At 39.5% G+C, this 72,089-nt stretch overlaps 1 long non-coding RNA gene across 1 annotated transcript; it reads right to left on the minus strand.

The window, feature by feature from the left end:
• Positions 1-28,640: 28,640 nt before the first annotated feature.
• Positions 28,641-57,267, minus strand: LOC114901013. Its single transcript, XR_003794990.1, has 3 exons — positions 57,232-57,267; positions 31,509-31,545; positions 28,641-28,970 (listed from the first exon to the last, which is right to left on the minus strand). It is a non-coding gene; the product is annotated as an uncharacterized LOC114901013 (long non-coding RNA).
• Between the last annotated feature and the right edge of the window lie 14,822 nt (positions 57,268-72,089).

The following is a 72,089-nucleotide window of genomic DNA, read 5'->3' on the forward strand; positions in this document are numbered from 1 at the left end:
CTTGAAATCAGAAGTGAGCGAAAAGAATATTCAGGGTGTATATTTTAATCAACACTTTGTCAATTTTTCATGTTAAAGATTTCTCCCTTGTTCATTAAATAATGCTAATATATTGTTGCTATGTCAAGATATATATTCCACATCCAATATGGAGGAACCCATCCCATGATTCTCAAAGGGCAGGAATTTGTCTTTCTTTTATCTTACCAATGTTTATTTATCTGCTTCTGCTTACATGTATATTCCTAGTACCTGTAGATTGATCTAAGTCTTTGAAACTTCTTGCATTATCTTATAATTACCCTAGGCAAACATGTATATTTCATGCTGCATAAGTATCTTAGAATAATGAATGGAATAATGTGTGATAAAATCTGTTATGAAATATGAATAAAATAATTAGATCTAGATAAGACTTAAATGAAAATTTGCTCATATTCATTCCACTTCTAGGTCTTTAAAAATGCTTCCCCATACCTAAACATATAGAATAGAAATGACCAAACTGAGGGTGATAATTGAGTAAAAGAGTTCTTGTGAAGGCAGAAAGGGGTGGAATCCAAGACAAATGTAAAGGAGTTTAATGAAAGATAAGAAAACCCTTCTAATTGGAAGGAAGTTAGAGAGAATGGTTATCCATACAAGTAAGTTAATAGACCCAATGGTCATTCAATTGCCTCTATTTCTTTTTTTCCTAATGATTTAAGAAGCAAGCTAAGGAGGCTTTAGGAATTCGAAGAGAAAAGATGTGAAATAATGATTTCAAAGAGTGAGCACTAGGGGATTTCTGGGCAGAGTTGAAGGCCAATTTGAAATTAGTGGTTATGATTATAAAAGGTTAGACCAATTAGCAATTTTACCACCTTGAATGTGGACTGCAGGCACCAACTAGGTTGATAATGGGTTTAATCAGATTTAGGAATTCATTTGTAAGGCTATCTCTTTTAATTACTGTTTCCATATGAAGTTGTTTATTGCCTGAAAATTTAATTTCATGAAAACTCAGCACCATAATGTTTGTAGGAAGGTGGAAATAAGACTAAGCCCAGATGCAGGCTAGTGTGATTATGTTCACAGAGGTCATTGCTTTTGAACATGAGGATAACTCTTTCACTTAAAAAGAAGGTGGGTCCTAGTCACAGATTTTGCATATTCTATCACCATGTGTACAGTGTATCTCTCACTCGGTTCAAAAATAATAGAAAATATACATATCCATTTTTGATGATTTTCCACGGGAGTGACCAGAAATAATAAAATTAAGGTGACAAAAATTCAAAGATGAAGTGAAGGATGTCATTATTCCAGGGTATGGCAAGTCGTGGGGTCTCCAAACAGAAGAAAAAAAAAGTAAGTTAAAGAGTAGACAATAAGTGGGAATTCCCTGGCTGTCCAGTGGTTGGGACTCTGCACTTCCACTGGTCCCTGGTCAGGGAACCAAGATCCTGCAAGCTGCATGGCATGGCTAAAAAAAAAAAAAAAAAAAAAAAAAAAAAAGAGTAAACAATAAGTGATTATTACTCACCTCTTCATGTGTATTTATGCCACCACTTAAGAATGTTTCATCACTTTTTCATCCCATCAACAGTGTCAACAAAGCTTGATATCTCCACAGAGGAAATCTTGAGTCAAGTAGACACTGAGCATGGGAAGGACAGTGTTTCATTTTTGGTGCTGCTTGATGAGTTTATTGAAACCAAGAGTTGTTTTCCTACTACCCTATACCAAACAGACACCGCATAACCTCCACATAGTTAAAGGCAAAGGAGGGCCATGGGGGAGGCCTAGTTAATATTCCCTATACAGGTAGATTACACAATTGTCTGGAGTTAAGAGATTATGCCATGGTTTGAATTTTTTAAAAATTTATTGGAATATAGTAGATTTACAATGTTGTGTTAGTTTCAGGTGTACAGGAAAGTGATTCAGTTATACATGTACATATATTCATTCTTTTCTAGATTCTTTTCTCATATAGGTTATCACAGAATACTGATTATAGAGTTCCCAGTGCTATACAGTAGGTCCTTGTTGGTTGTTTATCTTATATAGTGTGTGTGTGTTCATCCCAGGCTTCTGATTAATCCCTCTCCACCCATGTTTCCTGTTTGGTAACCATAAATTAGTTTTTAATATCTGTTTCAGAAATAAGTTCATTTGTTTCTTTTCTTTTAAAAAAAATTGATTCCACATATGAGTGATATCATATGATATTTGTCTTTGTTGGACTTACTTCACTTAGTATGATAATCTCTAGGTCCACCCATGTTGCTGCAAATGGCATTTCATTCTTTTTTATGGCTGAGTAATATTCTATTGTATATATGTACCACATCTTCTTTATCCATTCGTCTATCAAAGCACATTTAGGTTGCTTCCATGTCTTGGCTATTGTAAATGGTGCTGCGATGAACATAGGGGTGTATGTATGCTTCCGAACTATGGTTTTTCTGCAGATATATGCCCAGGAGTGGGATTGCTGGATCATATTTTTAGTTTTTGAAGGAACCTCCATACTGTTCTCCATAGTACCTATACCATTTACATTCCTACCAACAGTATAGGAGGGTTCCCTTTTCTCCACACCCTCTCCAGCATTTACAGTTTGCAGACTTTTTGATGAAGTCCATTCTGAGCAGTGTGAGGTGATACCTCATTGGGGTTTTGATTTTGATCGGGTTGTTTGTTTTTTTGATATTGAGCTGCATGCATTGTTTGTATATTTTGAAGATTAATCCCTTGTTGATTGCTTCGTTTGCAAATTTTTTCTCCCATTCTGTGGGTTGTCTTTTCATTTTGTTTATGGTTTCCTTTGCTGTGCAGAAGCTTTTAAGTTTAATTAGGTCCCATTTTTTATTTTTATTTTCATTACTTTAGGAGGTGGATCAAAAAAGATATTGCTGTGATTTATGTTAAAGAGTGTTCTACCTATGTTTTCCTCTAGGAGTTTTATAGTGTTCCATCTTAAATTTAGGTCTTTGACCCATTTCAAGTTTATTTTTGTGTATGATGTTAGAGAGTGTTGTAATTTCATTGTTTTACATGTAGCTGTCCAGTTTTCCCAGTGCCACTTATTGAAGAGACTGTCTTTTCTCCATTGTACATTCTTGCCTCCTTTGTCATACATTAATTTACCATAGGTGCGTGAGTTTATTTCTGGGATTTCTATCCTGTTCCATTGATCTATATTTCTGTTTTTCTGCTAGTACTATACTGTTTTGATGACTGTAGCTCTGTAGTACGGTCTGAAGTCAGTGAGCTTGATTCCTCTGGCTCCATTTTTCCTTCTCAAGATTGCTTTGGCTATTTGAGGTCTTTTGTGTCTCCATACAAATACTAAGATTTTTTTGTTCTAGTTCTGTGAAAAATGCGATTGGTAATTTGATAGGGGTTGCACTGAATCTGTAGATTGCCTTGGGTAGTACAGTCACTTTCACAATATTGGTTCTTCCAATCTACGAACATGGTATATCTTCCATCTGTTTATGTCATCTCCAATTTCTTTCATTAGTGTCTTATAGTTTTCAGAGTAGAGATCTTATGTCTCATTAGGTAAGTTTATTCCTGGGTATTTTATTCTTCTTGATGTGATTGTAAAAGGGATCATTTCCTTAATTTCTCTTTCTAATCTTTTGTTGTTAGTATATAGGAATGCAAGAGATTTCTGTGTATTAATTTTGTATTCTGCAACTTTACCAAATTTATTGTTGAGCTCTAGTAGTTTTCTGGCAGTATCTTTAGAATTTTCTATGTATAGTATGTCATCTGCAAACAGTGATGGTTTTACTTCTTCTTTTCCAATTTGGATTACTTTTATTTCTTCTTCTTCTCTGATTGCTGTGGCTAGGACTTCTAAAACTCTGTTGAACGATAGTGGCAAAATTGGACATCCTTGCCTAGTTCTTGATCTTAGAGGGGATGCTTTCAGCTTTTCACTGTTGAGAATGCTGTTAGCTGTGGCTTTGTTATACATGACCTTTATTATATTGAGGTAAATTCCCTCTATTCCTGTCTGGACAGCTTTTATCATAAATGGATGTTGAATTTTTTCAAAAGTTTTTTCTGTATCTGTTTAGATGATCATATGGCTTTTTTTCTTCAGTTTGTTACTATGGTGTATCACATTGATTGATTTGTGGATATTGAAGAATCCTTGCACCCCTGGGATAAATCCCACTTGATCATGGTGTATCATCCTTTTAATGTATTGTTGGATTCGGATTGCTAGTGTTTTCTTGCGGATTTTTATGTCTAGTTTCATCACTGATTTTGGCTTGTAATTTTCTTTTTTTTGTGATATCCTTGTCTGCTTTTGGTATCAGGGTGATGGTAGCCTCATAGAATGAGTTTGGAAGTGTTCCTTCTTCTGCAACTTCTTGGAATAGTTTCGGAAGGATAGATGTTAAATCTTCTCTAAATGTTTGATAGAATTCACCTGTGAAGCCATCTGGTCCTAGACTTTTGTTTGTTAGAAGTTTTTTAAATCACAGTTTCACTTTCAGTGCTTGTGATTGGTCTGTTCATATTTTCTGTTTCCTCCTGGTTCAATCTGGGGAGATTGTACCTTTCTAAGAATTTGTCCATTTCTTCTAGGTTGTCCATTTTATTAGCATAGAGTTGCTTGTAGTAGTCTCTTAGGATGCTTTGTATTTCTGCAGTGTCTGTTGTAACTTCTCCTTTTTCATTTCTAATTTTATTGATTTGAGTCCTCTCTCTCTTTTTCTTGATGAGTCTGGCTAAAGGTTTTCAATTTTATCTTTTCAAAGAACGAGCTTTTAGTTTCATTGATCTTTGCTATTGTTTTCTTTGTTTCTATCTCATTTATTTCTGCTACGATCTTTATGATTTCTTTCCTCCTACTAAGTTTGGGTTTTGTTTGTTCCTCTTTCTCTAGTTGCTTTAGGTGTAAGGTTAGGTTATTTATTTGTGATTTTTCCTGTTTCTTGAGGTAAGATTGTATTGCTGTAAATGCCTCTCTTAGAACTTCTTTTGATGTGTCCCAAAGGTTTTGGATTGTCATGCTTTCATTTTCATTTGTCTCTAGGTATTTTTAAATTTTCTCTTTGATTTCTTCAGTGATCCATTTGTTGTTTAGTAACATATTATTTAGCCTCCATGTGTTTGTGTTTTTCTTACAGTTTTTTTCTTGTAATTGATTTCTAACCCCATAACCTTGTGGCCAGAAAAGATGCTTGATGTGATTTAAACTTTCTTAAATTTTTTTTTTTTTTTTTTTGCAGTCCGCGGGCCTCTCACTGCCGTGGCCTCTGCCGCTGCGGAGCACAGGCTCCAGACGTGCAAGCTCAGTGGCCATGGCTCACGGGCCCAGCCGCTCTGTGGCATGTGGGATCTTCCCGGACCAGGGCACGAACCCATGTCCCCTGCATTGGCAGGCGGACTCTCAACCACTGCGCCACCAGGGAAGCTCTCCAGCTTTCTTTTGATTTCCATTTACAGGGAATACCTTTTTCCATCCCCTCACTTTCAGTCTGTATGTGTCCCTAGGTCTGAAGTGAGTCTCTTGTAGACTGCACATAAATGGGTCTTGTTTTTCTGTCCATTCAGCCAGTCTATGTCTTTTGGTTGGAGCATTTATTGAATTTACATTTAAGTTAATTATCCACATGAATGTTCTAATTGCCATTTTGTTGATTGTTTTGGATTTTTAAAAATAAATTTAATTAATTAATTTTTGGCTGCATTGGGTCTTCATTGCTGCACGCGGGCTTTCTCTAGTTGCGGTGAGCGGGGGCTACTCTTTGTTGCGGTGCGCGGGCTTCTCATTGCAGTGACTTCTCTTTGTTGCAGAACATGGGCTCTAGGCACTCTGGCTCAGTAGTTGTGGCTCGGGGGCTCTAGAGCTCAGGCTCAGTAGTTTTGGTGCATGGGCTTAGTTGCTCTGTGCCATGTGTGATCTTCCTAGACCAGGGCTCAAACCCTTGTGCCCTGCATTGGCAGGTGGATTCTTAACCACCGCACCACCAGGGAAGTCCCTTGGATTTAATTTTGAAGGTCTTTTTTCTTCCCTTCCTCTTTGTTCTCTTCTCTTGTGATTTGATGTCTATCTTTAGTGATGTGATTGCTTTTTCGTTTTTGTGTCTGTATCTATTATAGATTTTTGGTTTGCGGTTCCCATGAGGTTTTGCTATACAGTAAGCCCCCTACATACCAACGAGGTCCATTCTGAGAGCACATTCATAAATCCAACTTGTTCGTAAGTCCAAGAAAGTTAGCCTAGGTATCCAATGAACACAACTAGCTATATAGTACTGTACTGTAATAGGTTTATAATACTTTTCACACAGATAGTACATAAAAAACAAACACACAAAAAAATTTTTAATCTTGCAGTACAGTACCTTGAAAAGTTCAGTAGTACAGTACAACAGCTGGCATACAGGGGCTGGCACTGAGTGAACAGGCAAGAAGAGTTACTGACTGGAAGAGGGAGAGGAGGTGGGAGATGGTAGAGCTGAAGGATTATCAGCAATAGGAGACGGTGGGCAAGTTGCAATTTCACTCATGCCTGACATTGATGGCACAGGTTCTGGTTCCTTGCTGGCTTCAATTCTTTCTACCCTCTTGAAAAAACGAACCAGTGATGTCTGGATAGTAGCCCTTTTTTTCTTGTCATAGATGACAATGGTAGCACTGGATTGCTTTATGAATGGCTGCTGCAACCTTTGTGTACGATCTATGTTCGGGTCCTGTGCCTCTAAACTAAGAGTGCCTCCTTAAATAATGAAAATCCCCTTGCCATTTCCTGTGTCATGAATCACTTTCCATCAGGTCTTCATTAGTAAGCTCCTCATGTTGCACAGCAAGGAGTTCAATGAAGTTGTCCTCTTCCAGATCTAGCTACAGCTTCTTGCTGAGGGTCACGTGATTGGATATGCAAACGCATGTTCTCATCTTTCAAAGTTCACAACTTGAAGGTTCATATGTAGGCAACTTACTCTATCAGTTTATATATGTACAAGATTGTTTTAACTTGCTGATCTCTTAATTTCAAATGAATTTCCAGTATCCTGCATTTGTATTCTCCTCTTCTCATGGTTGCTGGTTGTGATATCATATTTGTGTGTGGATGATTTCCTACCTTTACTTTATGTTTGACTTTACCTGTGAGCTTCCCCATTCGTAATTTTCTTGATTCCGCTTGTGGCCTCTTTTCTGCCAAGAGAAGTTCCTTTAGGATTTGTTGTAAGGCTGGTTTGTGGTGCTAAATTCTCTTAGCTTTTCCTTGCCTTTAAACTGTTGACTTCCCTGTCACATCTGAATGAGAGCCTTGCTGGGTAGAGTATTCTCGGTTGTAGGTTTTTCCCTTTCATCACTTTAAATATATCATGCCACTCCCTTCTGGCCAGTAGAGCTTCTGCTGAGAAATCAGGTGATAACCTTATGGGGGTTCCCTTGTTTGTTGTTTATTGCTCTTCCCTTGTTGCTTTTAATGTTTTTTGTCTTTAATTTTTGTCAGTTTGATTAATATGTGTCTTGGCATGTTCCTCCTTGGGTTTATCCTGTATGGCGCTCTCTGAGCTTCCTGGACTTGAATGTTTCCTTTCTCATGTTAGGGCAGTTTTTGCCTGTAATCTCTTCAAATATTTTCTCAGGCCCTTTCTGTCTTTCTTGTCCTTCTGGGACCCCTACAGTGTGAACGTTGGTGCATTTAATGTTGTCCCAGATATCTCTGAGACTGTCCTCATTTCTTTTCATTTTTTTTCTTTATTCTGTTCCATGGCAGTGATTTCCACCAATCTGTCTTCCAGCTCACTTATTGGTTCTTCTGTCTCAGTTATTCTGCTATTGATTCCTTCTAGTGTGTTTTTCATTCCAGTTATTGCATCATCTATCTCTGTTCTTTAAATCTTCTAACTCTTTATTAAACAACTCTTGTAACTTCTGGTCTGTGCCTCCATTCTTTTTCTGAGGTCTTGGATCATCTTTACTATCATTACTCTAAATTCTTTTCCAGGTAGATTGTCTATCTTCTCTTCATTTAGTTGTTCTTGTGGGTTTTTATCTTTTTCCTTCGTCTGAAACATATTTTTCTGCCATCTCATTTTGTCTAAATTTCTGTGTTTGTGGACTCCTTTCCTCTGGCTGGAGGGTCGTAACTCCTTTTGCTTCTGGTGTCTGCTCTTTGGTGTGTGGGGTTGGTCCTGAGGCTTGTGGATGCTTCCTGGTGAGAGGGACTGGTGCCTGCCCATTGGTGGGTGGAGCTGGGTCTTATCCCTCTAGTGGGCAGGACGTGTCAAAGGGTGTGTTTTGAGGTGGCTGTGAGCTCAGTATGGCTTTAGTTACCCTGTCTGCTGATGTCTGGGTCTGTGTTCCCCTCCTGCTGGTTGTTTGGCCTGAGGCATTCCAGCACTGGAGCCTGGTGCCTGTAGGGCCAGGTCCTGATGGCAAAATGGTGACCTCTGGGAACGCTCACACCAATCAACATTCTCTGGGGCCTCTGTCACCAGTGTTGTTGCCCCACCCCCACTCTGGTGAGCCACAGCTGCCTCCCACCTCCCCAGGAGACCCTCCAAGACTCATAGGTAAGTCCAGTAACTCCTATGGAGTTACAACTTTGTGCTGGGTCCTAGTGTACATGAACCCTTTGCACACCTTCCAAGAATGGAGTCTCTGTTTCTCCCAGTACTGTGGAGCTGCCTGCACTCAGGCCCTGCTGGCCTTCAGAGCCAAATGCTTTGGGGATTCCTCTTCCTGATGCCAGACCCTCAGGCTGGGGAGCCTGATGTGGGGCTCTGGATTCTCACTCTTGTGGGAGAACCTCTGCGATATACTTATTTTCTAGTTTCTGGGTCGCCCACCCAGTGGGTATGGGATTTATGTTGCAAAAGTGCCCCTCCTGCTGTATCATTGTGGCTTCTTTGTCTTTGAATGTCAAATGTATTTTTTTGGTGGGTTCCAGTCTCTTTTATCGATGGTTGTTCAGGAGTTGTGATTTGGGTGTTTTTGTGAGGCAGTGAGCTCAAGTCCTTCTATTCTGCCCTCTTGTCCGGCATTGAGGGGCTGCTTTTAGTTTGGATGCTTGCTGCCTCTTTCCTCAGTGTGTGCTGGCCATTATCCCATTGATATGGGGTGTGCAGTTACAGTGGCCCTTGCGTGCTCCTGGGACAGCAGGGGCAGGGGCAGATCCTGGTGCCTGCTCAGGGGTCTCCTATGGGCAGCTCCTCTCTATGCACTCCTGGGACAACGGGGACAGGGCCTCCACCTGCTTGTGGGTTTCACAGCGGTGGCCAGTACTGCCTTTGGAGCCCATGATGGTGGTGGTGACTCGCGCCCACCCCTGGAGCTCCTGTAGGCAGTGTCCTATTGCCTGGGAGCACTCACAGGGAAAGAAGCTCTTATGGCAATCCTGCCTCTCTCCTCGTGTGCCCCCCCACGCCCAGTAATGGTGCCTTGCCTCTCAGGTGGGCCCAGACTTCTTCTGAGTACACCCTCAGTTGCCACAGCCCAGCCTCTTCAGGCTTTCTCCACAGAGCCAACCCTGGTCTTTTCTGTGTGTCGGACCTCTGAAGCCTGAGCTTCAGCACTCAGCCCCCACCTGCACCAAAAGACGAGTGTCTCAGGTTGGGGGGCACAGGGCAGTCGACCTGTGCAGGTTACTCTCCATTTTGCCTTCCCCAACCCGTTGCTGTGCTCTCCTCCTAGGTTCCAAAGCTCCCCCTCCATCCAGTCTGATCTCCCTGCTGGTGAGACTTCCTTGGGTTCAGGAATCTTTCCTCCTTCATAGCTCCCTCCCTAGGGTGCAGGCCCCATCCCAATGCCTTCTTTTTCTTTTTCCTTTTGTACTGCCTAGTCACGTGGAGGTTTTCTTGTCTTTTCAGGAGTCTGAGGTCTTCTGCGACGTTCAGTAGCTGTTCTGTGCTAATCGTCCCACTTGTAGATGTATTTTTAATGTTTTTATGGGATAAGGTGAGCTCCACGTCCCACTTCTCTGCCATCTTGATCCCAACTCACCCATAGGGTGAATATTAATACATTATTAAAATGGTATACGGGGACTTCTGGTGGCGCAGTGGTTAAGAATCCGCCTGCCAATGCAGGAGACCCGGGTTCGATCCGCAAAGATCCCACATGCCACGGAGCAACTAAGCCCGTGCGCCACAACTACTGAGCTTGTGCTCTAGAGCCTGCGGGCCACAACTACGGAAGCCCACGTGCCTAGAGCCTGTGCTCCACAACAGTAGAAGCCACTGCAATAAGAAGTCTGCGCACTGCGACAAAGAGTAGCCCTGCTCACTGCAACTAGACAAAGCCTGTGCACAGCAACAAAGACCCACCATAGCCAAAAATAAATAAATAAATTTATATATAAAAAAAAAAGGTGTCTGTATAACCACTACAGGGACATTTTGGTATGGCCTCTCTCTCTGTAAATACTAAAGGCAAATAGTGTGCCTTGTTAATTTTCTAAGTTTCTCCAGACTTTAATCCCACAGGGGAGGGTCCTTTAGCAGGAAGAGGTATAGTGGGTCTCTTCCTTAATTTTAGGCTTGTATTAGTCTGCTTAGGCTCTGATAACAAAATACCACAGACTGTGTGGCTTAAACAACAGAAATTTATTTTCTGACTGTTCTGGAGGTTGGAAAGTCTAAGATCAAGGTCTGTTGGGGTTAGCTTTCTGGCGAAAGCTCTATTTCTGACTTGCAGATGGCTTCTTCCTCACTGTGCCCTCACATGGCCTTTCTCTGAGTATACTCAGGAAGAGAAAGCTGAAGCTCACTGGTGCCTCTTCTTACAAGGACTCTAATCCTATGGATCAGGGTCCCACTCTTGTGACCTCATTTAACCTTGATTACCTACTTACTGGCTCTAACTCCAAATATAGACGCATTGTGGGTTAGGCCTTCAACACATGAATTTTAGGGGGGATACAATTCAGCCCGTAGCAAGGTTTATGCAGTGCTGTATGGTACCAGAGTAAATGAATGCTTCACTGATCATGGTCTATTCATCAGTGAGCCCTTCATAAAACCGGGCTGGCAGTATAAGCTCATTACACTCAAATTATCAAGTGAGAGGGAATAGTTTAGTGTACACAAGGGGTAGGTAAGCTATAGGGCAGCTTGCTTGCTTTTCCACCTCTTACAGTGTGGATGGGGTTCAGGGTGGGCTGCCACAGAATGTATCACTTAGGCATGTGGATTATTTCAAGCTGAAGACAATCAAGGCCCAACAGATTCAATAAGAGCTTTGTAACTCTTCCTTAACTGCCTAAAAGAATTTAGATATCAGGCTTATACCAGGAAGAGAGCTATTACCAGAGAAAACTTTTTAAACCAGAAAGACTTATCTGTGTGGCATGGCACGCATTTTTTTTTTTAACCAAACATTTGCTTTTCCCATATACCCATGAGTTGTCTTACTCCCTTTGAAGTCCCAGACCCCGATCCCCTTCTCCTTAGCCCAGGATGGCATATAGGACTCAGTTGTCTTGGCTATAAAAGAGCCTCATATCTTTGGAATTCCCATATATATGAAATAAAATGTTTTTCTTTTGTTTATGTCTTATGTCAGTTTAATTATTAGACAAGCCAAAGAACATAGAAAGAAGGGAAACGTTTCCCTGTCCTACCATATGTATCATCACGTGTGTGTGTGTATATTTGGATTCAACTTGCTAAAGTTTTGTTTTGAGTTTTGTATTTAGGCCCATGAGGTACATTGATCTTTAGTCTTCTTTGGTTTTGTTGTTAAGGTCATCTGTCTCATAGAATGAACTGAGATGTAGTCTCTGCTCTTCAATTTTCTGGAAGAGTTTGTGTTGTAATAGTATTATTTTTTCCTTAAATATTTGGTAGAAACTATTCATGAAACCACCTGGTCTTTGAGTTATCTTGAGGGAAGATTTTAAATTACAAATTCAATTCTTTTGGTAGATACAGAGCTATCGAGTTTATCTGTTTCTTCTTGAGTGAGCTTTAGTAGTTTGTGTGCAAGGAATTTTTCCATTTCATCTAAATTGTTGAATTAACTGGCACAAAACTGTTCACAAAATTTCCTTTTTATATTTCAATACTGTAGAATCTGTAGTGATTTCCCTCTCTCAGTCCTGATATTGGTAATTTGTGTTTTTCCTCTTTTTTTCTTGTTACTATGGCTGAGGTTTACCAATTTAATCTGCTCTGATTTTAATTATTTCCTTTCTCTGCTAACTTTGGATATACTTTACTCTTTTCTTCTATTTTCTTTAGGTGGAAACTAAAGTCATCTTAATTAACTGCCACTCTGTCCTTCCAAATTATCGGGCCAAATATTTAAACCCTCCTTGGCACTCCTTTTAAAATCTTTCTCATGCCTTTTGTCTACCACACCAGGAAATTCTGTTGTCTACATTTATAACATAATCCAGTACTTCTCACCCATTTCCAATGCTATAGTCCTGGTCCAATTCACTGTTATCACTTGCCTGGATTACTGCAAAAGTTGCTAATTTATTTCCCTGCTTCTATCCTTGCCCCCTCTATAATCTATTCTAAGTATGCAGTCAAAGTGATTCTTTTAAAAAGTAATTCAGATCATGTCAAACATCTAAAAACCTTCCAATGGCCTCTTACTTTCCTCAAGCCAAAGTCTTCACTATGACCTACAAAGCCCTGGATGATGTGGCTCTCTGTTAACTCTCTGACCTGATCACTTATAGGACCCCTATCTCTTTTTTAAAATTTATTTTTACTTCCCCCCCCAGCTTTATTGAGATATAATTGACATATAACATTGTGTAAGTTTAAGGTGTACATGTTGACTTGATAGATCTATATATTGCAAGATGATTACCACCATACCATTAGAATTCCTAGCTCTTAATCTGCCTTAGACAGGCTAATGTTCACACTGTTCTTCAGACACAGCAGGCATATTCCCTCTGCATATGTCCTTTGCACTACTTCCTCTGACTACAAAAAATCTTTCCCCAAATATGCATGCGGCAATAATTCTTTCTTTCATGTCTTTGCTCAGTTGATCTTTTTCAATTATATTTTTAAGTTAAAATATATAGTCCCCTCCCTTACATACAACTTTTTGCCTTTGTAAGTCCTCCTTAACCATGCCTAGTTCTGTTTTCTTCCATATAACTTACTGCCTACTACATACTACATCTCTCGTTTTTGTTTTTTTTGTCTTATTTCCCCTCTAGAATGTTAGCCCCATGTGGGTAGGTTGTCTTTTCTGTTTTCTATATTTCTACATTTCTAATATATTGCCAGTGCCCTAAATAAGTTCCAAAACATCCTTGTTAATTAATTAAAACTTTTAAATGTCTGTGCAGTATTCCGTATCGTGAATAAAGCTCTTCTCCCAGCTTCAGTGGCTTTGCCTGAACTGCTGACACCTAGGACTCTTCTGTGAACTGCCTTTGGGGTTCTGATTCTGCTTTGCCTACATGGAAGAAACAGCTGGAAGTAACCTTAGCCAATGCAGATATGGGAATATGAAAGCCCAGTTCTCTGCCTCAGGTCAGGACAAACTTTGAGGCATAATTCATACTGCAGAGTCCCCGTGTCATCAGGCTGACGTGTCCATAGTGAACTTTGTCTAATTCTGCAAGTCTTCCTTGGATTCTTCCTATTCCCTATTCTTCTTCCCCTCTTCTCTCCGTAGTTCTTAGGGCACTTTCTTAAAAAGTCACTTACACATGAATTCTTACTTCAGAGGGTGCTTCTGAAGCCTGACCCAAGATAGGCTATCTACGTGGAATATATTTCTAGAGTAATTGTTGGGTAAGGTCGAAGTATACATTTTAAAAGTTCTTGACCCAACATTAATTTCTGTTGAAAGCTCAGCCTCGAGTAGAGGAAATAAAAGGAATTATATGATGTCTATTTTACTTGGTTCACAAAAGTATAATGAATGTGCTATCTAATAACTGAATAGTACCGAAACCCAATAGCTTCAAAACTTTCAGAAAAATAAGATTTCCTGAGTCCATAGAATTTTTCTGTATATGTTTCTCTAATTTCTCATTCAATACCTAATGTTTTAACAATAACATACACACATTTTCTGGTTTTTGTTTATGGGGACCTTTGCATCTTAATTATGGAAATGAAGTATAATACATACGGGTATACTTAGGTAAAAGATAAGTTTAACCTTATGATGGTCTAGGCCTAAGAGAGGGGTAAAATCAGTATTATTGGGAATGTGACTCTTGTCCCTTCAAGTATCTGGAGGGGACCCTAGCCAACAGATGAATAGAGAAGAAACATTTATTCTTAGGCTATCATGCAACCTTTTTTTCTTAATAAGGTGCTTACAACATTTTTTATAACTGACTTCTTTACACACCCCATCTGAGAATACAGCTGAACAGCTGTTAAATGGAGCAAACAAGAAAACCTTAGCTGCATTAATGAGAATGTTTTATTTTTAAAAAGGGTAGCAGAATTACTCTTGTACTTACTTTCCAAAACCGACTCTACTTACTGTTCACTATGTATTAAGGAAAACTATTTGTCTACAATTAAAGTAAGAAGCCTTTTCTCTTTGTTCATTCTTCAAATATCTGTTTGTTCTTCAGAGAGAACCACAGCCTTAAAAGCTCAGAATCCATAAAATGTTTCTGTGTAATCTTCTTTGAGTAGAACTGTTCAGTCAATATAATAAGGCAACTGAGAAATATTTAACTAAAACTACCAAAATATTCAGCCATATATTTAAAAATTCTATTAACTCAACCCATTAAATTTCTAGTGCTTTAAATTAATTTACCCAAAGCTATAATACATTAAGCAAATGTCTAATGGTATTTGCATCTATACCAATTCAACAATGCATGTTTGGTTTTCTTCTCAATCTGTCTCTTTTTCTCTTTGCCGTTAACTATGTGACCTTGGGCAGTTACTTAATCTCTTTGTTCCTCAGCTTCCTTAGCTTTGCAGTGGGAAAAATAACAGTACAATTGCTGTGAGTACTTTACTCTCTTTCAGGACTTATATTGATCAAACTTTCAACTTCAATCTCTAAATTACTTACAGTGGGTCAGATTATCTCTACACAGACCTTGGAAGCCAATGGCCAAGAAAGAAAAAGACAGAAAGAGAGAGAACAGCACGTTCACACTTCCTCTGGAAACTCCTAAAAGAATCTTACTATTTTGAGATCTCTTATAATGTCCCACTCACGCTCAGAGTCTTCAGTGGCTCCCTATTTCCTGTAAGTACAAACTTACAGCCTGATATTTAAGGATTTTATTGTTCTCCACTTATATTTCAGCCCTACTTACCATCACTTCCCTGTGCTTCATCCCAATGGACTACTTACCGTATTCTGAATTTTTCCAACTTTACACAGACTTTCTGGAATGTTCTTCTCGAGCCTCTTTGACTGTTAAAATCATACTCACATTTCAAAATGTATCCTAGATTCTCTCCTCATAGAGGCAGAAAGATTTTTTCCAGCACTTACACACATCCACATTCATTCCCCATCCTCCTTCCCCTGGCAAACACAAATGAATGGGTTAGGACCTCTTTATCAGTTGAACTTCACAGCAGTTTTGTGCCTCTATCATGGTGGCTATTTGTGCCTATAACTTGTGGCAAACTGTGACTATATCTTTGCCAATATAGTCATTTATATTCTTGTCTTCTCTATTCAGTTGAAAAATTTTTGAATCAGAAATGACGCTTACTCTGTTTCCTTGGAAATGCCTACCACAGTGCCTTGTTATAAGTAAGACCATAATATATATTAGGCAATAACAATGACGTGAGCAGGGCTTCCCTGGTGGCGCAGTGATTGGGAGTCCACCTGCCGACGCAGGGGACACTGGTTCGTGGTCCGGTCCGGGAAGATCCCACATGCCGCGGAGCGGCTGGGCCCGTGAGCCATGGCCGCTGAGCCTGCGCGTCCGGAGCCTGTGCTCCGCAACGGGAGAGGCCACAACAGTGAGAGGCCCGCGTACCGCCAAAAAAAAAAAAAAGAATGAAGTGAGCAGTTCTCCTCCTCCCTGGGCAATTCAGTGTAACACTGCACATCCACCCTTCCTCAGTAACCTACCAGCTTTGTAAACGGAAAACTCAGTCTGAATCCTCCTGCCCCTCCCTCTCTGCTTGTGTACGCAGCACCGAGAGCCTATTTGCAGTATAAACCGCCAGAAGGGGAGAAAGACTTCGATTACAGTTGTCGCTTTTTCTCTCTGTTGACCTCCACAGGATTTGTTTCTTTTCTGAGGCATTCTCCCAGTAGTCACATACCCAGCTAATGTTTACACTTATAATTATTCATGTCATTAGCAAATTTATTTCACCTCTCATTAGAATACAATAAATGTTATACTAAAATAGAACAACAAGACCAATAATACATCACATACAATCTACTCAATCTGATAATGAGCAGAGGGGATGTAACTTCAAAGGGAAAAAGACAACTGAAGTTAAGACAGTTCTGCCAGGTTATCATGTTGCCTTTAGTAATTTGTTTGAAGAGAATGAGTGCTGGCTCTGCTGTTGATGCTATAGAAAATGAAATGAGAACTAATCCGGGGAGGATGTCACAGTGCTGGAGAAAGAAGAAACCAGGAGGTAATTGACATTTTTTTCAAAGGGGCCTCAGATTAACTATGCCCACAGGGAGTTTGTGCAATTGTAACTGGGACTTAACAGTAACAGTGACATTTCTTTGAAAAGAAGATTTCATCATCCTTGCTATCTGGAATTCAGGAGCTGTATGCTTCTGGACTCTAAAAACTATGGCCCTTCAAGGGAGAAATAACTCTATTATTTTTTTGACATACTCATTAAGCCTTTCCGCAACGTAAAAAGGTGACTTTATTTATTCATCCATTCTAGATACATTTAAAGAGAGTCTACTGTATGCCTGGCTCTCTTCTAGGGGCTGGGGGGCACAACAATAAATAAGATAGATAAAATAGATAAAACTCCTTGCTTGCATGAACTTTCTTCCTAATGATAGGAAACATAAATACAAACACAAATAAACAATACAAATGAGGTATGCAATATGTTAGATAATGATGAATACTGTGCCGGAATAAAAAAGTAAGGATGGGTTTCAGAGAGAGTGTGACAGTTAAGCAGATACCCGAAGAAGGGTTCAGACGAAACATCATTTTATAACTGGGAGAAAAGAATTCCATGCAGAAGCAGTGTAGAGGATGTGAGGAGTGAGTGTGATTGGTTTTTAAAAGGAAAAACAGAAGCCATTCTGACTGGAAAAGGATGAGTAGCGAGCAAGGGTAGTAGAGATGAAGCCTGATCATGGAAGGTCTTGTAGGTCATTGCTGGGACACTGGCCTTCGTCTGACTGGTACGGGAAGTAAAGAAAAATTTGAGTAGACGAGTGGCACGATAGGATTTATATTTTAACAGAATCACCATCTGTTTTGTTGAAAATAGACAGCAGGAGGGCAAGGGAAGAAACAACAAGACTAATTAGAAGGTTATTGCAGTGATCCAGGCAAGAGAGGCAGAGGCTTGCACCAGCTTTGTAGTAATGGAAGGGGTGAGAAGTGGTTGGAATCAGGATTTGTTGACGGATCTGACAGGCAGATATAAAAAAGAATTCAAGGGTGGTTTCACATTTTTAGTTTGACAATTAGTAGTGTTGGTAAACAGAGTTTCTGTTTACTGGGACAAGGAACACAGGCAGACATGAGAGTAAAATAGGTTTGAGGGGAAAGAATTGCCTAAGTTAGGAATGTTTGGGGTTTGCACAGGAGATTGCAGATAGATCAGCTTCCAGAAAGCATGGTGAGTGTGAAAGGAAACAATGGTAAATACGGTTGGACAGGTAGCCTGGGACTATATTGTGTGCAGGCAGTGGGGCCATGTTGGTACTGGGCAAGGTTCTTGGGAGTCCTTCACAGTTTCCTAAAAGCAGGGCTGATTTTCTTCAATATGAGAGTTCCACAGGTGGCTTATCTCTTCAAACCTCCAAGGTCACACTTCAAACTCCAGCTGGATTGTCATGTCCCCTGTTAAAAGACCTCTGGGGTCGCATTACTGTCTGCATTGCAGGAGCCTTTGGGCTATTCTTCCATGAAGCTTGGAGGTGGAAAGGAGGGTGGCTTCCCAGCTTTCTCTTCACTCTTTTTGCTCAGAGCGAAGTTTCAGTGTTGATCGCTGCAGTGAGACAGCTAAGCGGCAAAACCAAAACAGAACAAAGCCCAAATAAAGTCAAAAACAGCTTACCAAAAGCTCTTCTAGGGATACTCTCTGCTCTTTAGTTTTGACTTCCTTCTGAGATAACTGGAAGTGAACTGCTGAGACAGTTCACTTTGTTTACTGTCCCCCAGTCTCCACATTGACTTGAGATGTTTGGCTGTAACTCCTTGATGTACTGCCATTTTTATTAATATTGAAAATACCAATAATCCAACTTAGTAAACTGTTTTCCCAAGTATCAGGAGTGTGTGACAAGACCTTGAAGCCAGTGCCACATACCACCTGGCTAACTGGAGAAGTCAGGTTTCAGGGTCAGAAGCCCCTCCCAGAGTTAAACCAGCTGCTTAGATAACGCGGATAGGATTTGGATACAACCTCTTTATTGTTTTAGGCCATAGCACTGTCCAGACTCATGGAGTGTTCCTTTAAATACACTGGCAGCTAGTTGAAGTTTAACCACAAGTGAGTGGAAATTTGTGAGTTCTGAAAACTCATCCAGGTAGGTGGAGTAGTGTAAGGCTTGCTGCTTTCAAAAGCAATTAAAGGTACCAAAACTTAAAGACAAGGCAATGAAAGGTAACAGTCTTAGACCTGAAGTACCACTATTGTTGGGGGAAAATATTGTTTACTTTTACTTTTCATTCTGAGTCTATCTCTGCTACTGACTTAACGTGTGACCTTAGTCCAGGCAATTCACCTCACTCTGTCTCATCATCTTTTGAGCTAGAATAATAGCATCAATTTTCCTTTCAACGCATGTTAGGATGAATGGAGGCTTATTATAAAGAACACTTAGTTTCTGAAGCACTGCTTACATGAATATGTTCATGAATATCTTTGAAGAAACATTCTGAATTATAAGCATTTGGATTTGGCCTTGGAGGAACCTCTTAGGTTGCCTGTAGTTCAGTAGCTGAATCTGACTTAACCACATCACCTAGGCTTTTTTTGTTTGTTCGTTCACTTTTGTTGTTAAAGCTGTGGCAAATAATCGTGGTGAATAACCATGCTCGCTGAAAGAAAGAGTACAGGACCAAATCCTAAGAGAGGATCCAGGTTTCATTCAGTTGCAAACCATTCCTTTTCAAACCCCTAGTAATGGAGAGATCCAATGTGTTCTCCCCATTTTTCTCAGTAGAGAAGTCTGCATTTCCTCCCATTATCAGCCTATGCCTTTCCTGAAATAATAAGAGCTATATGAAATAGCAATAACTATGGTTTAATGAGCACTTACTAGGCACCAGTGATGTGATGTATTAAATTAAAAAAAAAAAATATATATATATATATATATATATATTTTTTTTTACCATTGTAGAGCTGAGGAAATTGAGGAACAAAGAGATTGTGCCTCAATTACTCAACCTCAAAGAGATTGAGTAATCTGCTCAAGGTCACAGAGCTAGTAAATGGCAGAGATAAAAAAAAAGTATAGAGAGAGGGAGGACAGAGGATACAAAATTGTTTAGCGCAGAGATGTTTAATGAATGCTTGCCCCTTTCTCTCTCTCCTACCCTCATCCCTGTCCACACACGTGTGAATTAATTTAGTAGTTACTACTTATTAATTCATCCATCTATTCATCTATTTATTTTTGGCCAGCATCTTCTGAGATCAACCGTATGACCAGGATTGTGCTCAGCCCATTAGACTTTATTTCATTGACTCTTCATCACAGTTCTTTAGAAGAATCCTATATCTGTCTCCATTTTATGGATGGAGAAATAGGCTTGGTGATGTTAAGTACATCTTTCAAGGTCATAAAGCTAGCAAGTTGTGGCATCTCACTGTTACCATTTTATATTTGTGGAGGACAATTAGTGCTCTTATTTCATTCCCAGAGTACTGTCAAATTTGTTATAATGGACTGAAATCACACAGGTTGCAAATTCCACATGGGACAGAATCATGTCATGCACACCTGCAACATTTCACGTGTGCCTAGGGTAGATGCACAGAAAATTCTTACTAATTGAGTGTGCAGAGTAAATATTATCTTTATCACATAATTGAGGACATCAACTTTATAAAATGTTTAAATAATTTCCTTAACATCTAGAAGGTTAATATAATGTACCATTCAAACCATGACATTTCTAAAAGTGAAAAGTTGTTCCTATTCGTGTAGGGACACTACCCCAACCTGAGACTGTGTGGGTTAACCCAGCTGTACGGTTAACCTGTTAACATTACACAACTAATTGGTTGTGTGATGTTAACTGAAGAGTTTTCAGAGCCTAAACATTTTATACAGGAAGAAATAGTGGAAAATGTTATTTCAACACCTTACCATTCCTTTCTCAGTAGTACAAAATCTTTTACTTTTTCTCCTGGCAGAATCAGGAATGGAGAGCGTTAAGTTCTTCTTAGAAACTTCTCAAATCTTTATAACTTAACATTTAGTAACAACTGATGCAGATATACCAGCCAAATAATTTCCACAGGTTTGAATTAAAGAGTGAATGGAAATCTGCAGCCTAAGTATCTAAAACATCAAGCATTCGAAAAATGGATCTTGCCTTTATATAAACCATTTCAATTTCTAAGCCTTCATTTTTATATTCTGTACACACACCCTATACACCATATATATCTGTAGGGAATAAAAATCTGAGTGTGCAAATTAAGTGGCTACAAATTAAGTAAAGATGGAATCACTTGTAAACTTAATACTCAGTTCTTCTTTAAAATATAGACGCATTGAAAAAGAGGCAAAACAAGGGTCACCCAGCACACACGGGGTCAGTTTTCACTTCGAAGAAACAGGAAAGCAAGAGACTGTGCAGAAATTTCCCTGAGCATCTGTTATGCCAAAATGATTTTATAGCTTGTAGAAAACTAATGTAATTGGGGCTTAACAGCAACTAATGACTGGTAAGGGCTCCATTCGATAACAAATGTTCCTGGTATTCTTGCTTTAGAAACGACTGCAGGCATTAGCTTATTCAGGAATTAGGCCCCGACCAGGTAAGCACTGAAAGCTCAGTCACAGTTATTTTCATGTAGCTGCAGGAAAATCCAGTAAATCTAAAAAATTCGGGAGGCGGTGCGTGGAGGCCAGCACACCGAACGTCTAGTGAATTTAAGCTACATAATTTGAGATGAATGGTATCCAATGGAAACCGGAAAAGACTGTAACACTCAGAACGAGGCATCTAGCTGACCTGAGCAAGAAGTACCCCTGTTTGTACTTTGTGTTCGATAGCTCAGTTGCATTTAGGGAACGAAAGTCCTTCTGTGAGTGCTCAACCAGATTTTGTGCACAGGACGCTTCTTAGAGGTGTCGTACCACTGAACCTCCAAACACACACAACCCTCCACACGTGTGCTCACACACACATGCCCATATGCACATGTACACATACGTGCACCTTGCATGTCTTGTTAACGTTTCTCCATTAACAGATCTTGGCAGTAATTTCAGAGACAGGAAAATATTTGAACGTGGGGACTTTATTTACGGTCGGTTGTAATGTTACCCATGCTTTCCTGTCTTGGTATATAGTATATAGTATATAGGTGAGCAGTGGGGGGGCTGATGATGCTCAATGGTTGTGTAATAGATGCAAAGTTTCCACCTTTCAGATTCCGCTCCTACAAAACAGTGGCATTTTCTTCATGAACTTTGTGAGAAAATGAGCTAAAAATAAGATACCCCTTTTGAAGAACTGGTCAGTGAATGTGATCCGAAAGCATTTGATATCGCACGACTCCACGGGACATGGCCCAGTTCAAATGCTTAACACCTGAGGTGAGACTTGCCTTCTGCATTCAGAAACTGGCCCGGGTGTTTTCATTCCAAGTCTTCAGAGAAACCCTTTCCCAAAAATCTCATTTGAAAGGGAAATTACTGCCTACACCATGAAGATACGAAAGTGCCTTTATCCAACAGCTGCATGGGAGGCTTACCTTATCCATGACCTTTTTTTCTCAAGCTCAGACTGAAATAGATAACAGCCACTAGACTGTAGGATGAAACAAGGAGCTTTCGTGGTTCATGGTTGGCATTTCGAAATGCTCCATCCCTTAATCCCCAAGCCAACCCCCTCCCCAACAAAAATAACACCACCAACAAAAACTCCACCTGTTACGTAAACAACTTGCTTTGTTTCACCAGAAGATGGTCAAATCCATTGATTTTCATTCACTGAATGTCCAGCATATGCAGGACTGAATCAACAACAGGCAGACTAAGCCAGTGATTAAGGTATAAACAGTTCAGAGATACCAGAAAAACAATAAGAAATATTTTTGAAAATACTAATATCTTAGATTTCAAAAGAAATTATCACAGGAAATTTCAAACGTGTTTTTGATTTTTCTTATATTTATTTTACAGCTTAGTATTTTTTTTTAAGTATCAGAGACTTTGTTCCATAAATTTCTCAGGGTTTAGGGGCTCTTAATTTCTTAATATGATCCTCTTAAACATCACAGTGAACTCTGTAGGTCCTTCTTTGCAATTACACACAAATATCGAATCTAACACAACTGTCTACTCTCAGCTCTGTATCCTCTGCTTCAATCCATTGCCTCATGAGTCTCTGCCTTGCTACTCCGTTATCGCCTCCATCCTTGACTGACCCCATAGACCTATCATACGTCCTTCACAGGCTTTATCACACTACATATGCTTAAGCCAATGTGATTCTTCTCTGCAAGGTTCCCCCTTAACATCATATTTAAAAATTCCAAAAGTTATTCCCTATTTAAAAAAATCTAACTGACTGATCAGATAAAGCACAACTTTGCTGTATCCAGTTTGGCCATGAGATGGTCAGAGCTATTTGAAACCCATCCTAATTATGAATAACTAAATAAAGTACACAGTATAAGTGATAGGTATTATAATATGTGCATCAACAGTGTGGTATGGGAGCCCAGAGAAAGAAGCATCTATCAGTGATGACTCTTGATGTAAGAACAGAAATTGACTCTGGCTTGATTTAGGGGGAAAAGTATTGGAAAGAGAGTAAGAGAAGGTGAAGGGGCTGGGAAACTGGGCTTGAGAACTGGGCAGGAATCAAGCAAGCAAAGACCATATGCTGCGGAGCAAAATCCGCTCTGCTGACCATTGCACTCCTTAGGGTCAATCTGTGAACTTAGATTTTTGCATCAGTCACTCAATCAAACTGCTGGGAACTGGATCAATTTTAGACCACATACTTGTCCTTGGGTTTTAGGGGGTGGAGACAAGAAGAATTTGGCTTGCTAACTTCAAGTTTTACAAGGAGCCGCCAACAGTGAGAAGTGGACATTGGGAGTCCCTCTCACTAAAATACTGTGCACAATGCTGAATTCCCCAAAGGGAGAGCAAGCTGATAACAGAAAGGGTGGTGGGTTGGACGGTGATCAGCTAAAAAATTAACAAATGTCTGCTTACAGAATCTAAGTCAGGCTTCTTTGTTAGAGAAGTGTGTTCCTGAAGAAGTATCATTTAAACTGAAAGACAAGTCAGAGTTTGCAAACTGAAGGAAATGAAGAATTAAAAAAAAAAAAATTGAAGTATAGTTGATTTACAACGTTGTATTAGTTTCTGGTGTACAGCAAAGTCATTCAGTTTTTTAAAAGAAAACCATGTATATACATACATACATGTATACGTGTGTGTGTGCATATATATATACATACTTTTCATATTCTTTTCCATTATGGTTTATTACAAGGTATTGAATATAGTTCCCTGTGCTATAGAGTTATTGTTTATTTTATATATAGTAGCTTATATCTGCTAATCCCAAACTCCTAATTTATCCATCCCCATGCCTTTCCCTTTTGGTAACCAGAAGTTTGTTTTCTATGTCTGTGAGTCTGTTTCTATTTTGTAAATAAGTTCATTTGTGTTATATTTTAGATTCCACATAGAAGTGATATCATATGGTATTTGTCTTTCTCTGACTTTCTTCATTTCGTCTGATAATGTCTAGGTCCATCCATGTTGCTGCAAATGGCATTATTGGAAATGAAGTATATTTTAAGTGGAAAACATACTATATGTGCAGAGACATAGAAAGCCCAGCACTTTCAATAATAGGAATATATTTGCTATGACAAGATTTTCTCCTGTATTTTAGCTTATGGAACAGCTGAAGGAGATGAAATTGGAGAAATAAGTTAAATCGCAGGGATAGAATTTTAAATGTATTATTTTGGCAATGTGAAGTCCACAAAGGATTCAAACAAGGGCTTGCCAAGATCAGATTTGTGCTATAGAAAGATTACTTGGGCCTCAGTGAAGAGGATGAATTTTGGTGATTCTCTCAAATTTCATCTTGTTTCTTTAGGCTGTGGGAGAGATGTTAAAAATGACAACTTCATGTCCTTTTTACAGTTTATATTAACCCTCTGAATTCTTTGTTTCACTTACAAACTCACCGTTCTGATGTGCAAACCTTTTGATCTTAACATTCAAAAGACCTTCCTTAGAATCAGATGTCTTGAGTGTTACGTTTGTTTTCTATTGCTGCTGTATACAGCATCTCACACTTAGTGGTTTAAAACAATACAGATTTATTATCTCATCCTTCTGTAGGTTAGAAATCTGACGGGAATCTTACTGCGCTAAAATCAAAGTGTAGGCTGAAGATCTTACTGCGTTTCTTCCTGAGATTCTAGGGGAAAACCAATTGCTCCCTTGCCTTTTCTAGCACATAGAGACTGCCTGCATCCTGTAGCTCATGGGCCACCTCTCCATCTTCAAAGCCAGCAATGTCTGGTTGAGTTCTCACATTGCATCACTCTGACTCTGCTTCTGTCATTGCGTTTCTTCCTCTCTCTTTTCCACTTTTAAGGACCCTTTTGATTACATTGGGTCTATCCGATAATCTATTTTTGGCATCAGCTAATATGCAGCTTTAATACCATCTGCAACCTTAATTCCCTCTTGCCATGTTAAAATAACATATTCAGAGGTTCTGGGGCTTAGGATGTGGTTATCTGTCAGGCCACAATTAACATTTGCTGAATAGCCTTGCAACCAAAGTCTCAGAGTTGCCATGATACAATCATAGAACTCCGACTCTGCTCTCCCCGTGGTGAAGCATTCAGGTTGTGTTATGTCCACGATGCTGGATGTAAATTCTTCTACTCCCAGGTCTGTTTCTCTCCTTCTATATCACAGTTGTTCACAATCCTCACTGCCTAGCTCTCTTGAGGAGGTGCAGAATACGGACATAAAGTCCTTCATAATTACAAATGATCCACTGATTGCTTACAAAAGGGCTTCTTTTATAAGAGTATTCTCATTCAGTTCTGACACCAAAGCTTTGAACTAGCTTTTAATCTCCCTCCTCTTTTGCCATTTTTCAGATGAGACAACAAATGTTCAGAGAAACTAAGGGTGGAGCTCATAAAGTTGGCACTAGAACTCAAGCCCAGGCCTCCTGCCTTCACACTGGCGTTATCTGCCACATTCCCCACCATAACAGCTTCTCTGTGGGATGTGCCGCTGGGCTCACATATTAACATCGCTTCCACACAGAATTCCTACGATTCATGAAGGGGACTCGTTATTTCCTATCCACGACCACCGAACCCCATCTGAGCTTCTCCCGCCATTGGTAATTCTCTCTGTACTGCCAGAGCGCGCCCACTGGCCTTGTTCCCCCCCACCCCCATATCGGCTTCTGCAGTTGAGCAGGCTTATTCTGGCTCCAGCTGTGGTCTTTTCTGCTCCAGATGGGAGGGAGGAAGAGACAGATGAAGGGAGGGGAAGCGGCCCCTCTCACAGATGCGGAAAGCTTTAGTGCCCTCCTCTCACGGATACCTGCAGTTCTGCTTTTGTTAGAAATCACCACCAGCCCGGCAATATTAACCCGCAAACTACAGTCACAATCAGACCACACTCTTATTTCCTGGGATTCTGAGAGGCTTCAGAAAGTTATAAATATAACACTTTACAGACTGAACTGGACGCCCAGGGAGAAACCCCCGGCGATTAGCAATAGGACCTTGTGCTGATCAGATACAAATCTTTCAAAGAGTTCAGAGCATGTGCTCTCAGGGGTTTACTGTGTATCCCCTACCCATCCTGAAATTGCTCTGATAGCACAGAAGACATTAGACACAACTAAGTCCTTCTTAACGATCCCACTTGAAAATGATATTTGTCAAGTATTTTAAAGGTTTCAGATTCCTTTAGCTTACCTGACTTTACTCAATTCTCTCAGCATTCTGTGAAGTAGGCAAGGCAATTGCAAGTATCCCTTTTCATAGATGAAGATGTCGAGGCCCATCTTTGCAGAGCTAGTGAGTGGCGGAATCAAGATTAGGATTCAGGATCCAGGTTCCGATTCAACTCGTATTTCCCTAGGCCATATTGTTCTCGTCACTAGCTGCTCACTTTCTCTCTTTTACTGCCTTTTCCCCCTCATTGGAAGGTGGCTTGAGGGAACTAAAGTGACAACAGATGCCAAATCAGAGAGCTGTCTTTTAAAATATAGTTTTCAATGACAACATAGTTACCTAAAGTATATTTGCATTAGCCTGGGGCACTGTTCTCAATAAAAAATTTTCCCTTTCCAATTACTGGTATAATCAAATAAATATGTATTGCTGGCCAACTCTGTCACAGCCCTGTGCTAAGTGCTAGAAGAGACGACAAAAGAGAAAGGGTCAGAGGTAAGGTTACTGTTGTCGTGGAACTTATTCCACTCATCCCACCCTTTGTGCACTTAGACTCATTCCAATCCATGGAATGTTAAAGAACCATTAATTTTTTAAGGAAACTCATGCTGAGTATAACTGCACAAAGAGTGGAATGAGGAGAAATAGAGTTTGAACGGAGCGTGAAGAAATTAAGTAAGGGGAACGGGGAATACAGGCTTTGTTTTAGTTTGTTTTGTTATTTGTGTTAAGCTGGGGGACACCCTTAATAAAGATCTAGAAGAGGAAAAAGGTCTGCTAACAGCCATCACGAGGTTCTGGCAGCTTTCTGATTTTTGAGAAGCCTCATCCTTAGATCCATCTTTTTGCCTTTGGAAAGAGGATGAGGCCTCAGCCTACATCCTTGCAAAACTTTGCCACTGAACTCTTGCCAGCAGTCAGAGTCTGAAACCCTTCAGTTTCAAATGTGGGTCCAAATGACCACAACCATCTACCAGTGTTTTCTAGGATGCTCACCACACCCCTGTCCTCATACCCACACATTCTTGAAGGGAAGAAGGCTGTTTTTATATAATACAATGGCCCAGTACTTTCCCAGAGAACAGAAACATGTATTTTATTTATTTTTAAAAAATTTATTTATTTTTGGCTGTGTTGGACCTTCATTGCTGTGCGTGGGCTTTCTCTAGTTGTGGTGAGCAGAGGCTACTCTTCGTTGCGGTGCATGGGCTTCTCATTGCGGTGGCTTCTCTTGTTGCGGAGCACAGGCTCTAGGTGCGCGGGCTTCAGTAGTTGTGGCGCACAGGCTTAGTTGCTCCACGGCATGTGGGATCTTCCGGGACCAGGGCTCGAACCCGTGCCCCCTGCATTGCGGATTCTTAACCACTGTGTCACCAGGGCAGTCCCGTGTATTTTACATATCAGCTTTGGTATATACATCTCATATAAAAATTCCCAGTGCACTCAAACTATGGTAGAGACTTATAATATGTGTCTACATCTACTTTTCTTCTTCCAGACACGTGGGAAGATTCTCCCTTCCTGAAATTGGATAGTGTTGTTCTGGCCAATGGCTTAGGCAGGAGTAACATGAGCGACATATGTCACTTTTAGATCAGAGCATTTAATTCTGACATAAGATCCTCACAACTGGCAAAATCCATCTGAACTCCCAGGATGAGGCGGCCATGGAGCTGAACTCCCTACTTAGGTGTGATTGACAGATACTGTGAATGAGAAATTAACCTTTGTTGCTTATATCACTGAAAATGTTGGTGTTGATGTATTCTGCAGCATAACCTAGCCAATTCTGAATGCCTTAAATTTTTTTGAAAGAATAGGTGGAGTAAATTCAGTCTACTTCAACCCAGTGTCTGATTCTCAGCAGTTCCTCTTTATTTTCCTTAAGGTCCTTGACTTCTATGTTCAGCCTACTCATGATGGGTTTGTATTGTTTCCGGGCCCCTCTCCGGCTTGGTAGCCATTTTTCTGAAATGTTTCTTGAGAATTATCTTGTCAAAGAATTTGGACCAAGCCCCGGGAAGCCCAGTGGTAAAGCAGAGGATCTAGATACACAGACCTCTGTGTGTTGCCCATCGATGGCACACTGTTCCATGTGTCTATATCAGAGGGTCTGATCTCTCCTTCTGCCTGCTTTTAGGAAGTACTAGGTACCCTCTACCCCAAAATATAAAACCTTGCTTGGTTAGAATACTGCTAGGAGGAAGTTAGCCAAGATACAAATCCAACTTGTCTAAATGGGCCAACAATATGTAGGCTGAAGAATGGTAAACTTTTTAAACTTTTAATGTTTTTTCTTCCTACTTCTTCAAGGTGTACTTCCTTTCCCTCTCCCTAAAGTTCGAGCTGCTCTTGCTTGTTAGACACCATCTTCGTTATTAGAGTATACTTCGTTGCCGTAGCAAATCTGTTTTTACTCTCACATTTTATTGCACTTACAGCTACTACAGGCAAGAGAGGAGGAGGCAGGCGGATCATGATTTTATTTTCTCTCAAGTGGCCAGGCTTCCTCCTGGTCTGAGAAACTTTTAACTCCCCCACAAAGGGTGCAGTCTTACAGCCAGGAATAGCAAAGGTGGTGCACCGCAGGGGAAGACAGGCTGTGGTTCTCTAGCCTGGGACCAGAACAGGGCACAGTGCTTTCCTGTGGATTACATCGTTCTTCTATTCACTCTTTCCTTTCAGGCTTCAGCATTTGTACTAAAAGAAAACAAAAAAGTAGGCAGGCCCTCTATCAGTGATGAAGATCAAAGAGGAAGCAGAAGTCAGAAAGTTTTACCGAAATGCCTTTCTAAGGTCCCTTAGTAGGTGACCCTGAACCCCCAAATTACACTAATGATGATAGTAACATCTTACACGTGCAAAGTACCTTTGATCTTTCAGTGCATTTTTACATGTACTGCCTAATTTTTCTTTTTCTGTTGTTAAACAGTAGCCCTTAATGAAGACTTCTCCGTGAACGATATTTTATACTGATGTCTTAATTCATCCATTTTGTCACTTTTTCAGCAAATACTTTCATATCTCCTACTGAGTTACTATTTGTACTGAAGAGACGGCATCTTAAACTATCTAATCCTGCCGCTACTTTACTTTATGTGCATAAATCTTATCCCAGCAGACAGGACTTGCTATTTGAGAATGCGCTCTTAGACAGCTTCTGTGGCTCACATGGGGACCACTCCAGTGTGAGGCACTCTGTAAACTTCACAGGCTGATGGAGAGTCAGGGTTTCGTCCAGTACTACGACTATGGATTTGACACTTAGAACTTTAATTCTCTGTCTGTCACAGGCCAATGACTTTTGCTATTTGTATATTAAAAAGTGCAATTAAGGTTTCCGTTCTTGGCATGATATTAAACATCATCAAACTTTATAAATACTTCTTAAATATTTTTGCAGGAGGAAAAATCTGTGACTTTCAACTGTAATTTTTAAATGTTCAATATGTATAGACAAGCTGCTGTATTTTATATAAATGAATGTATTCATAGAACAAACTTTAAATTTCAGAAAACAACACAGATTGTAGGAGTTTAAATTCCTGTTCATATTCCAGTAGCAATGAGTAATGTGTCCATTTTAGGAACGGTGGCAAACGACTGAGGAGGAGTACGTTTCTACACTTGCTGGAGATTGCTATTTTGTGGAGAAGCATTTGTGGTCTGGTGACTCAAGACAGGGAGGTAGGTAGCTACCCATTCTGTATTCTAAATTCGGCTTCCAGTGCTCCATCTGTGCTGGGCTCATGCTGAGGCCTTGTCTAGGTAACACTACCCTCTACTGGGTGGAACCAGAACTCCTCAATCCTTTAATCCAGGGCAACGTGTTGTAGCTTTTAAACTCTAAGACAGACGTTAGGGATGGTTTTAACAGATGAGGAAACTGACATCCAGAAGGCATAATGGTCAAGGCTGTGACTCTTGACAGTTTATATCAGAGACCAGTCAAAGAATTGTGCTTTCTTGACTCTTGGATGGCTAATTTTCCCCAAAATTGCAGAGTAGGATGGAGGCTCTGAATAGCACACACAACAAAAAACGTGCATGTATTACTTGCAGCTCTAGGAGTATCTGTTAAGTAACCAAATGTCTATTGCTGCATGAAGTACCTGTGCTATTTAAATCTAGGTCAGGTGAAAAATTCAAGATTTATCATAGACCTTTACATTATTTGTAAAACCACTCGAATACGCTGCTTTTTTTTTTTCTTTCTTTTTTAAATGTTTCACCATTTGCTGCTTCAGTAAGAATGTGTCTTCAGATGGAACTTTGTCCTAAGGGCCTATGGAACGTTGTTAATGGGCACGTTTTCAGAGCAGGGTTTCTCCAATTGGAGAACCTTAATTGGTATCCTTACTACTTCTCCTACATTTTCATGCAGCATTATGTGTTCAGCTCGACCTGCATAAAATGGACCAGATGAATAGATGGAGGAGGCAGCCGTCCATGTGGGAAAGAAGGGATTTGACAGGCCAAAATATCATGTGATGTAAATTATAGTAACACCTCACCTCTTAATAATTCAAATGTCGATCAATCTCACCTCTTTAGCACACAATTCAGAACCTAGAAGTAGGCAATAAGGACAGCAGAAACTGGTGTTGCCTAGACCTTAATCCCGTTAAGAGTGGCCCCCGTGCCCTCACTTAGCGTGTATATTCTCTTTTTTAAAATTAATTAATTAATTAATTAGGCTGCGTTGGGTCTTCGTTGCTGTGCGTGGGCTTTCTCTAGTTGTGGTGAGCAGGGCCTACTCTTTGTTAGGGTGTGCAGGCTTCTCATGCAGCGGCTTCTCTTGTTGCAGAGCACGGGCTCTAGGCACACGGGCTTCAGTAGTTGTGGCATGCAGGCTCTAGAGCTCAGGCTCAGTAGTTGTGGCACATGGGCTTAGTTGCTCTGCGGCATGTGGGATCTTCCCGGACCAGGGCTTGAACCCATGTCCCCTGCATTGGCAGGCGGAATCTTAACCACTGCACCACCAGGCAAGTCCTATGTTATCTTATTTCACGTAAATCCTTTAAAATAGGTCCAAAGTACATGAAGACAGCAAATTATGGGGTAGGGGCAGGAGTGGTAGTGGAACGAGCTGTTACAGGCACATATACACATAGGAGTACAAAGTAATAGCTGGTGGCATGACAGAAAGCAGGAGACAAAAGGAAAAGATTCAACTAAAGTATTGTGATCTCAAGATCACTAACAACCCTTTGCAAAGGGACCAAAATTCACACTCACCTCAGGAGAGTCCAAGAGTTAATTTTATAATAGTGACCTAGAATGGTAAAAAAGAAAAAAAAAAAGGTTAAATAGTGTTGTATTTAATCCCATTTAGAGTAAAAAAACCAGTTTCACAGTCACCATTTATTTAGATTTCTATTCAAAAATAGTTAGAATGAATAGGAACTTCACTAATTTGTCATAAGCTGTTCAGAAAATTCAACTATCTAGAAGAAGCCATAAGATTAAGAGAACTTGATGAATTTTATTGGCTCTTTGGAATTCCTGTATTAAAATATAAAGTTGCTTTATTCAAGTCATTTAATGAAAGTATATCGAATGCCTTGTCTACTCTGTGCCAGGCAATGTTCTAATCACTAAAGATGGTACATGTATCCAAACAAGACTTAAATTCTGGTCCTCACTGAGGACAAATGGAGGAAGGCATTCAATAAGCAAAATAAATACATAAATGTATACAGAATATGAGATGTAAACAACTATTTGAGGAAATACAAAATAGAAAATGGGGACACCAAGCACTGGTGAGTCTGAGGAGAAGTTGCAAGTTTAAATAAGCAAGTGAGGAGAGGTTTCCCTGAGAAGTGGTTGGGGGGTGAGGAAGCAAGCCACGTACGTGTCCACGGGAAGACTCTGGTTCCCTTACACACTTACCCTGATTACCCGTAATGCCTCCATAATCTCAACTGTAAACTCCATGCTCTGACCACTCTCTCTCTAATTTTCAGATCTTTCCTTCTGCTCCCTGACTCCAGCAGTCCTTGGATCTGACGTTGATCCTACCCCCATTTCACTGGCTCTCAGCCTTCTCAAGCCCTTACTTCCCTTTAAATCCCATGGTCAACCATTATTACCACTCCCTAGCACTTCCCTAAATTCTCTTGGCCCCTCTTGCTTCGCTGTACTCATTTAGTAAAACCTCAGCCGTGGGGAAATCCAAATTGTCCTCTACTCTGTGCCTATAACCTATCACTTTAACTTAAAGACTGCAGATCTCAACCAGGCTCTTAATGCTGCCCAGAAATCATACTGCAGAATTCTAGTCCATTTCCTCCTCCAGAATCCCAGATGTATATTCCACTCCCTTTCCTGTTTCATTTTAACTCCAGCTCACTCTCAGCTTTATGACCTTGCTTCCTATTTCACAAAGAAAAAAGAACCCATTAGGAGACAACTTTCACAGGTTCCCACCACCATACCCACCCAGCTAGCAGCATCAGAGCTGCCTTCTGCCCTGTTGTGGTAGATGCAGTGCCTGTGCTGCTAAGGACACCTCCGTTGGGCACCCCATCTAATCCTTTTTTGTCTGTCCAAGGACACTCCAGCAACCTTGTCCTGCATCATCATTTTTTCCTCTCTACTGAATCCTTCTCATTAGCTTGCTTACAAACAAGCCTGCTCTGGAGTCTGTGTCTCTTTCCAGCTACCAATTCATTTGTTTGCTTTATTACAGCAAAATTTCTCAAAAGAGTTGCCTATACTTAGTATATCTGATTCCTCTTCTACCCATTCTTTTTTTTGAAATGACTCCAGTCAGGTTTTTCCAACTTTCTAGCCTCCCAAAACTACTTTCTCAAGCTCCCTGACAATCTCTAGTACTTTGCTATATCTAGTGATTACTTTTCATAAAGATTGACCCACCTGTACCATTTGATTTAGTTTTCATCATCTGTGAATGCTTCTTTTTATTGCCTGTCACCTATTAGGTCCTAAAGGGATTTTGATGGGAATGCACTGGAGTCTGGAACCCTGAATCTGTGGGGGCATTATAAATAAACGTAAGATTTATATAGCACTTCACATTATCAAAACAAACAAGCTATAGAGCATCTATCTGAATATTTACAATAATCCCAGGAGAAAGGCATTTTTCAGATGAGAACTATTAACAAGGAAGACGTGACAAAGACAGGATTATATACATTTATATAGCTTCTCAGAGGCAGAAGCAAGCCTGTATTGGACAGTGGCTACTGGATGGTGGGAGCTGAGTAGAGGTGGGTAGTTCTGCAGGCTGAAGAGGGAATCTTGCCAAAGAAAGGAAAGAACATCAAAATAAATAAATAAAGGATGGAAGAGGCTAATTTTGTCCTATTTGTCATTTTACACCCATACTATTTTAATGTATGAGACATACTACTAGAAAAGTTTAAAGTAATAAGGAAGAATCCTGAAGTTGGTTTTAGGAATAAAATAAAAAGCCACTGGGCTCTACCCTAAATTTCGATTGTTGTTCTCCTTGCATAAAGAGTATTGATTTAAAAAAAAAAGAAAGTGTGAGGACTGTTATGGGTTGAATGTTTGTGCTCCCTCCAAATTCACATTTGAAATCCTAATCCCCCATGTGATCTTATTAGAAGGTGGCCCTGTGGGAGGTGATAAGGTCATAAGGGTAGAGACCTCCTATAGGGGATTAGTGTCCCCAGAGAGCATTCTCACCCTTTCCACTATGTGAGGTTGCAAAGCGAAAACAGCTGTCTGTGACCCAGAAGAGGGCTCTTACTGGAACCCAACCATGCTGGCACTCTGATCTTGGACTTCAAGCCTTCAGAAGTGTGAGAAACAAATTTCTGTTGTGTGTAAGCCACCAAGTCCATGGCACTTTGTTACAGCAGCCTGAAATGACCAAGACGAGGACATTACAATTTAGTGCCTTAGTCCAGACTAAGATTAAAAAAATATATATACATATATGATAGAATGAATGGCTTAAACAACAGAAATTTATTTCTCATAGTTCTGGAGGCTGGGGATTCCAAGATATAAAGGCCCTGGCATATTCAGTGTCTCTTGAGAGCCTGCTTCCTGGTTCATAGACAACTGTCTTCTAACTGGCTGGGTCCTCATGTGGTCCCAGGGGAAGGGAACTCTCTGTGATCTCTTTTATAAGGGCACTAATCACATTCATGAGGGGTCCACCCTCATGACCTCACAAAGACCCCACCTCCAAATACCATCACATTGGGGATTAAGTTTCAACATATGAATCTTGGGAGAACACAAACATTCAGTCTACAGCAGTGCCCAATATTTTTCACCCTGAGTCTCTAATATTACAAGAGAATCTGGAACTCTTCTAGAGTTGGTCTTAGGACACAAGCAAATCTAGGCAATACATAAGAGACTAAAAAAAAAAAAAAAAAAAAAGTTTGCATGTCATCCATCTCCAGCCCTGTCCATCTGTCTCGCACACGTGCACATGTGCACACACATATTGATACAGAAGCAACCCACTGCTCTTGTACGGAAACAGTTATAGTTCAAGCTGGTAAAACATTCTGCTGAGCACCTTCTACACAGATTAAACCTTTGTCTTCCTAGAGGAGAACACTTAGATGAACTAAATAATAAAGTGATCCCATTCTTGTCATTTACTTCCACATATATAAGGATAAAAAGGCCATCCTTGCATGAAACTGTAATGCTGACTACCTTTCTTTCTCTGCTCACTTTAAATCCAATCACTTAGAGCAATCCATCAGCATTCAAATACACAGAAGACTGCAGTTTCATAAATTGAGACAACACAATTCAGTGCCTTGACACTGCATTTGCTATCAATTATGGTAGTCATAATCTCAAGTATTAGAGGCAGACTGGCATATTAACCTAAATACTGTTGAAGGGACTGTGCTGCTTTCACAAAGTTATTTTTTATTTTGTGCATTGTACTTCATTAAGCCTAGACAGAGAATCAGTGATGTGGGTGCTGTACACACTCTGCCTCTTGCCCAGTATTTTATTTTATTTTTTTAACATCTTTATTGGAGTATAATTGCTTTACAATGGTGTGTTAGTTTCTGCTGTATAACAAAGCGAATCAGTTACACATATACATATATCCCCATATCTCCTCCCTCTTGTGTCTGCCTCCCTCCCATCCTCCCTATCCCACCCCTGTAGGTGGTCACAAAGCACCAAGCTGATCTCCCTGTGCTATGCGGCTTCTTCCCACTAGCTATCGGTTTTACATTTGGTAGTGTATATATGTCCATGCCACTCTCTCACTTTGTCCTAGCTTACCCTTCCCCCTCCCTGTGTCCTCAAGTCCATTCTCTAGTAGGTCTGTGTCTTTATTCCCGTCTTGCCCCTAGGTTCTTCATGACCTTTTTCTTTTCGATTCCATATATATGTGTTAGCATATGGTATTTGTTTTTCTCTTTCTGACTTACTTCACTCTGTATGACAGACTCTAGGTCCATCCACCTCACTACAAATAACTCAATTTGGTTTCTTTTTATGGCTGAGTAATATTCCATCGTATATATGTGCCACATCTTCTTTATCCATTCATCTGTCGATGGACACTTAGGTTGCTTCCATGTCCTGGCTGCTGTAAATAGAGCTACAATGAACACTGTGGTACATGACTCTTTTTGCATTACGGTTTTCTCAGGGTATATGCCCAGTAGTGGGATTGCTGGGTCGTATGGTAGTTCTATTTTTCGTTTTTTAAGGAACCTCCATAGTTTGCCCACTATTTTAAATCCTACTTTATCAATCCCTTATATGATCTTGATATATTTTAGGTCTCTTTGTTTTGTGTTCAAAGACTTATTTAAATAGAGTTGTACCACCTATCATATGTAGCAGTGTGACTGAGAGAAAACTCATGGGTGTCTTAAAAGTTATTTCTCTAAGCCTAAGTCTCTTCATATATAAAATGATAACAATACTCACCTCAATGGATTATTATGAGAACTAGACAGAATAATATGAGCCACTGAGCACTGTTCTCTCTTTCCCTCACCTGGGGTTACGGTTACCCCAAAAGTGTCCGTGTAAGAATCAAGAATGTGTTTCAGTTATAAATGAATTTTTCCTTGTTACCCCCCTCCTTTTTTTTTTTAAGACATAATTTTAATGGAAAAGGAACTAATAAAAGAAGACAAATGACCTACAGTCCCATCACTCATTGTATACCCATATTCACTCACTCAGCAAATATTTATTAAGCAATCTATTATGTGCCAGGCATGGTTCTAGATTTTGAAACTAGAGCACTAAATGAATTAGACAAAAATTCTTGCCCTCAGGAACAGCTTTCATTTTTTTTTTCTCCTTTACATTTCTCTTCTGTATACACACATATGATATGTGGTTGCAATAACCATAGTCATAGTTTTTATTCTGCTTCTTTCATTTATGATTAGATTCTTTTAAGCTTCCACGTTGCTAAACTCTATAATTTTAATGTCAAAATAATATTCCTTGGAGTTGATACACAATAATTTAATTGCCCAGTCCCCTAATGTTGGAAATTTAGCCCCAGCACCCATCCCCAGGTGCAGTGAGCATCCATGTATATATACCTTTTTCTACTGATTTCCTTTATGTAACTACATCATGGTGAGATTACTGTGTCAGAGTATACGAGCACTATTAGTCAGATCATTTAGGTAAAAGAAAAAAATCCAACTCATTATTCTCTGGTGGATTCTATCTACATACTTTGAAGACAGTATACAATTTAGGACTCAAAGATGTGAAACATACATGGAATGGTACATACACGAATTCAAACTACATTCAGTTAGGAGAGGAAGAAAGAGACAGATTTTAGCTACATAGCTGGTAAAAACAAAAAAGATGAGATCTCCAAAGAGGAAGGTGTGTGGCCCAGTGCGGCAAAAGGTAATCAGAACGGGCAGAGTGGGTTGAGGTTATGCAAAGGTCACAATTGTGGAGTGGATAAATTTGAACATGATCTAATAAATGGTGGAGAATCATTGTCATTACTTCAGCAAGAGAACAGCACAAAGAAAGGAGTGTTATATAATCTGTAAAAGCAATATTGTCTTGCTCTAGGGAAGCTGAGGAACCTAGATACATTTCATTTTACTGAGCTTTTACATTTGCTATTAAACCCAAATGCTTCCTCTCACCGTGTTTCAGACCATGAGGAATGTAAAAACACCTAAAAGCAGGATCAAGCCCAATGTGCTGAGGGAGGATATCCTAAATGGAACATGCTTGATCAGCACAGCAGGCTTGACCCTCCTATGAGGAAGACGCAGAACCAATAATCCCCAGAAAGGGAGTGGCAGCTCTGTATGATGGAAAAGTTCTTCCAGCTCCTGGGCTATCCAAACACAGTCCCTCCTTTCCAGGTAATTAGGCTTCTACTCAATAATGAGGCAGCATTTATAATCTGCTGACATGTCAGCCTGAAAGCCAGAGAGTACAGATGAGGAAATTTTGCTTTTTGTGTATCTTTTCCTTGTCTTCGAATCAAAGGTTATTGAAATTGGCAAGCTGTGCAGTCGGCTGAAGAGTATGCCCTGTTCCCTCTGGAGGACTTGGGTGTGGTAGTGATTAGATACCATTTAGGCCATTTGTTTCCAATTAATTAGAGGGGAAAAACAGACTCTAGGTTGAAAATGTTTTGAGGACAGGACTTCTTCACTTGTTTTCCTCCTACCTAACTGTAGAACAGTGCCTGGATTGGTGCCTGCCACATAGTACCTGCTCAACAAGGTTTGACTAGTAAATGAATGAACCATAGATACTAGTTGCTCGTTAATATTTGGTAGTTGCCTATTTGCTCAGTTTACAAGTTTTCTGTACCTGTATCTTTGTGACTAAAACTTAGTAAGGGAGAAAACTGATTTTTCACTCCATTACAGTGAAAGGAGCTTGAGAGAAGAGCAAAGGAAAGGAGAAGAAAGCACAGACTTCACCATAGGGAAATGTGCCAGATGGGCCTTTATTACTTTTAGTTATTGAAAGGCCTCCTGTCAGTTTTAAGAACATTTTTCAAAGCTATAAACTATCATAAAGAGATAAGTGAAGATGTCGTTGTTCTGTCCAAGGCTCCATTATCAAAGGCTAGTGTAGTAAGTAGCACATAGGACCCATCCGTGCATATTTGATGAATAAATGATTGAATGAAGGGAATATGGTTCTTCCTCCAGGAATTTCATAGTGAGGGTAGGAGACAGAACCCCACAAGAGAATTGTGGAACCTTAGAAATCTTCTATAGCCTATGACTCCATTAGTGGTCAATTCTCATGAATGTTCAATCAGCCATGAACCCAAATACGGAGCCATTTTCCAGAACAAATGCTTCAGTGTCCATAAGGACACCTTGAGAAACTCTGTGCTTAATTTCTAACTCCGTATCTACCTCTATGCAGGTACTGGCAGAGTGGGAGAGATTTGAAAACAAAAAACAAATAGGAGGTCAGATATTACTCTCTAGTTGGAGAAAAAATACATATGCAATGAAGTAATGAGAGAATAAGAACATAAATGCAAAAATTCCCCAACTGAAACCTTTTGTTCTTAGATGGTTGCCCTGAAACACATGATCAGAGCTTGGAAATAAGCATCAAATTGGTGGGATATAAAGCTAGTTATAGTCTTAGAAGCTCTCGTTTTGCAAAATTATCTTGCAAGTATAGCTCACTACTGATGATATCCTAGGTACCCAAACCAGATGGCATAAGATTTGCTACCTTAAATGCACAGCCCACATGCCCACTGAATTGTGTAAGGGGCTAACCGGGAATGTTAGATAACAACCCAAGCAGCATAAACAACCTTGAAGTCAAAGAAAACTATACGAAAATATATAGCTTTCTAAAGATTTTAAATGTTTAAAGCCCCTTAAGAAATAAAACACATGCAAAATAAATACAAGAAATGTTAAATTGGCACTGGATTAACATACTATAATGCAGCAGTACCAAACGAATCCCTTGGTAGCTGAATAATTAAGAGCCAGGGGAGGATTTATAATCTAGGGCAACTAATACACAGGGCTGTAAGTGCTGGTCTAGCACTAAGAATTCAGCACAACTGTGTTGATGTCTTCCTGTGGAGGCTTATGTATTTTTCTGCTTTATTTTAGGACAGGAGAGTACATAGAGAGGTGAATCAGAGATCTATATTTATAATTCTATTTCTGTTTGATACCACGGTTTGCATTAAACAATATCAAACATTAAAAAAGGTAATTTGCATTTCTCATTCTTAACGTTCAACAATTTAAAAAAAATGTTTGCAAGATATCACTCCAGGTTCAGCGTATCTTCCCTCACCAATTAGTTACTGCATTCATTCATTCATTCAACAGACATTTGTTGAGTTCCTACTAAGTGCAAAAAAATGCTGGGCTAGGCTTTGAACATGTGGAATGACTGAGAGATTACCCATCCTGGCTGAAGTTCACAGTCTTTGGAAAGTCATTTAGTTATGAGTAGTGATGCGGGAAAATATTAGTATGTTCAAGTAAGGGCAAATCCTTTGGTGTGGTTGGTGTGGATACAGCACGAAGGAAATGTAGAAAATTAAACTGGAAAAGTAACTCATTCTCCTGTTAATAGAAGATCAATGGATAAATAAATTTGAGTTTTGCAGTGGGGTGTGTGAGAAATGATCAGGTTACAGTTTTAAATGATGACCTTGAAAACTATAGCGAGGACAGCTTAGAAGAGAAAGGCACTGAAGACAGAGAGAAAATTAGGGAAAAACTGGAAATCTTCCAAGGATACTGAGTGTTTTGGATTAAGCCTGCAAAAGTGGGAACAGAGAAAAGAAAAGAATTCAAGAGGCATTTCTGAGGCAGAATTGACAGTCTTAGCAATTTACTGTGTAATTAGTAATCAGATGTGTATGAATTATGACTAAAGATATGAGTTGATGAGATTATAAATAAAAACATAAAGTGAGGGGAAAAAAAAGCCAAGGCTGAACTTAGAGAAAGCTCCAATATTTAACAGACCAAGAAGAGAAAAAGGAGCCACAGGAGAATCTAGGAAAGAACCATGATTGATTCTGTGCTTTATTACAGGTAAACGCAATTTTCTTTCCATCATATTTACATCTTTCTTAATACTTATTAATGCTGGCTTGCTATCAGATCTTTCTTTTTCTGTTGTGCCATATGTATATCTTCTGGAAATCAACTTCTAATTTAATACCAGTTTTTCTTGATATGTGCCATCCAGGCTTGATCTGGGATTTGGGAAATCTTAGTTCAAGAAATCTTAGTTCAAGGTATGTGACCCTGGACATTTTCCTGAATATCTCTGCAGCTTAGTTCCCTGGCTGTAAAATTAATGATTGGTCTAAATGACTTTTACTATCCATTTTTATCTCTGGGATCTTAGCCATCCAGTGGTATACTGATTAGCAACCCTCACTAGGTTTGTCCCAGTCTGTGTGGAGACAGATTAATGGGCAATCGTCCACTGGAAAATGAAAAGCAGCTCCAAGACTCTTACAACTCTGGAGGACTACGGTGTGGACCTTAGAAATACTGATTCTTAGACTATTTCTGGGGAACAGTCTGTGGCTTTTGCTGTGGTAGTCATTTCTTCTCACATGATCCTGAAAGTAGACATAAACTGCTTTGCCATGTCTGCTATTTTCCTATTTTTATGACTTTGGGGGGAAACAACGGACTAACTTAGGCTTCCTGCATATTCTTAAAAATTTGTGATAAAGCTCAGAGCTGCAACACTCCCCCAATTTCTTAATCATGACTTGTTATTTCAAAAGAGCTTGCATTTTGCGAAGATATTACACAATGCTGATATTCCTTGAAAGGGAAAGAATTTGGTCCACCTACGTCTGACAGACTGGTTTGTCAAAGAACACAGAGAATGTCCTTTGCCTACCTTCCCAGTCACCTAGGTCATCTCTAAAGGCCCCTTCAAGCTGATGACACACCAGAGAAAAGCACATTTAAAAAAATTCCTAGAAGGGCTGTTGTAGTAAAGAGGGCTTTTAGTGATGTTTTGACATTTCTGGGATGAGTGCTTTGGTAGAACAAACTGAGAAAATGCTCAGGAAAGGATATGGGAAGCTTTAGCTACTCGTATGTGAACTGCCAGTAACTTTTTTCTGTTAATACAATTACGCATAATATAAGGAAAATAACAGATTTAATACATTTTAAAATATAACACAGCTTTTACTGTATGGTCATCTCCAATTTTTGAGGTCCTAAACTGAGTATATAAACCTGGACCTAGGGAGTATCTGTTCCATTAAAAATGGTTGCAATGGACTAAATAAATGGACACTGACATTTTAAAATATATATATTAGAATTGGATTACCAAGTGAAAAGGAGATTTTTTTCCCCCTGGAGATTTTTAAAAGTAGAATGAATACTCATCTTTCCAGAATTGTTTGGGTATCCTCTTACCTGAAGACTAGCAGAACTATTTGACCTCCAGCAATTTATTCCAACATTCTAAGTTTACGATTGCTTATTACTCTATTGTTATTTCATTTAACGGTAGGCTTTAAATGTCCCTTAAACACATTCCTTAGATGTAAAGGTTTTTGTTTGAGGCCTTGGAGTAGAGAGTGAAATATAGAGTCTTCTGCAATATGAAGCAGTGTTGCTGAAGCATGGGAGCACAGTGGTGTCATTAGGGAGAGCTACTGCCCTAGAAGTTTGCTCTCCTTGTGCCTAAATTGATAAATGGTAATCATCCTTGGCTAATCTCCAGTGTAATGGAAACCTATTTGTAGTGGTTACACCCTGGAAGAACTTAGTGCTCGCTGGGGGTGAGGGGGAGGCAGTTTGCATGCTTGCATCATGAGTACTCACCCATATATGTGCACACACACACACACCCCTTAAACCCCAAATAATAATAAATTAATCAGCTGCAGGGTCCAATTGCTTATAGCTAAATTTAGTAGAGAATTCTGGGGATGCGGTGGCTTCCTATCTGAGAATGCCTTGTCTTTTCCTCTCAGACAGCACTTCTCCAGCCAATTCTAGATGTAGCCCTTGGCAGATAGTACCCATTGCAGGCTCCTGCTGTCCGTGTTCCATGCTTGGCTGCCAGAGTACCAGGAGGTGTGGCTTAAACTACATGCACTCTTGACCAAAGGGGCATTCCCTGGCATCCAAATCTCCCCATCTCTTGCTGCAGCATCTGAGAGAAAGCCATGACTTAATATCTCCGAACAGTTTCAGTCATGGTGGACACTGCTTGACATGAGCTAGCTGCCTTGAGAGAGAGAGGTGATTATCTTGGCTGGAATTAAGTAGCTACAGGTATTAACACCTGCTGCACAGTTAATGGCTGTCTTCGTGACTGCTGTTTACTCTCTTCTTGAAACAGGTCACTTGGTGCTTGAGTCAACAGAAACAAGGTCTTTGCCCTTAATTTGCCTTCCATAATAGGCAAGCAAAATAAAAGCCCAAGAGAATGAACACACGACCCCCTTGGCTTGCCCATTTAGAGAAGAGATGTACATGAAAATTTGGAGCTAACCTTATAAAAAATTCGTATTTCGAAAACCAGAATGCAGTTTAAATTTTCAAAGGTGAAGCATTACTAACATTTTAAAGTTTGGTATTCTGAAATAGAATAGCCATGGCCTTTCATTTCTCATTGTTGCTGCTGCCATTGTTTGGTTTTTACTTGTGATTAAGTTGATATGAAAGCTTCTAATAACAAGTATTTTGCTGTGGAATGCCATGTGTCTCCATAAATATTGGCTGAACAAATGCAATCTAGTTGTTGCTCACCAATTTACTGAACATAACCGCAAAACCCAAATCTTCTTGGCTTGCATTTTTTAGAGCCTAGCTCAGGATTCCCAGCTTCTGAGAATTCTTCCTCTTTAACATTACTTACTGTACATTCCCATAGTACTTTCTTATTTCCTCAAATTCCTTTATTGCTTCTTAACCTGTGGTCCATAGACCATCAGCATCAACATCAGCTGGGATGATTAGAAATGCAAACTCTTGGTACCATCCCCAACCTATTGGATCTGAATCTCTATATTTTTTAAAAACCCCAGAAATTTATATCTGCGTCACCTTTTTGAAATAATGACATTACACACTTCCATTTCACAGTGCAATTAACTGTATATATGTCTGGCTTCTCTAGGGAATGAAAAACTCCTTGAAATCAGGCCTTTGTTCATTTGGAGCTACCAGTCTGCTTGCCTGCCCCTCACTTCTCTACCCCTGCAACTCCTTGCCCTGGGCAGTGGTCCGGATCTTGCCCAAATTCATCAAATCTCCCTGTACTACCTTTATTCCTCACAGTTTAAAAGTCCAGGTTTTTGTCTTATTTCTAAAATCAAGTCTCCACTTCCTTTCTCAGTTTGGTAACTGGATATTTGCATTTTACTCCTGGACCTAATTCTCTCCTGAAAATAAATGTGCCCAGTGTTCTGGTCCTCCTGAAAAGGGGGTACTGCTTTATGCTTTGATTACAAACCGCTGGAGGGCAGGAGCCGGTCTCATTCCATTCTCTTTTCACAGTGTGAAAACATAGCACATAACAGTACCAAAAGATCCTTGATCAATGATTTTTCACAAGCTATACCTTCAATTAGATGCAGCTGCTTTAGAAACGGTGTTACCTATTTTAGGCCTCTGGCGTTCACTAAGTAATTGTTCCGATGCATGAAATTGGTCCTACCAACTTGAAAGAGTGAATACCTCTCCCAAGCAAGTCTAATTTAGCCAGGTATGTGTAACTCGCCCAACAGATTTAGCTCCTTATGTTGCTACTGAATTTAGACTCATTATTGGCAGAACTGGAAATTCCCAGTCCTGCACAAACTGATGTTTGAAGCTCTTTGGTGGCATGTTTTCTCATTATTTTGCAAAGGACTTTTCTTTGCCACCCTTCCTGGCCCTATCTTCGCTCTGTTTACAAATGGAAATGGTAAAATAAACGAAGGGTAGAAGAAGCATTACCAACTTTTGCTTGTTAGCAGTAACACATTTACACTTTTAAGGATTTCTAGCTGCTTGTTTTAAAGCACGTGCTGGCGATCTACTCTGGATTGAGTGGCCCTGTGCAAAAAATGGTCTTCTCTGTTTCAATACAAGTGATCCAACTGTGCCTCTAGCTTGGACCACTGGAGGAAGAGGGGTGAAAGTGAGAGTAGATGTATATGTATACCTACAGAAAGAAAGTAGGAAGAGGGGTGAAAGTGAGAGTAGATGTATATGTATACCTACAGAAAGAAAGTAAGAGCAGCTGGAGGGAGAGATCAAGCACGATAATGAGAGCACGCAAGTAAGCAGGGAGATGAGAAATGCACAAGCCATTGCGGAAACATTGGTGTGAATCCTGGCTCTGTTACCTACTAGCTGTGGGAACCAGGGTATTTTTTTTTTTTAATTCCCTGCATTAAAAACAATTTTACCTAACATATTGGAACGTCAGGTTTCCCATCTATAAAATGGAAATCACATTCCTAATTCTATTCATAGTCACCCTATACCTGTGCAGACTGTGCTCTGTACAAGGAACCTGCTGAGGGGTGACTGTGGCCCTGCACTCACCAGGACACGCAGCCAGGAACAAGACTTTCTCTGCCCTGAGGAAAAGACACTTTCTCCTCATGATCACAAAGGTACCATATAGGCTAGCTCACACGGTGGCCTTACTCATGTGATTTCTTATGAGGGTTAAAAAAGACGGAATGTAGAGTTACGAAAGAATGCTTGGCACTCACTAAATATTTTGCCAGTTTTCTGGTCCTTGTTTTGCCTTTCTCTGAATAAAACTTCTACTCTCCATATCTGACCTTCTCACCCAAGAACCAACGCTGTCTACTATTCATGGGCTCACATCTTCCCAGCTCTGCCCCCAGGGAGTTAATCTCTCCCCTCAGTTTCAATGTGAAAAACCTCTGGAAAGGCATCTGACAGACCTGTCCAGAGGTGCTGGTCCAGAATGGTGGCACGTTCTTATTACTGGTCCTCACTGTAACCATGTGAGCAGCAGGGAGGGGTACAGAGTTCAAAGGAGGGCACTTGTCTTTTTCCCCCCAGAAGATGAGTGGTATGAAAAGATAAAAATCAGTATTTTCACCACAATTCTTATAAATATTGAGCACTTGCTGTATGCTGAGACTCCTGATAATGCCAACGAAATACACAGAGACCAAAGAGGTAAAATTTGTTTGAAAAGACAGAATACACATGACTTGAGAACCACTACATCCAGATGATTCAGCCAATACAAAATAAAAATTATAGTACTAATGAGCGTTGCTCTTGATGGAGATCACTTCTTCTGTCTGGGTCCCACTTTTCTTATCTGAAAAATGGGGGTACTGACTAGGGGCCAGCGTTTCGTGGTCAGGGAGGACAAGTATGCATCTTCTAAGGTGGAGAAAAGACCTTAATTCTCCACTCCTCTGATACTCATGTTGACTTGTTTCAGTGCATGGGTGTTCCCCTCCCCCGCCCCCACTGTTTTACTGTTTTGTTGAATTCATATGCGTAAAATGAAAAATGCTGACTTATACTGTTGTTAAGTATATGTCAGAAACAGAAGTTACCTGAAAACATTTGAGGTAACTACTACTTGCATTCATTTGCTAATTAGCACTCTTTGTCACTATAACACCAGATTGGATTTTCCACTGGAAAACAGAAATAAAACAAAAATCAAGAAAGTAGAATGCTAGTTGCTATGAGGCTATCAGGAACAAAGATACATGAATAGTGTGGATATCATGCTAGTATTTGAAGGAGGGGAGGCCGGTGAGGAAACAAACAAACCTATGTCCAAAGTAATAGCAGTTACTGCTTTTTTAGTTTAACAGTGCTGATTCGACTACAGCTCCACATGGAACTAATAGCTCCTTAGAAACCAACTGGTACCTGAATGAAGGTGGTAGAGCGAGCCAAGGAGTGGGCTGAGTAAGGAATGTGATTACTTTGGAGGCTCTAATCATGAGGACAGAGGAAAACCAAGCTGTTTAACCAATGGGCTAAATATGGTTGTGCTAAAATGGAAAGCACATGTTTAAAAGTTATCAGACAGTAAGGTATCGTTCAAAGCTCTATAGGATTTGCCTTGGAATTTAGTGTCACAAGCTGACATAGTTCCATGAAATGCACTACAATAATCACACCAGTTAGAGGTTGGTAAATTCCGATGGGGTAAACTTGCTCGTTATCCTTCCACTGCCCTGTAATCAGTAAGGAGAGGTGAAACATACAGACAATATATCTGGCTTTTTGCTTTCGTAGGAAGGAGTGTCACCTACAACAGATGTTCAGAGACCTTCTGTTATTTATCACAATGTCGTTTCTGCTTGTTGTTTAGTATTTCAATCATCTAATTTCTTTTATTCCGTTTATTTTATTCTCTTCTCCAATTACAGAACAGGGCACCGAGTTTGCTGGTTTTTTTCATTTCTTGTCATGACTGCTAAGTAGACCATCAAACAGTTTGGTGCACTGGTGATACAGAGTGGGGATAGGGGGTTCTGCACTCTTGTGGTCTCACGTTCCAGAGGGTCAGAGACAGAATCACTATAAGACTGTGAAGCCTGCCCTGTAAGAAGGTATTACAGAGAATATTTGAAGGTTATTGGAAAAGGAAGAGGGCGGGGGGGGGGGCAGAGAGAGGCAGGGAAGGAGGAAAGAAGAAAGCACCAGGATTGAAGAATAAGAACCTGATAATGGGAATTAAGGCCATGAGGGTGGAACCCCTGTGGGATCTATGAGGAACATGCCTCTCCAGAGCAGACATATCTGCAGTGACATGACATGATGCACATCTTAGATATCACAGATCTTGGGTACCACAGGGTCCAGTCTATCACTCTGAGGACCTAAACAAGCTTTAGCAACAAACTCTGTTCCTTAATAACTGAAATGTCTTTGCTTCTGAGTGTAGCTGGCATGATACATCAAAGGGCATAATTCATTTCAATGACTTGTCAGAACAGCTTCCTTACCAGGGGATTGCTTGAGATTCTTTTCTCGACACTCGAGTTAGCCCGCTTTTATTCAGGAACTGGCCTAGTACATGAGGCTTATTCTGGGGAAGGGTGTTCTGAAGCTGCCAAACTGACCTCCTGTAGTCTTAGCTCTGTCACCAGAAAGGCGGAGCGTGTTGAGCACAGTCCCTGCGCTGGCCTTGCTGTTTATCACTCCTTGCACATGCGGGTGCCCTTAACAATAGGCCTTCCTGTCCCACTAAAGGCAGAACACATGTAATGCTGAGCACCTGAAAATATATTATTTCTATTCACTGAACCAATTATGTAGTATTAAAAGGTAAATAACAACAATAAGTAAATGCAGACTTGAAATTATATTCTTAAGCTTTACATTCATAGGTGATTTCTCTTTCTCTTTCCAGCCATATTGGCCTACTTCCTTGCACAAACCTCTAACTTCAGCCAAACTGGCATATCTATTTTTGTTTCTTCCCATCCCATAATTTGTGCCTGTCAACTACTCACTCAGACTCATTTCTCCACTCCCTCTACTGCCAATGTACGTTCTGACAGTCCTTCTAGACTCAGCTAAAATCTCACCTTCCCCCCAAGAGTGTATTTGAACCTTCCTTTTGGTTTTGAGAACATCTTGTTTATGCAGTTTGTCAAGTTAGACACGGGTTGCCTTCTTCTTTTCCTCATAATTGTTACGCTAAAGTTCTCTTTTACTTTTTTGCTATAATATACATTTTCACTAGTTTCTATTTTTTCTCTGATACCTTTAAAAAAGCTTTTTGAGGGCGTATATCTTCTTTCAAATTTATATATATTGCAGTAATGCCAAGCTGGGTCAAAACATCAATCAATCTTGTTAACAGTATATTTTTATTATTTGAATTTGAGCTGATGTCTTATACTTTGATAGAGTAGTTCTGGTCAAGCAAAATGGATGATCATCGATTATCGCCATGGTTTCTACAATGTCTGAATAATACATTACTTTAATAATTCCAGGGAAGACAATTTTTTTCCATAATAATTCTTTTATATTATATGGGATATGTATTGTCTAAATCATACTTGCATATTATATGCACTACAGAGTTCCAATTCCAGGTAAGATAGAATTAACCCAAGATGAAGTTAACAGTTTCACTCCATTGAACTCAGCTATAAAGCCTGAACAAAATTCATGACCCAGCTCTCTGAGAACTCTGAAAAGTAAACAGCCAACAGGTGGATCAGAGAAGGATACCAGAATTTGAAGCACCCCTGAATCAGCAGTGATTTTCCCTTCTTATTTTTTCCATGCCCTCAGTCTGAAATCAATGCAGTCTAAACCGAGAGGTGAGCATTGTAGTGCAGAGTGATAGAACCAGGAGAAGCTCGGATGAAGGGGTGTGAAAGGAAACTCCTAAAGCTCAGAGAGAGAGTAGAGGAAATCCCTCGACCTTCTCCCTTTTCCCTCTGTTCTTTCACTTGCCACTCACCAGTAAGTGCCATGGTGCAGATGTCAGTGGCAGTGACAGTGGCTGGTGGTGAATTCTGCAAGAGCTGAAGCTCTAAGGGTAGGAAACATTTATCTCCTTTTAGTGAAGCTGTGGCTCCAAGAGGTTGGAGCCAAACCCAACTGCCTTCCCACGCATTGGCCCCAGATGTGGTACAATCATAAAAGTAGGTGGTTTCTGGCTGAACCACCACAAAGGGGAGCTTAGATACTAGGAATGTAATGGAAAGGAAGGAGGAAGTGAGACCATAAAGTTGTCTGTGAATCCCTAGGTTCAATCCTCAAACTGTACTTACGTGAACCTGATCCTAATTAGCATACCAAAACCTGGAGAGCTGAGCTCATGTGTATACCTTTGCCCAGCTCCCAGACCAACCTCTAAGTAGTGCACACGTGGTAAGGACCTGAACAAAGCTGCAAAAGCACTGAAACCGAACTGACGTTGGAACCACTGGCCATAGAAGCCTAAAGCTAAAATACAGGCAAACCTCATTTTATTGCACTACATGCATATTGCTGTGCTTCACAGATACTGTGTTTTTTACAAATTGAAGGTTTGTGGCAGTCCTGCATCAAGCAGTTCTCCTGGCACCATTTCTCCAAGAGCATTTGCTCACTTCACGGTCTCTGTCACATTTTGGTAATTCTCGCATTATTTATTCAGACTTTTTGTATTATTATATTTGTTATGGTGGACTCTGATCAGCAGTCTTTGATGTTAATATTGTAATTGTTTTGGGGGACCATGAACCACGCCAATATAAGACTGTGAACTTAATCGATAAATACTGTGTTCTGACTGTGCCACCAACTGGCTGCTCCTGTCTCTCTTCCTCTCCCTGGGCCTCCCTATTCCCTGAGACACAACGATACTGAAATCAGGCCAATTAATAAACCTACAGTGGCCTCTAAGTGTTCAGGTGAAAGGAAGAGTCGCTCATCTCTCATTTTAAATCAAAAGCAAGAAATGAAAAAATAAAAATAAAAAAGCTAGAAATGATTAAGCTTAGTGAGGAGGGTCTGTTGAAAGCCAGATAGGCCAAGAGCTAAGCCTTCTGTGCCAAATAGCCAAGCTGTGAATGAAAAGTTCTTGAAGGATATTTAAAATGCTACTCCAGTGAACACACAAATGGTAAGTGAAACAGCTGTATCACTGATATGGAGAAAATCTAGTGGTCTGGGTAGAAGATCTAACCAGCCACAACATTCTCTTAAACCAAAACCTAATCTACAGCAAGGCCCTAACTCCCCTCAACTCTATGAAGGCTGAGAGAGGTGAGGAAGCTGCAGCAGAAATGTTTGAAGCTAGCAGAGGTTGGTTCATGAGGTTTAAGAAAAGAAGCTGTCTCCGTATCATAAAAGTGCAAGGTGAAGCAGCAAGTGGTGATGTAGAAGCTGCAGCAAGTTATCCAGAAGATCTAGCTGAGATAATTAATGAAGGTGGCTACACTAAGCAACAGATTTTCACTGCACACAGAACAGCCTTATATTGGAAGTAGTTGCCATTTAGGACTTTCATAGCTAGGGAGAAGTCAATGCCTGGCTTTGAAACGTCAAACGAGAGGCTGACTTTCTTATTAGGTGCTAACGCAGCTGGTGACATTAAGTCGAAGCCAGTGCTCATGTACCATTCCAAAAGTCCTAGGGCACTTAAGAATTAGGCTAAATCTACCCTGCTCGCGCTCTATCAGTGGAACAAAAGAGATGTGCTGGATGACAGCACATCTGTTTACAACATGGTTTACTATTTTAAACCCACTGCTGAGACCTAGTGCTCAGAAAAAGAGACTCCTTTCAAAATATTACTGTTCGTTGACAATGCAAACTGGTCATCCAAGAGGTCTGATGCAGATATACAAGATTAATGTTGTTTTTTATGCAGCCCATGGATCAAGGAGTAATTCCAACTTTCTTTTTAAAAAATTTTTTGAAGTATAGCTGATTTACAATTCTGTTAGTTTCAAGTAAACAGAAAAGTGATTCTTATATAGGTATATATACATATATATAGTCTTTTTCAGATTCTCTTCCATTAAAGGTTATTATAAGATATTGAATATAGTTCCTTGTGAGATACAATAGGTCCTTGTTGTTTATTTTATATATAGTAATTCGTATCTGCTCATCTCATACTCCTAATTTATCCCTCCCCCACCCTTTCCCCTTTGGTAACCGTAAGATTGTTTTCCGTGTCTGTGTGTCTGTTTCTGTTCTGTATATAAGTTCATTTGTATCATTTTTTTAGATTCCACAAATAAGTGATATCATATTTGTCTTTCTGTCTGACTTACTTCACTTAGTATGATAATCCCTAGGTCCATCCATGTTGCTGCAAATGGCGAAATTTCATTCTTTTTCTATGGCTGAGTAATATTCCATTGTATATACAGATATACACACATCTTCTTTATCCATTCATCTGTCGATGGACATTTAGGTTGCTTCCATGTCTTGGCTATTGTAAACTGCACTGCAATGAACACTGGGGTGCATGTATCCTTTCAACTCATGGTTTTCTCCAGATATATGCCCAGGAGTGGGATTGCTGGATCCTATGGTAGCTCTATTTTTAGTTTTTTTAAGAAACCTCCATACTGTTTTCCATAGTGGTTATACCAATTTACATTCCCACCAACAGTGTGGGAGGGTTCCCTTCTCTCCACACCCTCTCCAGAATTTATTGTTTGTAGACTTTTTGATACTGGCCATTCTGACCAGTGTGAGGTGATGTCTCATTGTGGTTTTGATTTGCATTTGTTTAATAATTAGCAATGTTCAGCATCTTTTCATGTGCCTCTTGGCCATCTGTATGTCTTCCTTGGAGAAATGCCTATTTAGGTCTTCTGCCCATTTTTTTGATTGGACTTTTTATATATATATATATAGAGAGAGAGAGAGAGAGAGAGCTGTATGAGCTGTTTATATATTTTGGAAATTAAGCCTTTGTTGGTCACATCATTTGACCTAAGAAAACATTGCTATGATTTATGTCAGAGAATGTTTTGCCCTGTTCTCTTCTAGGAGTTTTATGGGATCATGTCTTATATTTAAGTCTTTAGGCCATTTTTGAGTTTATTTTTGTGTATGGTGTGAGGGTGTGTTCTAACTTCATTGATTTGCATGCAGCTCTCCAGCTTTCCCACTACCACTTACTGAAGAAACTGCATTTTCTCCATTGTATATTCTTGCCTCCTTTTTCACAGATTAATTTACTGTAGTTGTGTGCATTTATTTCTGGGCCCTCTATTCTGTTCCATTGTTCCATAGATCTGTTTTTGTGCCAATACCATGCTGTTTTGATTACTGTAGCTTTGTAGTACTGGCTGAAGTCTGGGAGGGTTATGCCTCCAGCTTTGTTCTTTTTCCTCAGAATTGCTTTGGCAAGTCTGGGTCTTTGGTTGTTTCATATAAATTTTAGGATTATTCTAGTTCCATGAAAAATGTCATAGGTAATTTGATAGGAATTGTAGTAAATCTGTAGATTGCTTTGGATAGTATGGCCATTTTAACAATATTAATTCTTCCAATCCAAGACCACATCAGGTTAATTTGAGATAATAGTGGATAGTAAAATATGATGGTATCAGCCTATGACCTGGATTACCTGCATATTATAATAAATATGACCTAAATGCTTGAACTGCTACTAGATGTTTTTTTCCTCCAGTAACAAGGTACCAAGATGCATACAGAGGTAAGACTGAGAGGAGTTTTCAATGTCAACTGTAGGATAAACTTTCTCTGTAACCATCACCATGTTTTAGAATATTTTAGAAGTTTGAGAGTATGGATTATATAGAGGCACTGCTCTCCATTACTGATTTATACTGAAAATACCTAAAATACTTAAATATTATGTAAAAGTTTGTTTTTAATTTATCTTGAAGAGGTGCCCATTGGAATAATAGGGATGTATAATAAAAGAAATTCTAGAAGGAGGTGCTCACGGTGCCTTTTGAGAACGTTTGTTCCCATCTCCATGCTGGGTTGCTCCATCTATTCCATTCTCAACAAAATAAAACCACCCAGACATCTTTTAAATAAGTCTGTTTCTGGAAATTTGATATTGCCTTGCAGTCAGCCTACTTTTAAATATTCACTAATCTGTATTTTTCTGTGTAAGGTAAAGTTTTATCAAATGCCCTTATTTAATTTGCTTCCCTTTTATACTGTTTTGTAAACTGAATGGCAGGCTATAGAGACAGATTATCACTTGCCAGAAGATAAAGCATAGGAGTAAAATCACAGTATTATTTAGTGACTTGTGGTCCGTAAAAAGCAGCATGAGGGCAGTGGCTCTTGTGCACATGAAATTATGTAAATTATCTAAAATAGTTTTAAAAACCTCATCAGTATTTTGAATATTATCAAACATTTTCCTAAGTGCAATCAAAATCCACAAAACAGAGAGAACTAATTATTTTACTTTTTGCCAGGAAAAAGAAACCCCACACAATTAAAAAAAAAAAATCTGTTTTCTTGATTGAATAATGTACTATATTTGAACCATTTTCTGTTTACAAATGAATGTCTCAGTTAATGGATCTTCTGCATTAGAGTGTGTGTATAGGACTGAGTGAGTGGATTTCAGTGTGTGTGTAAATAAATATAGATACACATATGGTGGTAGATCAAATAAAAATTATTTTCAGTAAAGAAAAAATAATTATATGACTCATGAATGAGGGTCCTGTTTACACTTCTGTCTTGAAGGATTAGGATTTGTTAGCTCACAAATAACTCTGAGTTTATTAAAAGTGTCAATTAAATGCTGCCTAGGCCTGAATCCATGATGTGAAGTATAATACAAAATGAAACTGAATCACATCTATGAAATGTAAAAATTAAATTCATTTGATTACTAATATACTTATTATAATTCAGCATTCCTACTTTTATAAGTCTTGGGGAAAAATATAAACAGACCATATTTAATGATCATTGTGTACAGTGTGTGGATATATGTATACATAGATATGCATATAAATGCATTTATTTATAATAACAAAGTAAAAGTATTCTATCACAAGAAACGTATAATAAAACTGCCTGAAAAATCATCTCTATTTTTGAGGGATTCAAGTATTTCCCAAGGGTAGATTTGAGAAGATATACTTTGATACTAATATCTGTAATACATGCTCATAATTTGCTTGATTTCATTTTGCAAAGTTTTTTGTGTTTTTCCATAGACTATTACAAAACTCTGATGCACATTCAAAAATGTGTGAAATACATCATAGAATCGTTCACTTTATAGTACTATAATGTGGAGAAAAAATGGTTGTTAAAGCTTAGGTTCACTCTTGGGATTGAAATGCTATAGCTGAAAATCCAGAAGTGGTGACGTTCTTAAATAACGAATGTTATTTATTGAGTTTTGAATATCCTCTGGTAGAAAGAAGTTGTTAACTGGGCACTCATCAAGCCTTCAATATATGTAACTTTGTTGTTACTGTTGTCAATAACAGAAGTTAATCATAGGCACTAAGGAGAACTGAAATATGTATCTGCAATCAGGGGTTCAGGCTCAGTGAACCAAGCAAGAGATCTTACCGATATAAACAGAAGTCTCCTTTTTCTATGTGGTAAAACAGATTTCTCTGGCATTCTGAAATGACGGACCATTTTAAAAAGTACCCTGAAATGATCCAGATGTACATCTCCTGGGGAATTGTTTGATCTATGGTTCCATCAGTAGGTTACTTGTCAGGAGGGTCACCAAGTATTGCCTCCCATACTTGTAGTCAAGCCTAAGCCAAATCTGTATCAGGAAAAGCAGCCAAACTACTTGGTAGATTTGAAAGACAATGGGGAGACTTCCCTGCAGGCAAACACTTTCTCCAGAGCTATCAAAGTTTTCAGAATTATACACTAGAATTAGAATATTTTGAGTACTACAGAGTCCCACAAAATACACGTAAAATATCCCCAGAAACGTTAATGCCACAAACCACCAGTAGTGAAAATTTCAGAGAAATCTTTGTGTTTCTCAACTGCCATTTTTTTCTTTTTCTTTTTTACAGCTTTATTATTGTGGTATACCTGACATACAATAATCTTCACATATTAAAATGTTCAATTTGATAAGTTTTGAAAAGCCATAACTATAATCAAGACAGTGAACAGATCTGTTGTTCCCTGAAGTTTCTCACCTTTCTGTGGTCCCTGGGTCCTATCCCTCCCTGTCACCCTTCTAGGCAACCATTGCTCCGCTTTCTGTCACTGTAGAGTAGTTTGCATTGTCTAGAGTTTTATATAATTGGAATCATAAATTATGTAATCTTTCATGTCTGGCTTCTTTTGCTCAATATAATTATTTTGAGAGATTCATCCATGTGGTTGAATGTATCAATATTTCAGGCCTTTTTGTTGATTAATAGTATTCCATTGTATAAATATACCACAGTTTGGCCATACAAGTATTCCAGGGTTTTGGCTATTACCAATAAGTCAGATATGAACATTTGCGTTCAGGTCTTTATGTGGACATCTGCTTTATTTTCTTTTGCGTAAATACCAAGGAGTAGAATGCCTTTTTCATTTGGTGAGTGTGCAAGAAACTGCCAAGTTATTTTCTAAAATGTTTCTACCATTTTACATAAACACCAGTATTCGAGGGTTTTAGTTCCTCGATATCCTCACCAACACTTGGTATAAACAGACTACTGAATCTTTAACCATTCAGCAAGCATGGGAAAGCACTGTGTTTTCATTTGCATTTTTCTAATGACTTATGATACTGAGAATCTTTTTCTGTGCTTATTGGCCATCATCTCTGGTGAACAAGCAGTTCAAATAGTTTACCCATTTGTTAATTGGGTTTTTAAAATTATTATTACTGGTTTTGAGATTTTTTTAATATTCTACATTGAAGTCCTTTATCAGTTATGTTTTTCAAATGTTATTAAATCTGTGTGTATGAAATGTGGTTGGCCGAGGGTTCCCAATACAAATTCAATAGCTGAAAACTTTTACTAAAAACTGGTCTCTCTTTTGCAAGTAACCAAGGATAAAAAGGATTTTAGAGTAAAGCTTTTTTCTATAGTGTGGTGACTATGGGCAGTTTCGCCCCCTGAACTGAAGATGACTCTGTGGCTGCATCCTAGCTGTGTGATCTTTAATACTAGTAGCTGCCTCGTGGTGGTGTTGTAGGGGCTCCGTGTACCTGAGCATGCAGTGAATGCTCAATACCTAGCTACTGCTGTTCACTAAGCTCATTATCCTTATTCACCCACTTCTCCCTAGATCCTATCTGTTATAAGACCTCATTTAGCGTGGCCACCCTCTCAGGCTGATGTCTTAGCCTTAGAGGAATGCACTTCAGAGGCCACAGGCTGTCAGAAGGAGGAAATTATGTTCTTGCGGTTTGAGTTTCAAAGAAACCATATGAATTAGGTGGAAATCTCTGGCCAGATAGTGCCAAGAGAAGCTGCTCATCAAGATCAGGCTATCTGGGCATAGAAGAAGGAAGGGTACACCATAGTTACAGTTTGTCTTCCATCAAGGCAGTTAATTTAAATTCATCAATTTGCTCTCAAAGCCTGATCCTGACACTAAATTTAGTTTAACTTAAGGATCTCTGAATGAAAGTGTGTCATTCAGAGTTGAAAAAGAGTACATTCATAGGGGCCTTAACTTTTATCTTCGTAAGATTAAAACAGAAACTCTCCCCAAATACCTGCTGACTGATTCTTTTTCTCAAGAGAAGATTCCAAATTGGCCAATGGATGGTTTATGGAAGCAAGACTTTCAGGAACTTCACTCTCAGAGAACGTGATGATTCACCTTGGTTTGAGATCAAATAATAATAATGATTCTGAAATACTTCCCCGCCCATAAAAAAGAAAAAAAAAAAAAAAGGAGTAAGTGTGAGATGGGGATAATGGATTTGAGGTGAGTTAGGCCTGGTGCCACATGGATGGATATGGGAAGACACGAGTTTGACATTTGGGAAAACAGCAGGAAACACTTTTAATAGTCAAATGAGCTTTGTGTTGGCATCAGGAAAGACACGAGTTTGACATTTGGGAAAACAGCAGGAAACACTTTTAATAGTCAAATGAGCTTTGTGTTGGCATCAGGAAATACTTAGAAGTATGTCATCCCTATAGACAGTGAGTTGGGTGAGGGCTGAAGACCATGGCCATTTTATTCAGCATTTTCTTTCCAGTGCCTACCTCACTGTTTATTATATAAGAAAAACTCCATAACGATATAAAATGTGTATTTTCAGATGGCTCAGTTTCATCCTTCCCTCTCCACAAAGCAAAATTCAGCTTACTAAATTTAAGTTTTCCTTCTCTTCCAAAATCTTAACAACAGATTAGGTGAGGTATGATTTTTGGGAAAGTTTCATTTGCCCTGGAACAAATACAACACGCTTTCCTCTCCTGCACTAAACATTGCCAGGGCTGAGGCCTCTGCAATGACTTCAGGACGCCACCTGTTCACGTGTATCATCAGGGCTGTAACTGTTTATTTAGATACCTAATCAGCACGCTCTAGACCAGGATGAGGACACTTACGCTTTGAGAATCTTCTTGACTTTTCTTTACTCTTTTAATTCCACTTCTTTTACTCCTTGAAGGCCACTTACTTAGAGCAACAGAGGCTCACATGTAGACATGGCGACTTAGTTGGGAAGGGGCCAAAGCTGGTAGTGAGCTGTTCCCATCCAGGCCAGAATAGCTGTCATGGGCAGATTATAAAAGGGACTGTGAAATAAAATTCATATTTTATGGCAAGACAAGAAAAACTGAAACAGTAAAAAAAGTTTTCTCTGCCCTTTGGCCTCCTCTCTCCCTGCTACTGTGGTTTGTGTATCCGCATTGTGCATCGACCAAGCCTCCCCATCAGCAAAAATACTTGCTCAACAATGAAGAGCAACATTCTCCTAGCATCGATAAGACAACTCTTTAAAAGATAACATTCCTTCTTGACCTTGTAAGGGGTTGCTTAGATCTGGATTGTGTAAATTGTCAATAATATGTCCTTTAATGTACAGCCCTCTGTCTCAAAAAGTTTATGTAACTGTGCCTTCTAACAGGTGGAACAGTTCTCAGAGCTTTCTGAGATGCTCTTCCTGTGTTATAATCCTCAAATTTGGCTCAAATAAAATTTTCCATTTCTTTCTTAGATCGACCGATTAATTTTTCGTCGACATATGCTTGGTACAGCTGGCAGGATATCAGAGACACCAGCCAGAGGACACCTGGAGTCTATCCGAAACTGGCGCTTGGTACCAGCGTGGGCCCACTGAGCCTCACCGGCTTCACGGTACTCCTTTGGTGTTCCCATGAGCTCTTCTGATATTTGGATCTCATTGTTTGGGTGATGATCCTAAAAATTTTATTTGAGCTGGTTTTAACGTAATACTTGGGAGTCTTAAGGGGCACCAGTGCATTTCCTAGGCAGGACCTAGGGGTTCTGGGCAGAGGCCCAGGGAAACATAGGTGGCTGGGTTTATGTTAAATTTGCCTTAAATCAAAAAAAATGAGCTGATGTATGGTCTGAACAAAACTTTTGCTAGTGAAACGAGAGACTGAATTATTCAGCTCTGAAGAATCAAGGGCCATTTTACTCCTTCTGGCCTCAAGGTATCCTCAGGCGACTGAGGACCCTGCGGAAGTGTCTGAGAATCAATCCTCATGACATGCAGTGGTCCTATAGGGGAGACCCACCACGACCATTAAGTAAGTACCGCTCAAACCTGAAGGCACGAACAGAAGCTGATACTCTAGCACTTTGGGCACCTCTGATGGTTCTAGGTTCCCGTAGGGAGAAACCAAGCCATGTAAAAGAAGTCGAACCAACCCAAGGGTAACTCCTTGGGGTGCCAGACTCAGAAGCAGCACACGTGCGATCCACCACACTGTCCTCAGAAAGTCGTTCAGATCATATCTCATATTTGAATTCAGCTATGAAATTGATACTGGGAAATTGTGCCTCAAAGGCCAAACAGCTCCCTTGCAAACAAGTCACCTATGGAAATACAGGCTGGGTTTTTGTATGCTTACAAGCACTTAATTGGGAACTAAAGAAAATTGGGCCCTGAAATGGCCAAGGTGGGGTTCTTTTGACATTCCCAAATAATTTTTTTGAGTGTGTAGTTAAAGCCGGTGGTCTTCTGGATCTGTGCCTGCAGGGCCTACTGGAAATAACAGTGGTGGTTTTCTCTTTTCTAACATTAGTATAGCGGCGAAAAGTATATGTAGGGCTATCTTCATGGATCTTTTGAATTTGAGAAACGTGTAAATTGTTAAAATTTTAGACAGCTCACATCTTAAACTAACATACCTATTTTAATTGGTATGTGGCAGCCCCAAAAGCCTTCAAAAAGCCCAAAATAGCCTTATTGAAGGATTTGTGGTAGAAGGCTGATGAAAGAGTAATGATATTAAAAGGTACCTAAAACCTTAACTACTGCTCCCCTCTATCTTTGAGTAGTCATTGTAATAATCTTCTGAATTGCTTTTCCACTCTAAAGAGACTATTAAGTGGTTACCTTTAGAAAAGGGACCACGTGAGGCTGTAGGCAAGACTCTTCAGATCAAAGGCCTAACTGAGGGCTGTACTAAAGAGTTTCTTAAGTCCAGGGAGGATCCTCAAAAGTATGTGTAAATGGATTACCAAAATGGAAGGCCACCGGTCTGACTAAACTGACTATATAGCCAGTATCTGGAGCCTGATAGGAATGTTTTTTTGGTGGGGGCCCTCTCCTCTAAGCTAAATGAGGGAAAGTAAAATATTCCATTATAGGTGAATGGGTGTGTCAGTCCTTTGATACACTGAGGTGGCCACCCAATTCTTTGAGGAAAAAACCAACTCTCCTCGTTTTTACAAATCTAGTATTTTACAGGACCAGAGGTGCAGCTCCAGAAATAATCCAAAGCCCACCAATCCTTTTACTACTCCCCAAACTTCCCCTACTTATTTTAAGAGGCTTGTAAGTATTGAGGAAAAGATTTTTTTCTGGCCTTAAGGGAACAGAGTCATCCTAGGAGAAACTTGCTTTTCTCCTCCTATGCCTTTGAGATGCAAATGTTCTACCTGGTCTTCTCTAGGAACCCTTATCTCCACTATCTTTTTAAAATACAAATTTCAGGAAATGGGGTAGGGAATTTGGAACTTGATTTGGCAGAGACAAATAGAAATCTTAAGTGTCTTTTCCATAAATATTTGTAAAAAGGGTTTAGCCATCTAGACAGGTGACCTTCATTTGTTCCATCTGCCAGAAACCCGACTTGAATCCAATCTCTTTTGTAACTGATGGGTTTTATATTGTTGTACTTGACTCATGGCTGAAACCTGCGGATGGGAACTATGAGGTCTCTGTGTTTGTACAGATCTCTATGTGTGTTGCAGATGTGTGGTACTGCCAAAATTAATCTGTAAAAGAGCTCTAGTTAATTGGCTTGAAGGAAATTAAGTGCTCATATAAATACTCAAATACAAAAGAAACTGGCCAAAATGAACTTCAGGTTCACATGATCTGGGAAATATTCAGGACTGAATTAATATCTGGTATTAAAGTTAGCTTAAGCTTGTTGGTTTGATTAATATAGACATGTCTTTAGAGTTATCAGCATTAAGTATAATACTTCTATTGTACCTAGGTTTACTAGAAATCAAAGAAGACCTTACTATTCCTTGTTATAAAGTCTGTCAGCAAAAAACCCCAATATGACAAAACTTTTAAGTAAATAAAATAGAGGTAAATGATCTAGGAGCTTTTAGGTAAACTCTTTGGAATATTTGTGTTTTGGGAAAATCTGCTTTAAGGATAGTATCTCTCTAGATTCTGGTAACTTGAAACTAAGTTAAACTACAAGAATTCATTCACTATCCAGGTCATTTCAACTAGGACAAAATACGGGAGCATTAATTTCTGGGCAGGTCTAAGTTTACCTACTTTTGTCCTATGAGAAACTAAAGATGTTTGGGTTCATTAGACATATCTTGTACCACACTGAGGAAAGAAATGCTATGAGAAGGTGTACATCTCTAGAGGTTATGAAATACATTCATAAGTGCCAGCCAAGAAATGCTGGTATGACCGTTTAAGGTTTTAAGGTTAAGACTTATAAGGCGAAACACTTGAGTATGCAAGGAAAGTAGGGTGTGTATTTTCCATAAAAAAAAAAAAAAAGTATGAGTAATGGAAATGCATTTCGTTAAAAAAAAAGTGATTTTTCTCTTAGAGCTGGTTGTTTCTGAATGGAAAGGGAAGTGGATAAGATAAGGATAAGATAAGTGGAATAAGGATACAGAAAGTTATGGAAGATGTGTGGAGGAAGAACACAGAGTTTTGCACGTGGTCAGAATTGGCTAAGATAAGATAGAATTTAATTTAGAAAATGAATTTTATGGGTAAAGAAGTCATACAAAACCTGAATTTAGTTTTCTCTCTAAGGAGACAAAGTTTTCTTAAAATACTGAACTTTTGTGTGAGACTGTGTGAGGGTCTTTGCCTTGAAGTGATCTGTATTTGTCATCAAGGTCCTTTATTGTCATTTGATTAAGCGAATGGGTATTGTTTCACAGTGACTTGTGATTCTATTTGATCAAGTGTTCTAAAACTTCTTGATATTTTTGATAAACTTCCCAAAGATCGAATTCTAAATGAAGTTCACTTGACCTCTAGCTAACTCTGAGGTTTTACAAAGGGTCCTTGAACCTTCGAAATACTTGTTTTCTCTACATCTCAGAGAGAAGAATATTAAACTCATTAGGCTTATTTGGTATGTTAAGAAGCATTAAGTGGTGATAAAACTTCTTAGATTCTATCCTGTGGGTATACATTATTAATGTACACATCCGAGAAATTATATGAACTCCTAGACTCTGGTATGTCATGGTAAATGGTATCAGTCATAATTTTAGTAATTACCTCAAATGTTTTATGTCACAGCAGCAACCAAGTTTCTTTTCAACTGCATTGTAATCAGCCTTTAACCTTGACTTTTTAAGTCTCTTGTCATTTACAGACAGTTATCATTGTACTCTGATCCTCTCTGCAAAATGCTTCATCTTCAAGAAGATTCATAGCAAGGACTTTTTGACAAGTACAGGTTTCTGATAACTTTCAGGTCATACCACTGAACTGGGTAAGGAATTAAAGAATTCTAATGGAAAACCCGATGGCTTCATAAAACTGTTAACAGAAGATTAAGATCAAGGATTAGTCACATAGGACTGAGCAAACGTTATGAAGATGGTTATAATTTTTGGGTTTTGTCTGAAATGTTATTGGTTTTTAATCTGTGTTTTCTAGATATAAGGAAACCTTTAAATTATACTTCTGTAAGTAAAATTTAAACATTTACCTTTTCCCTCTACCTGACCCCTCCAGAATTTGGAAACTCTTAGGTTCCCAGCAGCTTTCTCAGGTACATAAGGAAGGCCACCTCCTAACAGATGCAGGAATCCCTCCTAACAGATGCAGGAATCTCAAGGTATTTTGGGGACCTCGAGAAGAGAAGTATTCACCCCAATCCATCCCCCAAATCTACAGATACCAAAGGCACAATCTATGACACACTTGGTACATTTTTCCTAGCCTTGACGTTTTAAAGTTTAATCTGAGATTCTTTATGGAAAGTTCCAGCACAGCCAATTTAAAGAGAGTCTCAATTAACCAGACTGATTTTGCCAACAAATTAGTCTTAATTTGGCTATATTTGGTAGAAATGCAGGTACTTTTAGAGAGAAAAAGATTATGTTTCAGTGAATATTAAGTCCTAGTTTTGTTCATTGAGGTCTGTATTTAGATGCAATTCCCAGATAACTTTTTGTAAAGTTCAAAAGTTTGTTTCTGAAATTTATGGCAGCAATCTAATTTTGGATGAAAATCAGGTGTGCCAAGACCTGCAACCAGGAGATTATTCATACTGGAAAAGATATCAGATAAAGAACTGTTTATGGCCACATTGGAAGGGACCTTACCAGGCCTCTCCTGAATGAACTACAACTCCTGTTTCTGACTTCAACTAAGACCAGTATACTACCAGACCAGGACAAGAAGAAGACAACATCTGAAGTAGACAGCTGACCCAAGATTCTACTTTGACAATCGCTCACATTTTTGCTTATGAGCTAAATGTATTTCTTAGGCTCAATCATATGAAAGTTTCAAAAATCAGTCTAATTGCTGGGTTTGTGGCCTATGTCTAGTACTCCCAGGTTGCCTTGGTGGAGTTCTCCTCTCCAAGACTCTAAGTGAGGGTCCTCAGAAATTGTATTAAAGAAAGAAGCTTTACATCATGCAAGCTAATGTTACCACCAATATCACTAAATGAGACCCTGGCCAATTAATGATGTCTGTTTTGAACCTGGCCATAAATACTCCTTTCCATTAGATATTGAATAATACTCCTTTCCATTAGATATTGAATATTGCATAGCTCCTAACTGGACCTAATGGATTTATGGAACAAGTTTATGACCCTAGTTCTCCCCAGGTTGGTTACGAAGATAGATATCGATTTCTCTTGGGCTCAAGGTCACCAAGGGGTAGCCCTGGAAACAGCCCCTGTCAGTCTGTGACGGTAATCTGCAACGTGAGCACTCTGGCACCTATCAGTTTTCCAGTGGTAAGACCACTTGGCCACACTATTTGAAGTGTCAAATTTCTTCTCTGAACAATCCTCTTCCAAGTTTAGGGGAAATAATAGGAAAATGATGTTGTTGCTCCTACTACCAATTTAAATTACAGTTTGTAGAACTTATAAGGAGATAGGCTTTTGACTTTCACACTGTATTTCGCCTGCTCACACTAAGATGATGATGTCTAAATGACCTGAAATTAAAGATCACATCTACAGTTTGTTATAAAATAATGGGCATACATAATGCACATGCAAGGAAAACTGGCTTAAGTCCCTTATTGGATAACCTAGACTCGGCTGTCAATCCTTGCTGAACATTCTGCTAGTATAACCCCGACCAAAAGAGAGAACCGGGCTATTGGGCCCCAGCATCGAGAGACATGATGGACCCTAGAGCAGGCAAGCAGCCGCTTTGACTTTAAGGGGCCAAATATTTGATCACCTAGTGCTTCCTATTGAAAGATTAATGATTAACAGGGGGACACTGTGAAATGAAATCCCTACTTTATGGCAAGACAAGAAATACTTAAAATTTTCTCTGCCCTTTGGCCTCCTCTCTCCCCCCTACTATGCATTGTATATCCGCATTGACCAAACGTCCCCCATCAGCAAACATACCTGTTCAACCATAAAGAGCAACATTCTCCTAGCATCAACAAGACAGACAGCTCCTTAAAAGATAGCATTCCTTCTTGACTTTGTAAGGGGCCACTTAGATCTGAAGTATGTAAACTGTTAATAGTACGTCACTTAATGTATAGCCTCCTGTCTCAAAAAGCTTGTATTACTGTACCTTGACTTCTAACGGGCAGAACAGTTACCAGAGCTTTCTGAGATGCTCTTCCTGGGTTATAATCTTCAAATTGGCCTCAAATAAAATTTTCCATTTCTTTCTTACATCAACTAATTTTTTGTTGACAGGACCCATACCTTCCAGGTAATTGTATCTATTTTTATAGCCATAGGCTCAGGTGCTCTGAGCTTCTGTGAGCTCTGTTAATAACCTAAATGATTTAATCTACACCATGGCTTTGTATTATATTCAGTGTGATAGTAACAGAGAGAGGGAAGAAAGGGCACTAACATATATATCCAGTACCTACTATGTGCAAGGCACAGCGTTAGGTACTCTAAATAGATTTTTAAAAAGATTAATCTACCCAGAAGCTCTACGAAAAAGTTAAGTGAGGAGTCCACAATCATATGGCAAATCAACTGGTAGACCCAGAATTCATATTCAGGTCTATCTGAATCTTTTGTCTCCATGACACTGTCACTATTTATTAGATAACATCTAATAAATGCCAGGAGAGAGAGTACAAGGCATTCATAACTGTCAGTTATAAATATGTCTCTTAACTGTTATTTATAAATCAATTAGGTCTATTTTTTTTCTAACTCAAGTGCCATTTTTAAGGCACTGGAGAGTACACAGTTTGAAAAATTCTACCATGTTTTTAACATATCACAGTTATTAATTTTATAACTTTTTAAATCCTGGGATTTATAAAAATCATTTTTCTTAAACCTTGATATATTTATACTAAATTCTTCGCCATACTGGGTGGTGTAATTTATGAGTTTCAGGGCACATTTTGACATACTTTATCTGTACAAATGTCCTCTGGATATAGATAAGTAAGCAGATCGTTTTACACATCCAATTAAAATGATATACTTCTCTCTTCCTGGGTATATTTAATGTAATTTTATATGTAACATGCATCTTCAAAGTCTCTCTGAAATTCACTTGTGCATTTAAATTTCCTATAGGGTGAGTCTGATAGAAGCAAGCCATAAGTAATATTTTGAAGCCAATTTACCGATAGAAGAATTCTGTGACTGTGGAAAAATGATTATATTTTGTGCAGTGTAACAAACAAAAATGTAACTGAGCTGTCCTCTGACCAGCAGATTTGAAGTTCATCTCACTTTGTGAGAAGAAAATTTAACTTTCTTCAGAATGCTGTCTGTGGATATTTTTCTCATACTTATAAACTAACATTTTGAAGTGCAAAAACTAGAATGGACGGCTATGGACTGAATTGTATTTCCCCCTCCCCCAATTCGTATGTTGAAGCCCTAATGTGACTATATTTGGAGCTAAGGCCAACAAGTAATTAAGGTTAAATAAGATAATAAGGGTGGGATCCTGATCCAATAGGATTATTGTCCTTAGGAAAAGAGCCAACAAAGAGCACTGTCTCTCTCCACCAGGTGAGGTCTCAGTGAGGAGGCTGCCATCTATAAGCCTGTAAGAGAGTTCTCACCAGAAGCCAATTACGCTGGTACCCTCATCTCAGACTTCCAGCCTCCAGAACTATGCACAAATAAATTTTTGTTGTTTAAGCCACTAGTCTGTGGTATTTGGTTATGACAGCCTGGGCAGACTAAGACAAGGACTTTAAAAACATCTGTCTCCAAAACTTTTGTACCAACAGCAATCCAGTTTGGTTTCAGGTGAAAAAGAAATCACAGAGATGATAGATGGGTAGATTGATTGATCTATATATATCAATGGATCAATCAACAGATAGATGATCACATTTCATTAGGGGCTCAGATGAGCGCTTTAGTGACTTTGGAAATTTCTGAATGTCATGATATCAAATGTGAACCTATCCCAAGTTATTGATCAAGATACAAGCTCAGAAGTTACTCTCAAGTATTTGATGGAGAATGTACCAACAGCTCACATTCTCCATAGAGGCCATGACGTCAAATGAAAATAGTGTTTTCAGGAATTTAATGACCTATCGAATTGGCAAAGGCCCTGAGGTACAACCACAGACCTTTTAAAAGGGGTTACTTAAACTGCCAGTGGTGCCTAACCTGAAAGTCACTATTGTTTTTAGAATTTGTAAACATGCGAAAAGTAAAAAAGTACCTGTTTTTGTGCTGCAGAGTGAAAGGGCAGAAGTCACAGGAAATGATGGCTGTGGTGTGCAGGACTGACAATATTGCTGAAAACAGGTTGAGTATGCAGGAGATAAGAGATTCTTTGTAATCAACTTCCCGGACCCTATAAAAAATAATATCAATGTTATGTCAATATATATGATGGGTCCCAATAATGAAACTACATATATTGGACAAAGAGGAAAGTTAATAATCACCGGTCTTGGGCCTCAACTTATTTACCAACAATCTATATTAAATGGTTCCACTGGAAAGCTTCTTAAATGATAATAACAGGGTGCAGTATCCCCAAGGATGGGAGAAGTTTTTACAACTCTAAGTTGGTTGATATATTCATGTAATTATCAAATATTGGTGACTGTGCATTTGATGTATAGTATATGACAATGTGAGCGTATTATTTCTTTTTTATTTAGGCAGTTCTGAAAACAACCCATAAACAGCTTCCCCCAAGTCTCCTCTTTATTATCATCCATCATGCTTAGCTACTTTAATTTGACATTAGCTACGTCTTGATGCCAAGGAGTGCATGGATAATTCCACACTGACATTGCTAATTTCTAGAATGTAACCACAATGTTTGACATGATGCAGTTAGGCACTAATCAAAAGCATATTTTCTGTGCTCCCTCATAAAACCTCAGTGGATATAGGGTTTTTTGTATGTGATTATTATTAGCCCATCAAAGGTGGGAAAAGATAAGTGAATTCTCTAAAAAAACAAACAAAAGCACACAAGTTAGAAAAATTTGGCAACACTCTCATTCATCAACAGGTATGAAGTGCCTATATGTGCCAGCAACTGGGTTTTCCATATTCAGTTCAATTTATAAGAACTGCACACCTGATCCACTACAGACACTGTTTGTGAATATTATCTAAAATAAACCTGCTCAAAATTCAACTAACCCCACATCCCTTGCTTATTCGCTCCCTCTCTCTCTCAGTATAAAAGACAGAATGATGGAATAATCAGAAGAACCGCACACCTTTAGATCATTTCTGGCTTATAGTGGAAAAAACGATGGCTTAGGGACTGTATATATAGCCTGTCACTCGCCAGGTGCATGATCTCTGACAAGTCACTTAACTTCTGATAATTAATAACGAAACAATACCCTGCTTAAGTAATTCACAGGCTGCTTTGAGAGTCATATGTGATAACATGTAAATATGCTTTGAAAGCTATCAAATGCTTAATAAATGTTGAATATCCTTATTTGGAAAAGTATTAAAATGAATATCAAGTTTGTATAAATGTGTCTGTATATGTCACAGATGGTTATAAATAAATATGTATAGCATATATATAATACAAATATGGCAATTTCCAATTTCTTTTACTCAAAGGGATTTTAACATTCTTAAATTTCTACCGATTTGAGGTTTTCAATAAATACAGAGTTGTGATGAATCATGTTTCTACTTAATTAAAGGTTAACAGGTAGTGCTTCTGTATTACTATAATTATCTTATATAGCATGAAGTATTATCAATAAGTTGTATGAATCTTCTTTCTCTAAATTAATAGAGTAAAATAGGTGTGTATCTGCATTAAGGAATTCACAACGTGAGCAGAGAAAATGGGAGTATATGAAAACTGTTCATTGTATTAAAGTGTGTGTGCTGAAGGCCAATATTTCTGCAGAAATTCAGGAAAGGAATCATTCAATACGGGTGGGAGTAACTGAGAAATCTTCATTAAGAAGATGTGAGGAGTTGGGATTTAATGCACAGAGTGTGGGGACAGAGCAGGTTAAGGAAAACAAGAAGACTCTGGAAGGTCAGTGTAAAAGTGTTATGACTGATGCTTTGAAAGGAGAAGAAAGGATCAAACCAAGTTCCCATAAGATTTAATAGGGACAGGGGATTAAGAGGTAAAACCCATTATGTGTAAATTAAATAAGCTATAAGGATCTATTGTACAGCACAGGAATATAGCCAATATTTTACAGTAACTGTAAATGGAGTATAACATTTAAAAATTGAGTCACTATGTTGTACACATGAAACATATAATATTATAAGTCAGTCAACTATACCTCAAAATTAAAAAAATAGATTTAATAGAGGCAGTACTACCCAACTACTGGTTTTCCTTCCCACTGGCCTCTTTGCTCTTAGTCAAACTCACAAAATATACCCCACTTCAGGGCCTCTTGACATGTTTCTTCAGCTTGGAAAAATTTTCTCCTAGTAATTTCCATGCCTTTCTTCCTTATTATGTTCACACCTTGGCACTTTATCTAAGAGGCCTTCTCTGACAACCCTATCTAAAATTAGCACCACCCACAGCATTAATCACCATGTGATATTATAACATCCTCCTATTTGTCCTATTTCTCAATCAGTAGATGGACTCTATGACAGCAGACAACTGGCCTGCTTAATTTACTGTGATGAGAGGGAAGCTTGGAGATGGTAGACAGTAGACAGGTGGAAATGTGGAACTGAGAGTTGGGAATGAAGCCAGGACTAGGATGTAAGTAAAGAAGTCATTTGCATAGGAGAAAGTAGTGAAACTATGAAAGGTAAGGTATCTGAAAGAATTATAGGTTGTTGAGAGCCATTCCAACTTTCTGAACCTTCATTCATTCCATGAGGGATTGAATAGTTATTTGATGATAAATAGTCCTAAAGGTTCTTGGAGTCATCATTCTGAACATCAATTCCAATCACCAATGCTCTAGGTAAAATAAGTACAGGAGAAAGAGTTTAGTATGTACTGAGCCCAGGATATGGTAGGTTGCTCTTGTTCACCAAATACTAAACGAGGGGAGAGCAGCCAAGATGGGAGAGTAGAAAGACCCTGAGCTCACCTCCTCTCAGAGGCACAACAAAATCACAGCTACCCGCAGAACAACCACCAATGAAAAAGATGGAACCTACAAGAAAAGACCTTCTACAACTAGAGACATAAAGAAGAAAAGAGGGGTGGTCTTTCAGTGTAAGAGTGAAGAGACTTCACTCTCAAAGGGCACACAAAAAATCTCACATGCACTGGGACCCAGGGCAAAAGGGCCCAGGGATAGGAGCCTGGGCCAGACCTACCTGCTGGTCTTGGAGGGTCTCCTGGAAAGGTGGGGAGTGGCTGGGGCTCACCATGGGGACATAGACACTGGTGGCAGCAATATTTGGAAACATTTTACTCCATGAACACTGCTGTTGGTGGCTGCCATCTTGACTCATTAGCTCCAAGACCTGGCCACACCCAACAGCCTATAGGCACTAGTGCTGGGCTGTCTCAGGCCAAACAACTAACTGGTCAGGGACAGAGCCCCACGCATCTGCAGACAAGCTACCTAAAGACTTCCTCAACCCACAGCCACATCTAGACAGCCTCTAAGATGGCCTGGCCCAGCTACACCAACCAGTGGGTGGACACCGGCCCTTCCCTCCTGGTAGCCTTCACAAGCCTCTAGACCAGCCTCACCCACCAGGGGGCAAACACTGGATACAAGAAACTACAATGTGCAGCCTGGGGACCTAGCCCACCACAGCAGGCTAGACCCTACCCTGGGGCCAGCTGGGCACTGGCCTTATCCACTAGCAGGCCAACGCAAGCTTCGGGACACACCGGACCCCATACTCAACTATGGCAGGAACAATACACCCCTGCCCACCCCCCTGCCCACCCCAAAAAAAAACATGTGAAAGAAACTCCAGAATCCTTGGACTCCAGGAACCAGCTCTGCCTGCCAGTAATGAGGGACTAACCTCAGGACCTGGCTTCACCTGACAGTGGGCAAGCAACAGCCCTGGAGTCTTCAGGGCCCTGACTCTGTCCACTAGTGAGCCAGCACTAGCCCCAGGGCCCCCTAGGGTTCCACAGCCAGTCACCTAGTGACCAGGTCCCATTAAACGGCAGCCAGCCACATCCACACAAGGCAGGGCCTGCCAACCAACTGGGCTAGGGACCAACCAAGCCTACCAGACTGCCTACATAGCCCGCCAAAACAGGAGAACACACACAGCCCTCTTAGGGGGAACCCCTAGAGACAAGAGGGGAGTGTGCTACTGGGACAAACAGGACATCACCTACAGAAGGCCATTTCCCCAAGGTTGAAAATCATAACTAACCTACCACATACATAAAAATACAAATAGCAACTTCAACAAAATTAGGTGGCAGAGGATTATATTCCAGATGAAGGAACAAAATAAAACCTCAGAAGAAGAAATAGTGACGTGGAGGTAGGTAATCTATCTGAGAAAGAGTTCAGAGTAATAATCATAAAGATAATCAAAGAACTCAGAAGAAGAACAGACGCACAGAGCAAAAGGTGAGAAGTTTTTAACAAAGAGCTGGAAAATATGAAGAACACCCAAACGGAGATGAAGAATACGATAACTGAAGTGAAAAAAGGAATCAATAGTAGATTAAATGATACAGAGGAACGGATCAGTGAGCTGAAAGAGTAGCGGAAATCACTGCCACTGAACAAAAAAAAAAGAATGAAAAGAAATGATGACAGATTAAGAGAAGTCTGGGACAACATCGAGTGCACTAATAGTCACGTTACAGGGATTGCAGAAGGAGAACAGAGAGAGAAATGGCCTGAGAACATAGCTGAAAACATAATAGCTGGAAACTTTCCTAACCTGGGAAAGGAAACAGTCCCCCAAGTCTGGGAAGCCCAGAAAGTCCTATACAGGGTTAACCCAAACAGGAACACACAAGACATATTATAATTAAAATGACACAAGACATATTATAATTAAAATGACAAAAACTAAATATAAAGAGAGAATATTAAAAGCAGCAAGGGAAAAGCAACAAATAACATACAAAAGAACTCCTATAAGCCTATCAGCTGATTTTTCAGCAGAAACTCTTCAGGTCAGAAGGGAGTGGTATGATATATTTAAAATGATGAAAGGAAAAAAACTACAACCAAGAATAATCTACCCAGCAAGGCTCTTATTCAGATTTGATGGAGAAATCAAAAGCTTTACAGACAAGAAAAAAGCTGAAATAGTTCAGCACCACCAAACCTGCTTTACAACAATTGTTAAAGACACTTCTCTGAAGAAAAGGCCACAACTAGAAACAAAAAAAATATGAAATGAAAAAGCTCACCGGTAAAGGCAAATGTATGGTAAAGATAGGAAATCATCCACACACAAAGGTAGTAGGGAGGTTAAAAGACAAAAGCAGTAAAGTCATCCATATCCACAACAAGCCGTTAAGGGACATGACACACACAAAAATTAGATGTAAAACATGATATCAAAAACAGTAATCGTGAGGGAAGGAGAGAATAAATGGAGTCTTTTTAAAATGCATTTGAGGGCTTCCCTGGTGGCGCAGCGGTTGGGAGTCCGCCTGCCGATGCAGGGGACACGGGTTCGTGCCCCGGTCCGGGAAGATCCCACATGCCGCAGAGCAGCTGGGCCCGTGAGCCACGGCCGCTGAGCCTGCGTGTCCGGAGCCTGTGCTCCGCAATGGGAGAGGCCACAACAGTGAGAGGCCCGTGTACCGCAAAAAAAAAAAAAATAATAAAATGCATTTGAAATTAAGAGATCAGAAACATAAAGCAATCATGTATATATATGATCTGCTATAGAAAAACCACATGGTAACCATAGATATACACACAAAACAGAAAAAGGCATCCAAACGTAACACTAAAGATAGTCATCAAATTACAAAAGAAAAGAACAAAAGAAAGGGAAAAAAAACACTACAAATTTAAAACAATTAACAAAATGGCAATAAAAACATACATATTGATAACTACCTTAAATGTAACTTGACTAAATGCTTCAATCAAAATACAGAGTGGCTGAATGGATAAAAAAAAAAATTACGTATATATATGCTGCCTGCAAGAGACTCACTTCAGATCTAGAGACCA

The sequence above is a fragment of the Monodon monoceros genome, unplaced genomic scaffold (genome assembly GCF_005190385.1).
Source record: "Monodon monoceros isolate NGI ecotype Baffin Bay Population unplaced genomic scaffold, NGI_Narwhal_1 Super_Scaffold_19, whole genome shotgun sequence".
Lineage (NCBI taxonomy): Eukaryota > Metazoa > Chordata > Mammalia > Artiodactyla > Monodontidae > Monodon > Monodon monoceros.